We start from the raw sequence: 60,948 nt of genomic DNA on the forward strand, positions 1-60,948 counted from the left end.
ATTTTCATTTCTGTAAAACACACGGCGTTAGTGTGAAGAAGCAGTTTGTGAATTCTACCAAACTAGTAGAAAAGTACGAAAAGCCTACCGGCTTGTCTATGGTATCTGTAGTTCTTCCCTTACCAGCTAGAGAGCGCGCAACTCTATGGTGAAAGCGCTAACACTGTCAAGTGATACCGTTTGTGAGTGATCCCGCCAACGTTTTGTTGTTAATGTAACAAACTGGCTTATTTCTATTCATTGTAGACACTACCCGCTGCATTCTAATACACGATAGTGATCGCTTACTGTATCTCAAACTGATTCATTTTCTCCTGAGCATTCAAATCTGTCCAGCTTAAGTTGGATCATATTATTGTGGGATTTCATCGATTTAATTATAAGTTATTTTGCTTTAATGTGATATGCATGACATTACAGATGCTAAAGTACTTACACTTTATTGTAGCTGACCGACACCGACTCATGCCGAGATCCCTCTCTAGTCTCCTTAGTCTTATACACTAGACAAACAGTACAATATTCACATATAACAAAAGTGTAAATTATATTGTTTAAAATGACTACATTAACATAATTTCAACGGCTTGTGGGAAATTAAAATATAACGATCATTAAAGTTGCAAACATCTTCCTGTGTAAAGCCCGATACATGGCAATAACACACCCACTAAACCCAAGGGTTACCCTCGCAGTCGTCACGGGAGAAATCGCACATACGATAGTGAAAATGTAAAACACAACCAGTACAATTCTTTTAATAATAACGCAGATATTACAATGAGTAAATTATGATTTAATTAATAAAATATCGGTCAGAAAAAATAACAAAAATTATGACATTTTTTTTACAAGAATATCTGTATGTACATATGTGAATCAATAGATATTCATTGTTGAATGAGAATCTCTGTTGTATAAACAGGATAATAGCTAAGACCGATATAACACGGAAGACATATTGTCGTCAAACAACAATGTCGTCTCAATGAGAATATCTGAACACATTTCCTTCGTTAATATTAACAGCTCACTTGTCTTTCGGATTCCGGTCACAGCGAGATTATTTTGATTAAAACATTATAGTGACTGTATGGGAAGTATAAAAAAATATAGTGATGTGTAATTTTATGACGCATGATCTAATCACATATGTAATTAATAAAAGATACAGATGCAGATCTTATTCATCTCGGAGCAGCAAAGCTCGTTGGGAAGATCTTATAAGTCAACCCAACAAGATAAGCGTTTATACTCTGTTTATGTCGCACATAAAAACATGTAAAGGGCTCGCTAGGATATAAAAATTTGGGGACTTCCTGTTGACCTGGAATCACGAAATTTGGCAAGGAGTAATACATAATATAGTTTACATAACGAATAACTACTTTCTTTATATAACATATATATTTGCAGCTGTTAAAGTAACCACGATTTATATAAACGTATGGGGAAAATCAGCTACAATCTAGTCTATTCGTTGTAAATATATTAATGCATTTTTATTATAATTATTGCAATTAAACGCACTTTGCTCGTCTTTCTTTTCTGTATGAATTATTTGAAATATAAATATTTACAATGTAAAAACCGGATTCTAACGAATTTGTTGCTTCATTAAATATTATTGATTATAAAAGGCAGTACAAAAATGAGTCATATCGGAGTTTTATTAAATTGCAGTACTTGTTCCAAATGAGAGCGGTGTCGACAGGTGTACCCTACTTAATATTTATTTTTATTACCGTAGAAAAACATTATATTATTGACTCATATCATCGATACTATGTTTACTTGTAAAATATATATGTATATAGTTATTAGTTATAATCCTACATCGTATGATAATAAAACAGAAGATAATTTAAATGTCATAATTTTTTTTATGAGCTGTGGCTTCATTCGCACCGGAATCGTGTAATATTTCGCCAATGTCTACGTTTAAACATTATTTATATAAAAGGAAACGATGTTTCGCTCATGTCATAAAACTTTGTAGAATAAACGAATCCTGACGGTTTAAATGTTCTTATGATGGATCTTAATTGATGGAAGTACTAAGTGTGCTAAATTGACGTGAGATTTCATGACGCGTGACTAAATTTATCGTATAAATAGAAATTTCTTAAGATTTCTTTATATTAAAATTTAAATAATATAACACACACACAATAAGCAATAAATTTAGTGTATTTTGAGACGACACTTAATATTATTCCATGTTACGAATGGAAAATGGAATTGTATTAAAATTGCGTCGAATCACGTACAGAGGAAGTGCGTAATGACACAAAGGTTCGACTTATTCATCCTTCTTCGTACATAAAGGCTTTGAATTTTCGACCTTCGAAGGGTTTTAAAACACAATAGTGACGAAAGTAAACATTGTGTTCAGATTATAATAATTTTAAACGTAATGATCAATTTGCAATCAATAATCAGATTAGAGCCTTGTTGGATGACCTGGATAAATAAATTAAAAAAAAAAAAATACTGCTTATTTTTTTTCTTACGTCAAATCTTATTTACTCTGTGGACAAAACTTCATTAATATATATTGTCAATTCGCTTACGCGGACATTTTGTTCGTGAAAGCATTTCTTGATTTATTTTGTTTATTGTCTTGTTGTTTTGATGTAATATAATTATAATTTACATCCAACACAGCGCCAACACGCTGTTGTTTATGACTACATATTCTATTTTAGTGTTCTACCAGATTTCGTTTACCAAATTCGTGTAGCCATACTAAATGTGCTAATAAAAATCAAATAGAAATGTATTGTAGTGTTAAACGAATTGTTTTTATGTCCGTTCCCCGCTTACATTACACTTATTACGCGAATTTCTTTTGGAATGACTGGTACTTGAATAATTTTGCCAAAGAATTTAATACTATGAAGTTTTTCTTTAAAGTTGAAGGCTACATAGTTATAATCCAATGTTGTAAAATCAGCATTAAATGACTATCCGTCCTGTACTAGGCGTTATACATGAGATTTGAAAACATTAAATGATATAATAATTTTAAATGATTTGGCCAATGTCGTATGAACTTAGATAGTCTCGTATTTACTACGTATTACTCTTTATAACCTCATTAACCAGCCCACTGTGAAACAATGCATGATACATCGACTGAATCTATAATAGATGCAATTAAATTAAAAGATACAGAGTCTATGAAAAAAATGCCGTCTTCTCGGAAAAGAAGAATAAAAGAAGGCGTACAACTTAGAAAAATTAAAAATAAGAAGTGTGATTTAAAATTAAGCTAAATTCTAATGTTGGTGCTTCTCTTGATATAGTAATGTGAAGATTGTGTAATATTAATGAGATCTAAGATTTTCACGAGTATTCATTTAAATGAAACTAGTATTATTCGGATTTACTACGCGGATTTTATTATTTAAAAACTACATAATCCCGACGTTTCGGTTACTTTGCAGCAACCGTGATCACGGGCAGACGAGGTGTCAGGACACATAATAATACTAGTTTCATTTTTGTGTAATATTAGTTAATGCCCTTTATTTGAAAAAGCTGCGAGTATACATATTATTAAGGAAAACAAAGTTTATTTAAAACACACAGCACAGCACAGATAAAGATAAGATGCATTTTTACGTCAGAACTAGAGCATCGTTCCGAGTTGTTTTAGTGACTTTGAAAGTAATAAAGAAATAAGAAAAATGTTTAATAAAAAAAAAACTTTTTTAAACTTTCAATTTGCTTGCGTTTGTTTCGGCTAAAATCAGAAGCAGACGACCCGAATCGGATTGTATAGAATTTTTAATAGCTGATATTATAGACAATATTTAAAGGACTAGGTAACATATCGAAAACATAGAAAAAACACGTCAAGATAAGTATAGATATTTTGTTTCCTTATAAATAACATTAATTTATTTCTGTACGTATTATGACGTATTTGATAATTTTAAGGTCATGTTTGTAAAGCGAGTGATTTATAGTATTCAGTTTAGTACAACAAAAAAATAAAATTTAATTTTACTAAATATTTAAACACAATACAGTTTATATTATTACTTTAAAATTAATCGTCGGTATATTATTTAGAGCAGTTCGCCTTCAGAGATCGAACGAGGCCGTCTGTAGTGTCTACGTGATACGGACAACGCGACATCATTTACCTAATTACCTCTCACACGATTGACATCTCATTTCTTCAGTATTTTTTTTATGATTTCGATGCAGCCATATATTAAATGGCTGTCTCTCACAACCCGTCCTGTCCACTCGTATGTGATTGAATAAAAAAACTTTAACTAAAATTATCTTTGTGATAGTTAATCTCTTTTCTGGGCATTAATTATTCCCATCTTGTGGTGGGTTCTGCCTTCTTTATCTTCTTCCACTTCGCTCTATCAGACGCTTCGCATTCGGACACTTTGCAGGAAATTGTCTTTCAGATCAAATCTGCCCCCCTTGTTTTCGGTCGTCCTCTAGCTCTGGACTCTTGGATGTTCAGATTGGTTATAATTTATGTAATAATTTAAACATGAAAATCAGGCTTCTTTTGTTTTTGTATAAGAAACGAAAATAAATTCCATGTCTAAAGATATTCTATCAGAAGGACGTTATTGAATATTTTTTTCGTTATATTCAATATCTTTCGAATTGTCCATCGTTGAATTAATAACACATAACAAATACAACATGGCCGACGTGCCAGCGACGGCGTCGTAATTGTATTTTTAACTACTACCCTCTGTTATCGCCGTATCACAGGAAAATAGTTTAAATATGTAGTTATAGCATGTCGATCAATACCCTGACTACTAATTAAATGTCGTTTACTGGCACCCGTTGAGCATTTAATAGTACGCCAAAATACCTTCAATAATTTAAAAAAAACATGTGAGGCTCCCAAACTGCTGGATCGATAGTAACCAAACATGGCCATGATAGAACATAGCATAGAACTTTCGAATGTAAAAAACCACATCGATATCAGTCCATCCGTTTGAGAGCTATGAAGTCACAGACAGACATCGACGTTAGACTTATAAAACTCATCTTATCGCTTCGAGTATAAAAAAAGTGTAATTATCTTTACATCCAAATATTTTTTATGCAATATTTCCTTTATCTTTATGTATACCCTTGATAGTTAAGCCTTTTGTTTTTGTTTTCAAACGAGACAAGGTAAAGATAGATCGTGTCATTTCAGTTTATGATTTTTTTTCTTATATGTGTACACAGCATAAGGTATATTATCCCGTGCTAGAGATACGACGATTAAGTAATGCGATAAATAATTTTAATATAATAAAAAAATATGTGTCACGCGTACACACACACGCGTGTTACATGTGTTTGTGAAAATAAAATAACGAGAATAATATTAATAGAGACACTATAGTAGTCTGTTAGAATTAATATAATATTATTTAAAATATTTGGACTATTGTAAGATTAAATTAGCTTACATGAGATTTACGTGTATTGTAGAGCAAATTTCAATCTAAGCCCGTGTTTTCTTACGAGGGTTCACATGTCAATGGTGTATTTTCTCTTTCATTCGTGAAGGGTACAGGGTTCGACGACCGACTGGCCTCGAGGCCGTTGTCCTCTGAGCATCAGCTGTTATACAGTTTGACCTACTTAGACACTTATAAATAGACGAACCTAATTCCATCGACATAAAGCCTAAAATGCACTGCACTCAACCCGTTAGTATTACATAAATCTTCCACTCATTAGCTTTAAACACAAATCACGTGTACAAAGCACATTGAAACCAGACTACAGGTTGGTTCTATGTAAATAGGTAGCAGTTAAAACTTAACTACAAAAAACGACAACTTTTTAAATGACTGCAATATTATATAACAAATTGTAAGTTGAAATTATAGATCAATAAATCAATACAACATTCAAGGGACTGTTGGTACTTTTTTCACAGACCAATAAATCTGAGGTACAAAATTCGAGGGACTGTGGGTACTTTTTTCACAGCTGAAACTTGATGGCCTCATATGTGATACCTTTGCAGCAGTTGTTGTTGTTTGTCACCCATCTTTATTTCCCTATCTCATGACCGACAACCATATCATATATAAATTAAAAACTAAAATGATTTAAGCGTAATTCATTATATAATATAGAATTTTATATAATGAAAAATTTCAAAACATTACAATAAAGATAAAAAAAAGCAGATATATTCACCACAATGATAACCCAATTTTATTTTAATATGACATTTTTATTGCGCGTCATCTCTCGATACTATTTAAACTCACGTGTCGATAACACTAATATTTATTTACAGTATAGAATATTTAATATTTTCTCTGGAATAGTCTGTTTTTATGAGATCGAATCGAGATACGACAGATCTGTTATCCGTGTGAATAAACAAGTGACGTGAGCAAGCAACAGATAATATACTGTCGTTAGCCTAAAGACTATTTTAGTATTCATTGACATTGCTAAACAAATACATACAAAAAAATAATAATTACAGCACTAATAAGACCAATGAACATATATTATTTATTTATTAACGCAACAAAATATATTTCAGAACATAAATATACGAAGTTTTTATAGACACCGTAAGACTATTTTTTTCATTGTCAGTCTTATCGTGTTGAGTGTCGAGAAGTAGCCGAAATGTCTGGGCGCTGGTTGTAATGAACTATTTATTTTGACAAACGTCTGAAGGGCAAAACTTTGCTGCAGATAGTGATGTACCTATTACGAAATTAATAAATTGTATCGTAAAAAAACGCAACATTCAAATAATCGTAATGAAGACGCTATATGGAAACTAAAATTATAAATCACTCTTAATCATGAGAATTATGTTCAAATACTTGCATAGCGTGTAAAAACAAGACCATTAATCAATGATAACAATGTTCGTTTTATGTTTTTTTTTAGACAAAACAAATTTTCATCATTCATCTTGATGATTAGTATCGAGAAACGTGAAAAACATATCATTTTGAGTTAAAGGTGTTTCGCATATTAATGTAACAGCCTTAATGCATGTACATACATATTATGTGTATATTATTTGCAGTCTGACTTCTACAATATATTGAGAAAATTTTCTTATAAAATCGTAGAATAAAGAAAATTTTAAATGTTTGTTTTGTTGGTTGATGATGTTTATTGTGAGACGGAGAGTTTTTATTTGTTAATTAATATTTAAATAATTTTATTCTGTATATTTTTACTAAATCAATAACTTTTACGTATTCAAATAGACAGTTCAAATAATAATTTAATTTATCAGAGTTACAAACTAATTATTACTGTACACTGTGTACACTGTACAGTAACAGTAACCTAACTAGGACGTTTTGTCCTCCTAAACAAGACTTAGATAAAGAATCTTAAGATTTAAGTGGACTATGAATGCTGAACAAAGCCAAAAAATAATTGTTTCACTCATAACGACAGCCACTTATAAATTGTCGCACTTACGACGCCGGTTCGTCTACACTCCACAGTGTGCGCACCTATTTAATGATTGTAGCGTCCACCCGAGCCCCTCATTATCTGTAGTATTCACATACAAAAATAGTAACTGCGTAGAACACTTATCTAGAAAGAGCGTGATATAGACATTCGCTGAAGGAGCCATAGACTGAAATCAAATTTTTATATACAAATTTGAATCTTGGCAGAGATTAAACATTATGCATCATTTCATTATAAATTTTCGTTGTACATCACTACGACACTCAAACGGCGTACCAAAAAATTATTTATGCAACTTTTTTGTCAAGCAGTTAATCAGGCCGTTAATCTATATATTGCGTAATAACAGTAAATCTATGAGGAATCTATGTATTAATTTTATTTTTACTGCAAAATATAAAGCTATCAGAATATATGTATTTTATATGTGATGTTAATTGATGGTGACATATTTGTTTAGATATTTTTTACGAACAATACTCTAATAGACTAATTTTGCTATAAGCGCAAGAAAGAAACGAAAAAAATAATTTTAAAAGTTGTTGAAATTTTCTTAAATTTTTTAGTAGTTATGTAGTTATATGTAATAAGTCTTATTAACATATTTACAAATTTTTTCTTACTAAAATATGACGTGTACTATGATCATGGAAAATCTCAAAAGTTATTCCTTAGTTGAGCTATATCAAATTAAATTATAATTTGTTTGCTGTTTACATTATGATAAACATAATAAAATTACGACTAAATTGATTTTGATGTAACAATTTGCATCTTGTCTTATTGTCTTCATTGTTTGGTTTTAATTTATTCTCAATTGTTCGTCCTTCCCTATAAATAGCTATAATAACAGAATTGCATTTAACAGTCTGGATTAATTCCAATAAAATTACCAAGTTTAATTTATAATTCATTAGATGTTTTTTCTAATACAAACATGCGAGATTGATCTTTATATGAAATAATTTTATTAATATTTTGTAACTAACGACAATTTACTAAATTATCTTTGTAGAGGCTTTGTTGAGCATCGTTTAATTAGTTGCACTTCAAAGGATAAACGACAACGTATCGAGCATAGATTTCTAGAAATCGACAAGTAATTTTAAATCGTAATACATTATTAATTTTTCAATCATTAATTAATTTAAAACTATGTACAAATTTGATCATTTTTTGTAATATGTATTTGTATAATTATGTTTTCACGACCTTTATGATGATGTATTGTTTCATAACTATTCTGGATATAGAGAAATTCTATCAATATAATAGTTTAGATGTTCAAATTGAAACGTTTTATCCAAACAAATTAAGATGTCAATATTAAAATTGGTACATTCTATTCAAAGAATGATTTATAATAGTAAAGTCAATTACAATATAAAAATACTACGCACTAACAATCTATTAAGGAAAATTCCGAAATTAATTTATTCAGTATTATTTTTAGGATACATTTTGGACTCATCTAGATAAAACCTGTTTCTGTTTTCTAATATTCGTTAACATATAAATGTTAATTATATTTCAAATACTGGATCTAAAAAAAAAAACTTGAAAAACATCTAATTGTGTGTGTGTTTTTTTTATATTAAAGATTAAGTTAATATTATACATACGTATCACAAATTATTATTTTATATTTACGTTATACATCTCAAGGCAAGCTATGTGCTAACTGCTTTCTTATTAGACTTCAATACGCTTACCACAGGATTGCATCTCCGAAGCATTATGCGAGTAGAATTGACGTAAATTATTGAGTGAGAAACGGGAAAGACTTCGTACACAGTGTGACGATACAAACTTGTAGTAGAGATTCTGTAAGGTCTGTAATACTCTGTAGTATTCTTTTGCTTATACAATTAAAGCAATTATATAGTTATTTAATTATAATATATAAATTGCAAGAGTAACTGTTGTGTCTCACTAGTTAAAGTTACTTAGGATTTATGACCTGGGTTCGGGAATCCACTGCAGCTGGGCAAAAAGCAAGGTTAGTTAGAAGAAAAATGATAACTCTTCGTATAAAACGTTACTGAAAGTCTGAAAGTTTCTGTTTATCTCAGCTTCATGCTAGAAGAGTTGTACAAACATTTCAGAAAAACTATCTTTTATTATTGTTATCATAAAACCATAGAATATCTTTTTGAGCATAACAAAGAAAAAACGATTTTATTCCTGTATTACATAGAATAAGGCTACTTTCATACATAAATTCGCTGCCAGTTATGCAATGGAAACGCAGCCTTAAATTTACTTTAGTCAAGTAAGTAAAGGCACATTAACTGTTATAACATGTGGAAGTGTTTGTATAAATATTGTAAAACAAATTGTCATTGACGTCAATAAATAAAATATCTCTCCGACCTTTGATAATATAACGTAGCCTTACGCAAATAAACACGCGAGTGCACTAGATCAGAAGCTCACGAAAAATCTCATATATTATTTGTTTGAAAAAAATCGTTATACAATAAAATAATAAATAAAAGAGATTGAAGAAATTACGTAAAAAATTTAACATATAAAATATTTTATGTAACCGTCCGAACTTGGTGGTGCAAATATAATATATGCATATATTCCTATATTAAAGCAATTTTTTTTTATTTTTCATGACATAACTATATATCTATATAAGAAGTTTGTTCTCATATAGAACTGATCGACTTCACTAATTCCACCAAAACCCTCCCAGTGACGCTGTCAAAGCCAATAAGGATAGCTATGGTCAGATCTATAGTCAGGTCGAAATTAAAAACAAACTAATCGTACTAGTTTCTACACTAACGATTTGACGCTCGTACATGATCTGGAATCCTTTAATTCAAGAATTTTTTTATTTTTCTGCCTACTTTATAATCTGTGCAACTTGGAATCTCCTGAAGAACTTTAAATAAATAATTACTTCTGAAGAACTACATGAATGTGTCTGTTATGATCGCATCACACTCCATTGTGGAGTTGGTTAACATTCACAATACTTCAGATACCTTTCAAATCTCATGCTTTAATTGCACGTGCATCATGATCACTTTTACGTCGCACGTGCAAGATGTGATTGTCTCCCCCTCAGGTTATTACAGATATATAAAATAGGGTCTGTCTGGCTTTGTGCGTAAAGTTCCTGTTGGACCGGTAACGCATCCGTAACACCTTTAATACTGTGAATGTCTAAACGACGCTAACTACATAGTGCATACCAACAGGTTTACGTTTACTCGTCTCTTTCCTGACACCGTAAACAAATGTTTATATTAACAAAAGCAAAACTTAAACCATTTGCTGATAAGATACAGTGAAACAAAATGCCGGCCAATGTGACTAGATTTGAAAGGTAGATAAAAGTCATCACTAAGTTTATTGTCTTGTAATTCAGTGGCTGTAACTGGATACATAACAATTCATAAATAAACAAGACACAAATGTTGTGAATCTTACATCGCCATAGTTTCCTTAACGTTGTAGATCAACGACACGCCTTGGAAAAGCGGGTCACGGATATCGAAACTGCATATCCAACATCACTATGTGGCATAAGCAATACATTAAGAATAAAAAATAAGGGCATTCAAATATGTATTACAGATAACATAGACAACTTTAAAACGTACATTTTTAATGTTTCCATACAAAAATGTAATGATAAATTAATAGGTCGAATTCACTATACGATCTTTTAGACACACATATCAAAGAAACACCTTACCTGCAACCTTGTCTATCATTAACGGTGGCGATATTATTTTTTACCCGACAGAAATGACGCCGCAAATCGAGAGTTATGTATTAAAATGTACAGAAGTATGTGTTTAAGCTTGTTTAATAGTTCAAACCTAACTAAGGAAACAAGTAATCTTATTTGGGCATATGGAACATCGTTACACTTCAGATAAAAAAATCTAAACGGCGAGCTGAGAGCGCTTGTAACTTAACTCGTAAGTCGTTCCCAATTTTGATAGCTAATTCCGTTTAATATTAATTCAATATCTTCAAATAATTTATGACAAATAGTTTATAATTCTTCTATATACTTGTCTACGCAGTCGAAACGGGAGAGATAAAGGATAAGATAATAATCTAATTGAGTCACATAACATTCATAACCGACAGGACCATAGCTAAGGAAACCACCAAAACAAATGTCCGCTTATAGCTGTGAATTTACAAACAAACATATTAAATTCCAAAACTTCGTGTTATTGCTATTTTCACGTACGAATCACTAACATTTACATTGTTTTATTGGCAGCTAGATCAGATGTTTATGGAAACCTTCAATATTGATTATTGTTGTAATATAATCTTATCTGATTCCGTCTTTATATAACATACTCGCGCAAGATGTACGTGTATGTTACACTGTGACAAATAAGATGTCCGTCATAGGTAAGTTCGGTTCTAAGAATGAAGTCGCTTTAAACACAGGACGTAGATAAGAATGTACAGTAACTCGGTTTCTATCCAACGAAATTCGATTGAAATAGCTGGTTCAGAATATCGTATAAATTACTAACAACTAATTATAACTGTGAATAGTTGATTTTCTTTTACAAATCCACTATATATATATATATATATATATATATAAGTTAAAATTTCTTATCTTTATTTAATGTTTACTATTTTATTACGGAAAAATTAAATTTTCTTACAAAAGTCTAATTTTAATCTTTATATGAGAACGTAATACTCTTTCTAATCTATCGTTTCTTGAAAGAGTTACCATTTTGTAAACAGTTTTAAACATTGTCAACAACAGTCGCGAGTACTGATAAAAAAAAAAGCAAACAGCCATTGTTTGGTTGTCAAGTGAAAAAGAGTTTTAATGTTAAGACGTGAATAATTTGTTTTTCATCGAAATGTTATGGGATGCCTTTTAGTTTAGAAACGAACAGTAAACAGATATTACGCGTTTAATATACGAAAAGTATTTACTTTTATTATTTGCATTAATAATTTTATAGAACTCAAAATTTATTTTACGAATCGAAAGCTTTCTCTCGATTTGCAAACGAAAATAGCTTGAATCGATTTTAATCGATATATAAATCGATGTCGGAATAATATACAATGTGTTTAAACCATTTGGACGATACCAAATATATGAGATTAAGAAATGTAGGTCATTGTGAGTTTTAATTGTCCGCAGGCTAAGTTTGTTGACTCTACGTAACCTTTCCAGAAAATTCACGCTTCAATGACATTATTTTAACATAAAACAATCAATATTTTTTTTTATTTTACGAAATCTAATCCGTGTAACGGACGGTGTACCAGGTTATCAAATTGAAACAACAAAGTAATTCGGTAAACATAATTTTATTGATAAAATATTTAAATTTACTTGAGTAAACAACATTAAAACATACAAATTAAGTTTCAAAGGCTTCAATACTAGTGGAAATTTCCCCAGGCTTGTACTCAGTTTTAAAATTCAAATAGTTAACAAGTATTCAGCTTACTATTGAAGCGACGTACCTATAAATCTTATAGCACAGAATCAGTTATAGGACAGTGATGTAAACAAGTTTTTCATCGACATGGATAGTAAACGCATAGTTTGATATTCACGACTCCATCTCGGCCAAGGTTATACGGTTTTTTTTAAAAGATCGCTATCATTTTTTTTTCTTTTATGCGGATAACAATTCCATCTATTTTAAGAACACCAGGATGTATTACTGTAAATTTTGTATTTATGTGAAAACAAAAAATTGTATTAGAATTAAGTGTTACTTAAATGGAATTCTGGAGGAGAATTGATTAAGATCCACTATATTACGTGACATTGAAATTCATCTGTTATAAGATGAAACGCGAAACTTTTTTATGTAAAGAAAGTTCACGAGAAGTGATAGGAGATAAAAAGAAATTAAGGTAATAAATCTTCTCATTGTTAACTTCCAAATTAATGATGCATATATATAAGTGAACAAGTAAGGCTGTATGTATGTCTGTATTTCTATAAAACTGTGGTATAACACTTGAACTTATCCAATTATTTTGGTAAATTACTTCAGTATCTTTCAAAATCAAGTCAATCTCAATCTCATGTCATATTCTCAGTCATATCTGACATCAGTACTAATAAGAAAAATAAAGATATATTTTTTATAAGAACAGGAAATGTCTATCAAATAACTATCACTAAGATAATTCGTGAGAAATCTTAGCGTAAAAGTCAAGTCACCTTTGATGATTTCATTCCTTATAATATAATATTAATAATAAAACACGCCAACAAAAAATCTTTAAAGAATAAGACAGGTAACTATCTATTGAAACAAAAAAAATAAAAAAGTTGCGTGTGTTTAAGAACTATTATTCATAGTACTGATAGCACTTCAAGATTATACTTTTGTGTGTAATTTTGTTTAAATTTCATGTTATCAAAACTATTTATTTAATCTTCGATCGATAGATGGTATATTTGTTTATTAAGGCGACCTTGTGATGTTTTTTCAGACTTCTTTTCATCTGTTTCCTCTTCCCGAGTACGTAGTTACAATGTCATATACTTTTATTAACGCCTTAAATCCTATTTGGTTCATCAAAAGGAGTTAGTTGTGACAAAAAAATGAATAGAAATTTATCGATATATTTTAATATATTTATATTATCTATTTTGTACTGACGGAACCTAATAAAGATTATTAAGCTATTCTTAAAAAGGTGCTGAAGAAATTTTAAAAGAATCTGATTTCAAAACAGAAAAAAATTAACTATGGCGTCATTGACTACTACAGATAAATGTAACATAAACCGTCAATTTTATTTATAACGACATTTTCTGTAATTTGCTTTTCTATGTTATGTTATGTTATGTTATCTAAACGACAAAATGGCGTCGGACACGGAGCTGTCGACTTATTATTGGATTCTTTTGAAAATTTTTTTTGTAAAATAAAATTTTATCGATAATTTATCAAGCCTAAAAACTTGTTTTTGTTAATGTCTTCGTTTAAGCATTTATAGTCTGTAAGATTTGTTATCGTTTTCAAGTTAATTTAAATTTGAAAGCGAGCTAAAGACAGACAATATAAAGAGTCTGTATATGTTATTCATTTTCTATAACGTTCAATAGATAAATAATAAAAATTATTTCGTCTAATGTACACGAAAGTAAACGTTATTGCATTAGAAGTTAGAGCGTTAATTCTTTAAATGACTTTACGTCTTGTTTATTGTATGGCGTGCTAGCTTTGATCATGTAGTTATGTAATGGATGATGTCATGCAAAACGGGTGATACCAATATGTTAATTATAAGTAGATTTAAATCTAATGATTGAATAAAACCTTATTATAAAAGATTTACAGACACATTTTTTATTTATTTTTCTATTTATAAAATCTATGGATTTAATAATAGTTTTCTGGCAGTCCTGACTAATATTAAAACAACTGCAAAATATCCAAGATTCGTATAAAATTCTATAAGTTCGTAACATCAGATCGTTGAACCATATTGGCTTTATGCAAACAGTTTTTTTGGTAGTTTGAATTGACAATTTACATGTCCCTGACCGGATTGACCGGCGCCTCGTGCAAGCACAGGTGAAGATACAGCCAATATAATATACAGGTACTCTTTTCAAAATATTTCTTGTTCATTAATTTTATATGTAAAATTGAATTAAGCCAGAGATATGAGTGTTTGCAGTTAAAACTTAAAACGGTACCATTACAAGAAAACAAGATAAGGCGATTGAAATAGCGCAACTAATCTTAATACGACGTGTTACTATATTTTGTTATTAAATGTTATTACTGTTAATCTTACTCTTTCAGAAGAAACAAACAAAAATATGGATTTCAGACATTCTGCTAAAATTTAAGGTCAAATAAAGCGTAAGCATCTGAAACATATTATCCAACGTAATGATGACTCATTATTCGATTTTATTCAGATTGTAAAAGATTTCACCAAATAAGATAATTTTTTATTTACTTTAAAAATAATCTACACGCACTGTTTGTCTATAACCAGCCTTACATCTCTAATAAAATGGCAATGTTTAATAGTGTAATTACGTCTGTAATACATTCTTCTTTTAAATACAAAAGATTCTGTTACGATACGACGAAATAATAGTTTAAACATAATAGTTATAATATTTAAAATAAAAATTGTCATTTTAATAAATAAAATACATCACTGCTATATTTAGTTACAGATAAAATAAAAACAAAAAAAAATTAATTATCTACTGAGCATTAAAAAACCTTCTTCTGTCTTATAATCGAGATATGGTCAATACATAGTTCTATATTTGAACGTCTTATCTTCCAACTATAAACAAAAACAGTAAAACCTTTTTTACGTGAACAATAAAATTGAACTATCAGTTTGAGTGAGTGTTGCCAGATATAAAATAATTACAGTATTTGATAACGGCGTATTTAAATAGGCTTTAATGTGTTGTACTTGTGAAGTAGATACTAACCGCAACATGCCCCATATTGATTGCAAATCACAATTTATTATATTTAACAATGTTTACATTATTAATGACGGACTTGGAACCGCAAAAACATTCAACCTCCATATATCACCTCGAACACAAAGATCGTATAAGACATTGTTGATCCAAACTAATATATTTTTTATAAATTTCAGATAAATACTATCTACATACCAGTATGTTTATACACATATGTTTTTTAAATGAGCAAATCCAATTTTTATTATAATAAAAATTGTTTAGTAAAGAATTCGTTTTCAATAAATTTGAATATAATTTAATTGAAATGAGTACATAATCGATTAAAATTTATTATCTTTTGTTATTTGTCTATGGTCTTTTTATTCTTTAAATGTATTGTAGCTTCTGTGCTGCAGTTATCTGTCTCCAAAGGTATCCTGATGTATGAGGTTGAAGCACTCCAGCATGTATAAAACATAGGCATATCAAAGACGAATAACAATTGCTAATGCTTTAGTTAACCTTGGAACAAGCACTGTATTGACAAATAATAATCACGAGACAGGGTAACTGTAAAAGTATTTATTTCTATTATATTTTTTATACTTATTACATAAACAAGATATAGATTTTAGTTCTTTCATAAATACATATAACATTATATAATAAATATAAGTGATGTAATAATTAAAAAAAAAAAGAAATCCTAACCATAGATTATCCAGATATATATTTTCAAGTATTTACTTTAAATATTTTTGGGGTTTAAAAATATTCTTTTTCAGAGAATCAAAACGAATAAAGTTTTTTTGTTGATCAAACTTCTTGTATACCTCCTCTAATATAACTCCACCTTCTCCTTGAATACCTATTGTTCTTATTCAAATTCAACTCTCGGGTCTGACCCTCGTAAACTATGAATGTGACCACGAATATTTTTCATAAACATAATTAATATTTAAATTTCTCTCGAGTTAAATTTTGGTTAGATAGAGACGGCTTGGACGGTGACGGTGTGCACTTAACCCACGTTACATAAGGACCTCAAACCTACACCTGGGTCGCAGGTCCCAGGCACTGTTGAAGCTCCTCTCCCTGTAACGCGATGCACCCGCCACCCGCACGGTGATGCCATGGAATGGTAAGAAGTTTCGTCTCAGCAGATTTATATAATAATTTTAACTATCAAACCATGTCTTTCTGAAAGTGAAAGCCATTTCTTTCTAATTCCTCATAAGTCACGTTTCATTCAAATTGTTACAATGTTTTTATTTTTCAGCGAAAATAAGACTATTCACATTACATTATCATATTGATTATTTAAAAATTGTTTTGAGGCAAATCTCATATTTTTTTATATAATTATTATGCTTTATAGGTATATATACCTCACATCTTTTGTCAGATTTTTAAAACTAACGTGTTATTTGTAAAGGGATTATCTGAAACGTATTAAAATGTTATAAATTCCAAGATATAAAAAATAGTTGTCAATAATAATTCTGACAGTTTTTATGCCGTCAGGTGCATACGTGACTTCGGATCGTAGAATACAAAGAACGAGAATCGTACTCCGGGATAACCCCGGCGGAATTGTGCGTAGTCAAATTATACCACTCGATTTTAGTCTTTAAGCAAAAAAAATTTGAGTTATTTTTCTATAGCAGGTAGTTAGAGGGTCCCCCTAAATATTCGATACTATAAACGCTAGATTTTTTTGACGAAGGGAGAGTGAATCGATTGTTCGGTTGCGTAATTACGAACTGATGCGATTAATGTATGCGTAATACTTTTTGCATGCACGTAATAATGTGTAGATATAGAATAAAATAGTTATTAATAGAAACAATTCAATTCAATTAAATATTAAATGTAGTCATTTACGAAGTCTAATACTTATAACACTTACTACAAGTTTTTTTTTTTTTTTGATGACGCAGGGAAACTCTTTTTACGAGCCGTCTCACCGGCCTTGTACTACAAGTACCACAACACAAACTAAACACAGACCTTTTCCAATTTTTAATGTATTTATGTATCAGCGTTGTTATTATAGCTTACAAATGTCGTTGAATTTGAATACGAAACTTCGTGGTAATGGTTTTTATGCAATAGTTGTATTAAAAGTTCTTCGAATAATGTACAAAATGAATGCATATTCCACTCTTGTATTAGGTTGTAAGTATGGCCACTATTATTATTACAGGGTCAACCCCTCACTAAACCCTTTGTCCTGATAGTATTGGAGTGGTCTTTGTAATAGAAAAAGTAACGAACTTTATCTATTGAATTTGTTACGAGTTGAATAAAAAAATCATAAAATGTTACTAAATGGGTGTTACAAACATTGCTAGCACTACTAGTTTCAAAGTCCCAGACAAAGAACATCCCATCAGCCGCCAGCCCGCCAACTATTTAGCCATGCCGAAGTTAAATCTATTAAGTCAATATAATCACTTCTGCAATCTTATTATGTATTGTTACGAAACCGCTAATTAAATAAAAGTATATTATATTTGAATTACGTATTTGTCATCAGACAGCACGTATGGTTTCTTTAACACCCTCACATTTCGTGTTCTCGGAAATTCGTCTCACGTTTTATTTCTTTTAAGAAACCTAATACTGATGACTGTTAAACTGTTAATTTTACGAGAAATGCCGTCTGAGCTGACGTATGAAAGTACGATTAGGGACATAAAATCCCTTTATACATGTATACCAAATACACTTATTTACAATGAGAGTTGAGACGTCAAATAATCATTACATTTTCATGAATATCATATACATAAATAACAATCTTTAAAATGTTTTATAAATGGTAAACACAAATCAGTATCAACTCCATATAAAAGCTGTCAAATGAACATTTGACATTTTTAATTAAACATCTCGCCATTTCGAATTCATAGGTTGGAAAATAGATAGTAAACAGCCCGAGTATAAAAATAAAGAAATTATAATATATTGAAAATGCTATAAGCGACGAAAATATTATAGTCTCTTTTCAAAAATCTATTCTTACCTTAATATGTTTATTATTAAATTTATTCGATACGTACTTGCGATAGAAAATTAATGTAAATGAATAATTTGATATAGATAAAAACATTGTTTCGATGACTTGACCTCAAGAATATGTAATCTGTCTACCGATTAAATACAAAATACCTATATTGGCATATCGTTAAAAAATAAAAATACGCTAAACAGATTGAAAATATCTGCTTTACATTATATTTAACACGTAAAGTCACCTCTGTAATTTATTTTAGGAAGACGAAATATGAATTTGTCAGACTGAATAAATTTAAACATAACCTTATACAGAAACACCTAAAAGTTTCCAATTCCACAATAGGTTTTATTAAAATTCTAAATAGGCATATTTTATTCGACACCAGCTTTAAATTATTATAAAAATTATTTCAGTGTTTTTAGGCTTTCTATGCATTATCAAAGATTTATATTAGGTACCATACATATTTTTTGGTAATAGCCACTAACGTTTCTAGGTACATAGGTATATAAATATCACTTGACAATTCGTCTAGTTTAAATTTAGATCTCGATGTTTCTTAACTTTGCCCTGGCTAATGTTTTAATATATTTTTTCAATGAAATTAAACAGGTTGTGTCATGGAATGTCGTCTGATACGGCAGCGATTGTACGAACTTACAGTATATTATGTTGCCGTTGTTTGGATTTTAGGTTATGTTATTGCCGGTCACGTACGCCTCAGAGCGAGAGGGCCGATATTCGAGTGAAGAGTACGGATAAAAACCAGAAGCGCTATGAAAGTGCGAAAGGGATGGAGATATGGCGTGACAACAAACATGGCGGCGCCGGTTGCCGGTCGAACCGGTTCGGTACCACGTGCTTACTGCGTCGTACCCGCTCGTACAATGTTTGTCAACAAACGCCCTGTGAAGGTCATACGATGAAGGGTTGAGGAAACAAAGGAGTCCTTATGGCATAATACTCATAACAAAAGCAGTTTAAACAAAACGGAACTATTTGTATTTTTTAAATACTTATAGTAGCTGTGATGTCTTTATTACTTGCCTATTATATTTCTAGTAACTGGGAGTCTTTGTTTAGATTTTCCCATAAGATTTTTTTTTTATTTATACGTAGGTATAATAAATATGAAAAACGTTAAGTACGTGTTATTTAATATTATTATCAAATAAATTATATGGAATTACTAGTAAACGACTATGTTATATTTGTTATGGTAGGTACTATAATTCTATTTTCGCTATAGCATACATCACAGTGAAGCTAGGTACATGTTTATTATGATTAGGCGTAAGTATAGAGAATGATGCAATGACTCCAACATGGTAAACAATATTATAAAATAAAGTATCTATATTGGTATATCAGCAAAAAGTTTTCATTTAGAACCACGTTTGTGTTTTTACTTTGGATGTAAGGTTAAACGGGAACATCTGTGTTCTATATGTGTACAAAGAAGATATGAATGCTTTGAGATTTGTGGCGAAAAATAAACGAAAAAAATGTAAACACGTCAGCGGTGTGAGCGAGTGCGCATGCGCAGAGCTGAGGCCACAACGACGCACTCGGTCTCGGGGCGAGGGGCGAGGGGCGGCGGGCGATGTGCGCCGCACGGAACAGTGCCGGCTGGCAACTCCTCAGTTGGATTTTAGAACATCGAAAGGGCGGGCGTGTGTAGAATGGATCGCTAAAGACATCAGTAGTTTTTTTTTTATTATTCCGCCTTCTAACAGTGTTTGTTTATTACCTTCCGGCATATTTTCCGCAAATCCTTCTCGACGGTGGTGCTTATTTCTTTTGTTTTGGCACTAAAAGTTTTATCTAGTCTCAAAGCGCCGTTTCGATTTCACGTCGAGTAGGCAAGCCGCACAAGTTTGAAAGCGGCTTTTTGAGAGTAGTACCACCTACTCATAATTTTGTTTTCGTTGTAAAAACTCATCAGGCAACAATCAAAATGGTTAAGAAAATATCAGAAGAAAGCGTAGATAGTGGTAAGTAATCTTATGTCTGATCTATTAAACATAAACACCTGATTTCGCTCTTAAAATTGTAAATAATATTTACGTCAGATAATAACATATGTTCCTGTGTGATATATCACATCAATATATTGAAGGTTGAACTTTAATTGTTTAATTAACAAATTCACAACGTTATTTGTTATTGCGTTTAATTATTCATTATGTTATTGATGTGTTTAGCCGGCTTAATAAAAATGTAGGTTTAGTAAATTACCCTACTCAACATTTAAATTTCATTTTGAGGGTAGATCAGATTTGGTCTATTTTTAAATAAGTATTTATATTTCAATAGTTTCATTTACGTCCGTTTAGACTTAATAATATATTACTGTAATGTAAAGTTATTTCCAATTCGTGATGTATAAAACAATGAGTCACACATAAATACTCTAATCGGTTTTTATATTGTTTATTTATTCCCTTTATTATTTACCTATATTACATATTAATGGCATAATGAAATTGACCAATCCTGATGTAAGTATTGTCACAATTTCTAAACACATCTATTGAGGGGACGCCGATAATCCTTCGGGATACTTCTTATTGTTAGTGAGGTTCTAATTTGATTCTCATATGAATAAACGAATAACTTTTAAATATTTTAAACACATTATTAAACCTCCATTTGAGAAATTTGTGTAAAATATAGCACTTCAAACCGAAAGTAAACAATTTAATTCGCTACTATAATTACTCGTACCTTGAACTCTTTTTATTTCGTAAATTATGTGCACAAGTTCTTTTTTTATTTTATGACTGTTATACGCAAATACCATATCAATTTACACATTGGTAAAAAGGATGTATGCGTTATTGGTGCAAAATGATATGTAAATATTTTATACTTGGTAATAAAACTAACAGCGATTCAATTCTGTCCGTTTAGTAAATTCAAGAAAACTAGATAGTCAAGGTTTTTATTTTATTTTTCTTAAAAATACCAGTTGCCTTATTTAATTCTTAAACTGTTTGAAAAACTTCATATTTCATAAGATATCATTTCTCGGATTTCCGTTTTTCTGTTTCAAAACGAATGCATACTTTTGATTACATTAAAGCGTTGGAAAAGATCAGGAAGATATGAAATGTAAATTCATTATGTTTATTGTTAACCAAAAGATAATAACTGCGGCAATAAAGTTTATTTTGTTAAATATGTAATTTTATGTTTAAATATAATCTGACGACATGTTGATCTAGTTTTATAATATTTAATTTTTTTTTTTAATATAAAAAATACCACAAGAATATCCATCTGTAATAATAATATGTTTCCGTAATACGAAAATTAACAAATTTATGTAAGAACAGTTTCGCGTTAGCGTAGGTATTTACTTTCTATTAAAATAAAATGTGGTATAACTATTAAAAATAAGTTGGAAATAACAAGAAACTTTAAAAGTAGGCACAAGATTCGTTTAATTGAGCCTATAGTAATGCATATATCAAAAATGGTTGCTTAACAAATTACCTTACCCCGCCTTACACTTGCTTACTTTTTCCCAGATCGTGAATTTTTTTTAATTGCTAAAGAATGCGTTAATAATTAAATGCAATTTCATTATACATGCTTGTATTTAACCATGGTCGCTGAAGCGCGACGGCCCAGCGTTCATTGTCAAGGTCAAACTAACGCCGAACTGCGCATTGAGCTTGCTACATAACATTTATACAAAATCCGTATACCATATACAAAATATGTACACTGGCCTGTGACATCATATCAGAGGACCAGCCACCTGGCCGCGTATTGAAGTTCACCAAAATAAATTCCCATGCATCGTTTAGCAATTATGTAGACTTATCATATATTGGCATTTCACATTTAATTTATGATTATAATTTCTGTATTTGATTTCCGAACGTTACTGCTCGGTTCATAAATTACCAATCGCCCATAATTGGTTCCAATGTGCGTTATGTGATTGGTGACTGATGCTTATCAATAGCAAATCGTAACCTTGACCGTTTCTATCACGATTTTTACTTTTCTCATTGTTTTTATCCGTCTCCACACCCTTGCTTCCTTTGCAATGTTTTCCCATTATCAACACTACATATTTTGATAGAGAGCTATTTCAATATAAATGAGACATTATTATATATTTTTTTAACTGTTATTTAGATTCTTACTAGTTTTTGCCCGCGACTTCGTCTGCGTGAACCTGGGTATTAGGTTCAAAAAATATATATAGGGTAAGGTAGGAAATGCTTTAAATATGGATGTTGAAACGAACCGTCAGTGAAGTTATTAGTTTTTGTGACGTGACTTCACATAGACAACAATTGTTATATCTCGATCCTGTAGTAATTTCGTGGAATTACCTAATAGAATTTTTTTTTTATTTATATTGCCTATAGGCCTACAACTTTGATTCTGTCACCGGGAGAGTAATTCCTTGATATATACCTTCCTTGAAAATACCCTATATTTTTATTCTAGTGTCTAAGCTACTTTATTGTACAATATAATTAGAAATCGTCAAGTATTTTTTTTGCGTGAATGAGTAACAAAGATCCATGCATAGTCACAGCCTTTAATTTTCCATCAGTAAGATATGAACAAAGCTATGTAAATTGCAATAAAATATTTTTCTACTGGATATATTATAACTAGTCTTATTTAACCTGGTCCGCTGACTTAAATGGGTAATGACCACAGGGAGCCATTTAATTATATAAAGCATATTAACACATGGCTAAGTCGCTGGCCAGTGAAAGCTGTTCGTTGAACTGCACTAATAGTTTCAAAGTTGAAACATCTCACTAAGATCGCCATCTGGTTTGAGTAACGTCGGGCGGCCAGCTATGTTAAAACGTCGCTTTTGATATTCATTAGCTATTATAAATTTTATAACCGCCATAAAATCCGTAATATATTCTTGTCTAAAAGTTTTATGTCAATTGAATTGTTACGCCCTTAATAGCCCGTTTAGAAAGTAACGTTCTGTTAGCAGTTAGAGGTTACATATTAAAAAGTACTAGTTTTTGATTCGAACCATAAACATTTACTTACAAGTTTTAGAAAGCGACAGGCGATGCAAAAAGCCCTTGGGCGTAGGTGATGTGGATTTAAATAATGTCATGTAGAAAACGTCACTAAAAAGTTTCTCATGCTGATAGAATGTTTTCAAATTATTAATTAATACTATATTTATATAATTATTGCAATCGTATTATTGTAACGGCCACATTATAATTTGCAACAGATTGTTAGCACAGCAGCCACAACTTGTTCTATTTTCATTAATTTTTTTAATCGTCTGCTCTCGTTTTGCGCTGTTGCCACTCGGTGACGAAAAAAAATGGCCAACGCGACATATACAGTACACACGTTATGTAACATAACACGTGGAATGACAGACGTCTATACGAAGCGTTACGATTAGGCGGCCTCAAAAATTAATAATATAAAAGACTTATTTGATATTATCTTTATTTATCACTATAAAATCTTGTCGATTGTATACAGTTACAGAAAACTCATATAGAATATAGACTATAGACATTTATGGTGATATGTTTTTTTTTTATTTGCACATCATAAAGAATAAGAGCAGATATAGTTTTTGATTAATCACAAAAAAAAAATTCTAAATTTAAACGCAGTATATTGTCGGGTCAATAGTACAGGCGTGTTTGAACGATGGACAAAATTTATAAACAGGAAGCTGCCAGACATTCATACGTGGGCGCGTCTCTAGCTTGATTGTAACAATCACTATTTTATTGCTCTTCGCTATATATCCTGTGTTTTGTATGTTTCATGTTTACACTCATATTTGAAAAACAAAAATGTGCTTCATACATTTATCAATGAAGCTCGATTGCGTTTCAGGGTGTTCATAGCACAAGGATACAAGCAAGGTTTTCGGAGATAGTATGGTTACCTTCTAAGACCAAGTCTCTACTTACAATTAGGTGTGATAGTAGCAAAGCATTACCCAGCTGTAATAGAAAAAGTACTAGTTTCGTATTAGTCTAATAAGTATCAACAAATCTTTCGACTAAAAGGAAGTCAACCAATATGTTACACAGTTAAGGAAGGTGTCAATAAGGAAGACAATTCAAATATTGTTTACGTAATATGTAACTTCATTACTATAGAACTTACTCAGTTCATTATACTAGTCATTTAATCAAAAACTAAATTAAGTTTTAGTGTTGCAATATATAAATATTTTCTACTAGATGTCATATTAGTTAAATGTTAACATAACTGATTTAATCGTATTCTGTCCGTAATTGAGCGAATTAAGTATTAATACTATGTAACAACAAAGAATGAAACAGAATTACGTCCAAAAGATAAGATAAACAAAAAGATATTAAATCATTAACGTTTAAAGGCCCCGAGTAGAACGATCGCGTAACGTGGGCGCGATCCCGTACAAACATATGCGCATACGCAGCGTTGGGTGCGGCTGGGCCATGCAGGTCGTTCAACCCGCTTTGTTTGCCAACTGAGATGCAGCCACGTCGCGCGTCAGAATAATATTTGTCGATGACATCGCCTGTCCCCAATAGATACAAAGGGCCTAGTCATTAGCACATCTTGGATAGTTTTTTTATTCAAATTCAAATGTTATATGCGGTGAAAACGTTGTAACAATGTACAAGGAGAGCGCAGTGAGAGTTGTACGTCGGCTTTTATTGTTTTCAGAATGCGTTGTTATGCAGAAATTTTATTCTTAAACTATACTCACAGTAGGGATATCGTGATTGGTGTGTAACACAAAATAATATTAGGATAATGTTAAAACACTGCGTTTTTCTCATATCTAAGAAGTAATCGTGATATTCATTCGCATGTACGCCATCTTGTGGGTACAGCGTTCTGCTCGTTATGAATAATGCGTGTGGAAGTGAAAGTTGTAGTGTTTCCTTCGAACTCGGTAACCATAATAGACGAATCTTTTATAAATTGCGTGGAATAATATCACTGTTTTTTACGCATGACTCACCGTTTTTTTTTGTCAACTAGTAAGATTTTCAATAAAAACAAACAAAATCTTAGCAGATAGCTAAGATAACGTGAGGTCATGCTTGATAATAAATGATTGAATGAGTCCATTGGATTATAATAGCATAAAAAACAAAAACGACCAACCTCTAGAACTGTGCGACGTTGGCCAGATAAACGGGCTTTGAAATAAACAATAGTTGTCACAGGAAATTAAATGATAATTGGACTAGTACAGAAAAAAATATTTAACTGATAGAGAATAAAGGAAAGCCATGATTTAACTAATCTTCCGCCCTATTATGGAATGACCTCGTAACATTTCCACTATTGTTTCGGCCTTTGAATTAATCCTTTTTATTATATATATATTTATATTATCATATATATTATCTGTTTGAAATAGCTCAAAAAATATCAATGACAGATAAGTGTCAATAACAAATTTAATGCCAAAACTAAATATGAACATGTGATTTCGGTTAGCAATATTTCTCGTTCATGGAGGTTTCGATTGATCAAATAATCTCTTTGGATAACACCCTCACTAAATCAACATGCCAGATCGTTATCAACTGGCTCGGTAAATTGCACACTTTCCCTAATAAGAGTGCTATAAGATTAAATGCAGTATGTACCTAGAAAAAATACGTTCGAGTAAAATGATCAATGCTGTAGGAAATAGCTGTGGAGTGGAATTTGATCCATGGACGACCTAACGGAAAATCTGATTGAATATTTTATTTAAATATGATGTAGTTGTAAATGGAAAAAAACTTCTTTTTAAACAGGGTTAATTAAACTAAATGTATGGTGTTTTTAGGCGTAGGTCGCGGCAGCAGTCAGTCAGGGAGCGAGCGCGAGTGTGACGAGGCTCCTCGGGGGGCGGAGTCCTCAGCGCCAGTGGCTATCCCTGACAGCGAGGACCTGCAGCGACGCAAGGAAGAGGCCCGCAGGAAACGGCGCAGGAAGAAGCGCTCCGGCAGCTCGGTCGTCACCTCATGTTTCCAAGGTAAGATAACCGTTAGGTAGTCATATAACAACTGGAACAATGTTCCCAAGCTTACAGGTTCGAGTCCCGGTCATGTCAATGGATTTTTCGTTCCATATTCTCTGTATGAATTTCAACATATTATCCACTTATTCCTAACGAGCTATTGTATCTATTATAAGCGTATGAAAGTGTCGTTCGAATAGTCTTTATATTCAAATGTGACGAGTACGTATGTACTTAAGTAATTTCTAAACGGGTGCAACGAAAGCCTTTCGCTTGTAAGGCTTCAGCGACATGCGCAACTAAAATTAAAACAAAATCCCTCATGTTCATGACGCATGACGCATGGCTTTGGACAGTTTCATAATTTTCTTCTTTTCTAACTGCTTAGTAAAAAATTCTTAATAGATACAAGAATACCTTTTTTGCAAAACGAAATACGAATAAACAAAGAATCTTCTCCAGCGCAATAATTCTGCTAATATTATAAATGCAAAATGTTATGATTGTGTATGGATGTTTGTAGCTAAGAGGAAGCTCTAAAAGTATAGGAATTCAGAAACGAAGTAGGAAGGTAAATTTATATGGTGTTTTTCGTCTGCAGACCTTTACAAGCTGACAGGGGAGGTACTGGGCGAGGGCGCGTACGCTTCAGTACAGACGTGCGTGAACATCTACACGGGTCAGGAGTTCGCTGTGAAGATCATAGACAAGGTGCCGGGTCACGCGCGCGCCCGGGTGTTCCGGGAGGTGGAGACCTTCCACTACTGCCAGGGACACCCCAACATAATCCAGCTCATAGAATTCTTTGAGGACACGGACAAGTTCTATCTTGTCTTCGAGAAGGTGAGATATTAACTACGTCAGTTAGTCTACTCGTGGCGTGGATTTAGATAGGCGACGTCCGATGATTCATAGAAATTCCATATTCTCAATACTAATATCACTTTAATTACTATACAAGGTTGTAAAATTATAAGAAAAAGTGTAAAAATACTCGAAAATATAAATGATTACATAAGAATGAGTTATGTACAGAAGAAATATAATATTAATAATATAAAAGAAATGTTTGATTAATAAAATAAAAAATGCTTAGAAAAGAAATAATCAAATTGCCCAGTACTGTATTTCCGCTAGAGCAATGACTCGACCTGTGCGGGTTTAAAGCCGTTTCATAAACAGCTAAGTATATTTATATTAACCAGTGAGTTGTAATTGTATGTTTCGGTAAATTATATATAAAGCTCGAGTCGCCAAAGAGATCTACAGCTGTTTAAACTGACTGGCGCTTTGTTTTCAATGATTTTAACAAACGGGATCATTGCTTTGTTAATGACCAAGGAATGTGAGATATGAATAGAAAAAATAACAATCTTACAATTATATAACGACCGGGGTTAAATGTTATCTTTGAAGATTTATTATTTATTTGTTATTCATATTAAAACTTCTTTAAAGGTAACTATTAACATCACAGATTAAAAAAAATATGTGACTTAAACCATATGTATGAAAAAAAAACCTCAATACCTGACAAAACAAGTTATAGCGGATGACAAAAATATTAGTATATAAATACACATATATTGATACAGTATTCTTCAAACTAAAAAGCATTACTGTAATGTTTTGGCAGTGCACTAAATAGTTAGTGGGATCTGTTCAATGTATCTAGAATAACAAATGGCGTCCAATCAGGTTAGGGCGGGTTAGAGAAGCCGGTTTGTAGTGACTTATATAGCGCATTGTCACTAAGACCCACGAAGCAAGGCCAAGTTAGTGGGCGCTAGGCAAATAACGTGATCTGTTCTCTTATTGGACACACAACGTATTGTTTGCGAATAATTATATTAGTTTAAGAATTTTTAACGGCTATCAATTAAAGTTTCAATTCCTTTAACAATATTTTCTTATATATATCTCTAATGATATAATCGTAAACCGAGCTCTATGGTAATCTCTGAGGACGCGCTGTGTACAACGTCGGTGATGAAATGCTAATAATGTCTTCTCTTGGTATCAGATCAACGGCGGTCAGCTTCTATCGAGAATCCAGGAGCATCAATACTTCTCTGAACCGCAAGCTGCCGAGATCGTACGCGAGATAGCTAACGCGCTGCACTTCCTGCACGGCAAGGGCGTGGCCCACCGCGACCTGAAGCCGGAGAACATACTCTGCGTGCACCGCGACTCGCTCTGCCCCGTCAAGATATGCGACTTCGATCTCGGTAGCGGCATCAGCTTCACCTCTAGCCTTGCCAGCCCCTTGGCTACACCGCAACTTATGACTCCGGTGAGCATCTTGTGGCCTACGTTACTTAAACAACCCGAACACTGCGACGGACTGCGCATCGTGTGTTAATACTGCTTAATTAATGGTTCTATGTTCTGTTATTTCACAGGTCGGTAGTGCGGAGTTCATGGCGCCCGAGGTGGTTTCTCTGTTCGCGGGCTCGGCGGCCACTCACTACGACAAGCGCTGCGACCTCTGGTCGTTGGGCGTTATAGCGTATATTCTTCTTTGCGGCTACCCTCCGTTCCGCGCCGACTGCGGCTCAGACTGCGGCTGGGAGCGTGGAGACAACTGCCGGGCCTGTCAAGACCTACTGTTCACTTCTATACAGGTATTAATGAGATATACTCTGTTGTGGGCTACCTAGCTTACTGTTAGTATTGTAACGAGAAAGATTGGGAGGGTGTATGGACTTAACCCACTGCTTATTTTGATGAAACTTCACTTTAATGTACCTTAGACCCCCGAGTATTTTATGTAGAATATATCATATTTTCCGTGTAGTTCCCAGGGGATCACATTGTAAAAGTTGTATTTTAAGTGAAGTCACGTGACGCAGACTAAAGAGGTTGAGATATCTATTGCTTAATACACTATAAATTTCTCTGCACCCCACCTCGTAGTCGAACGAAGTCGCGGGCAGAAACTAGCAAACAATTAAATAGTAGTCTACATGTGTAAAATGTCTCGTCCAACAGGAGGGTCGCTACACGTTCCCAGAAGAAGAGTGGGCTCATATCTCTAGCGAGGCCAAGGACCTGATCGCTCAGCTGCTGGTCCGCGAGGCGTCTCACCGCCTGAGCGCCGAACGTGTGTTGCAGCACCCCTGGCTGCGCCGCGCCGACGCAGCCGCCGGCGCGCCCTCACGCAACTCCTTCCCTCCGCTGCGAACACCGCACAATATCAAGCGGTTAGTCTCCTCGACTCTTAACAGGCACTCAAAATGCAGTCGTTTTCTTAAATTTTAAATATTATATGTTCAACGTGTGTTGTCGCAGGAATATGTCGGCTAGAAATCTTTCTAACTTCGCGGAGTCGGCGATGGCGGTGAACAGAGTCATCCAGCAGCACTTCTCTATGAACTACTCGTACATGGAGCGGCCGGCGGCGCTGCGCTGCAGCAAGTCGTGCCAGCCGAGCCCGGAGGCGGTGGCGAGCATCCTGGAGGACGAGCTGGAGCGCGCGGCCGGGTGCTGCGCCCCGCTCGGCCTCTCCCCTCCCACCGATTCGCAGCTGCTCCGCCGCCGCCTGGCGACCGCGGAGCCGCTGCCCGTGCACTAGCGCCCGACCCTCCCCTCTACCAGGCCGCGTGTGATCAGTGACGGACTCTCCCTCGGCTCGCTCCTCCGCGTCTCGCCGAGCCTGCGCCGACGGGCATCCCTCCAGTGATACATCCGATCGCAGTTTTTATGTGAACGGTACTCGTAGCTGTAACAGTTTTATTTGAGCCTTTTTAAATATATATATTTTTATGAATAAATAAAAACGACTGAATAGTTTTTATCGAGATGTAGAGTATTTGTGAGTTTATTTCGTGCGGCCGGTCGCCGCGACCGACGTGGGTCGTTAAAATCGTATTATCCGAGATAGTCGTGCCGATCTACAGACTTTATTACGATTACAGATTAAAAAAAATATATATTATTTTTGGATTTATGAAATCCTTTATTTTGAAATGGAGCTTATTTGTATGATTGCATTCTGTTCACGGCCTATTCCTTTGCAATAAAAATGTTGTAACATTCGATAACGTTTTCGGATGCTAGTCTGTTATGTGATTGTTTTTTTTTTTGCATTTTTTTGAACCAGCAAAGGTCAAAGCCCGCGTCTCATTAGTTAAGAATAAATTTTAATTGAAATGAAATATTAGCGATGCGTGAGAGACGGGATCGTGTGTGACATGTCCGCCGAGGGGTTCGAGTGGTGACGTGTGGTAGGCGCATCGTTACAAATCATGAATGAAATTCGCTTTGTATCGTCTCGTGTGGAAGGGCGCTCCTATGAAATGTCGTATGCCGGTCCGGACTGCTGGCCGAGTGTTGCACGGGGTTCCGTGGAGCTGCCATAAAATTGTGATCGGTTTGAATACTTTTATATTGCTGAAGAATGAAGTGTTATGATAATGTTAAGTGTAGACTTGCTAGCCTTAAACCCTGCGGATGCGTTGATTGGAAAAAGGTACACGCGGCGCCAACACCGATTGGCCGTTATGTTAATTTGTTTCATAAATTTTATATTTTTAATTCGTATAAATTACAAATCTAATTTATTTCCTTTACTGGTGGCTTTATCCAATCAAACTGAAACTCGTCGCAGTACTTTGTTAAAATTTTGTTTTCGACCTAATCATTGATTTGAACTGTCACTTGAAATACAGATGTTTGAATTTACGTTATTTCTATTTATTTTTGTATCCCTTATATTTCCTTGTTTTCGTATGTGAACGACATATTGACTAAACAAATGGTTGAATAGGTAAGTCGACAGCTCTATATTTTTTAAAGAAAAGACGAAATCTGAAAAAATATTGAAATAACCAAAAAAAAAAACCTTTTTTATATTTTCGTAATATTTATTTCGTAACGTAGATGATAAAGATAATATTATCAAGAAGAGAAGAAAACAAAGTATTGAGAAGAATATGGGTGCAAACAAAATTTTACTTTACTACAATATAATTCAAATACAATTAAAATGTAATTAAAAATAAAATTTTATTTAAAGTATTGAAGTTAATTGCATTTGATGTGTTATATCTTCAGCGGGCATTAGCTGAATGAACCCGAAACAATATTCACACTATCGGTACATGTCCTGACAAGTCCGATCTCGCTCAAAGCAAAAATTTCTTCGAAACTCATCGTGATTGAACTGGGATTCGAGCGGAACTTGACTGTTACGGATAGTTTGAACACATTTTTTACTTCATAATATTTTATCAAACCGAGAACGAACTGTGAACGGCTATATAGCGAGGCTCGGCTTTTAGCCATCTTATTAGGACAATTTTAATGATAACAAAAATAATTATGTTGATACACGATTTATTTATCTATATCATAATTTACTAAATTATGATATCGTATTTTGGTTAATGACGTAAATTCAACGCTTCAGATCGTCTCTTATGTACATGCGGATCATTTGTTCGAAATTTTCATCAGCAATGAAGCCCATGCCAAATGCTCGTGTGTTATCAAATTTATTCGGAAAACTGCCAACGATGCGCGCGATCAGCTCATTGTGCTCAAAGCGAATAAGTGACGTCGCTTTGTCACCTGCCACTGTATGCAGTGCTTTTATCATCTCATCCACCGAAACACTTATTCCTGGTAAGTTTATGACGCGCCAAGGGCCCAAAACATCCTTCGGCAGAGTAGCGGCGTGTATAATATTTCTAATCACCGTATTCGGACTAGACAACCATAATTTAAGATCCCTATCCACTGGACAAATGCTCTCCAGTCCGTTCAAAGGTTCTCTTATTATTCCACTAGCGAATGCAGTGACCGCTTTATTCGCCACTCCTGCCCTTATACTGATTGTGGGAAGGCGTACAATACGAGCATCCATGAAACCCCGACGTCCATAATCATTGAGGAATAGTTCACACATAGCTTTTTGAGAACCATATGAATTCTGAGGAGTAACAGCCGTCAGGTCATCTATGATTGGTGGCAAATTTCCACCGAACGCGCCAACTGTGCTGGTAAATATGAAGCGTAGAGAAGGGACCTGGTGTCGGGCTGCATCAGCGAGAGCTCGTGTTGCGTCGAAATTTACACTTAAACCGAGATCGAAGTCTGCTTCTGCTTGACCACTGACTATTGCTGCAAGATGAAATAGTATGTGAACATCTGGCTTTATAATTAAATTTGCAGCTGAAGGTTGGCTTAAATCAATAGCCACTGTAGATACTCTGGGATCTAGGTGCGGTTGTGGACGCACGACATCTGCTAATAACAGCTTAGCCACAGGAACTGCTGAATTTTCTGAAAGAAGTGCTTCCGTTAATCGAGAGCCTAAAAATCCAGAAGCACCAGTTATAACTACGTTCATCTTAAATTATTTGTATTTGTGACACTAATAAAAATATGTATTATAAGTAGGTACACCTATTATTGAACTTAAACGTTTTGCAAATGATCACTCCACATCCAATCAGGTTAAAGGTGAACATTACAATACTAAACAGAGATAACATGGTGTTTGATAAGTAAAAAAAAATATTTTTACTTGAGATTCATTACAATATACAGAATTAATAAGTATTAAAATTTTCGTAAGCCAGAATTTATATGTTCAAAGTATCTATCGCATTACTTTTGAGCTGTTTAATAGGAAGGGATGCGAACAAAAATTAACATTCTGACATATCGCGTATATTTTTTCCATCATTGTATAGAACCAACTCATATAACTTGAAATTATATTGATCTACCTCTACAAGGACTCCTTTTGAATACTTCTTTATTAGTTAAAAATCATAAAAGAATTTATTTGTACATATATTTCGCTTCTAATAAATAAATCATTCCGTTACAACTTTGTATAATTTATCCAAAAATTAATACATTCAGCATCATATTTATTTTTTTAGTTTCATATCCAATTTATTTATTTTTCATAGCCTTTTATAGTAAACTCATAAACAGAAAAACCTGAAAATGTTTTTAGTATTATTTAATGTAAAAATAATATGGTGACCTTGAGTATATTTATCAATTTGTTTTGAAAGAAAACAAGAATTATGATAATAAATTAAAATATTAAATGTCCTCCCTAATTCATATGAGTTACTTTCTTAATTAAAAAAGCGAGGTTATGTTTATTAATAGTTTTTATAATAACATATTAATTGAACTGTTGTAATTATAAGGAGAAGTATATTCAACAGGTAATTCTTCGTTTTGTCAAATTTGACAGTGGTATGTTTTGGAGGTCACCTTGAGGTTACTGTCAAAGCGGTGATAAAGCGGCAATGATTAAAATTATATTTATTTTGATACAGTAAGACGTGAGACGAGGTTCAACTGGAGAGAAATTACCTACGTTTATTGATAACCCAGCACGCTAGTTTCCCTCTTTAATGATTTGCCATTAAGGTAAAGGTACAGTGTGAGTATTTTTGTATATTTTTCTAAAAAGCTATTTATGTTAATGATGTGACACTTAAATTTTAGTTAGTTTTACGTAAAAATATTGATCTAAATACGTAGATTATTTTATATTATGTTGACTGTTTTAGAGAACATAAAGTAAATGCTTTAAATATCCTAATCTGCTACTATTACGTATGTACTTCCTTGATTTTTTTTACTAAATAATTTAAACAATTTGCATAAGTCTACTCATAGTTTTTAAATTTCTAACAATACAATTTTATCGAGCATATATTATATAATAATTTTATACAAAGAAATTATGTATAACTCAGTTTAATTATTTTTCAATTAAACATTTTAATGGAATTCAATTTTCATTGAACTGTTGCGTTCACAATGAGAAATAATTCCAGCACCACATACCGCAGTACTTGATACAACCTGTATGAAGTTATACATATCATTTTGTGACATATACTATGATATTTTGTTGTATATCTCGTCAACTATCACTGTTCAAATGTTCAAAGGTATATATATATATTAAATTATTTATTAGATCTTAAATAAAATGCCCGTGTAACAAGAATAATTTTAATTATTCAGCATCTGTTAAAAATTAAGGACTTTTTCGTTTATAAGATAGGTAATTACTTTATAGATAGATACAATATTGTGTTGTTTCAAAGCTAAGCTGTTATGGTAGGAAGAAAATCAAGGAACACAAATAAGGCTTTGCTGGGACATGTTATATTCTAATATTTACTGGTTTTAAATTTAATTTAGGACTAATTATCTGGTGTTTATAATGTTATTGTCTTGAGATACTTTTAACACATTATTTAGCTATAGCTATAATACTTACTGTGTTAATAATTCTTAATTTGTTGAAAGTAAAACTGTATATAACAACAGTAGGACTCGGTGTAACCAACAATGGGCTATGGTTCAGTTACCGCTTTGTCTCATATGTTCCCTTTATACTATTATGTTTTACAAAGGTCTGTAATTGTATATGGATTCAGAAGTGTGTAGCCCGGTTTTATAAGTAGTTAGGGCTTTGCCCCGCGACTCCACTTGGCGGTCGACATCCGACGGCGGACGATGCTCGCAAGAGAGATGACCGAGTACGCGAGGAAGGCGGAAAAAATCGCCATCGAAAAGGTTACGGCCGACAGATGGATCCAATATTAGAATTCATACATCACATATTGGACAGAGTTTGTCATTTTTTTTTGCACGTCGTCACGAGTGTGTTCGTTGTGCGTATGACACGGTTCCGAATATCAGAATTTTTCTATTATCCTGATGAAAGAAAAACGATTATGGTGCAAGCATTATATGTTTCACGCCTTGAAAGTAAAGTATATGTTCATTGTGATAGAGGCAGATGGCAGTGGAGAGTCGCGAGGCGGAGGGGGGGTCGGCGCCCGAGGCCAGCGGCGAGGGGGCGGGGGAGGGGCAGGTCGTCCGTGCGATCACGCTCAATCACGGAGAACATCAAGACGCTACTCTCTATAGGTAAAAAAATATATATTTCTAAGCAAGTACACTTAAGTAATAAGTGTGTGATATTGTTTTACCGTCTAATTCCTCTGTATTTTAAAGTGATAACTTCTTATGCGAGTATAAATCGTTTCGTAACGTAACGCGTAACGCCACCGAGTCTGGTTTCCCTTTCTTTCACGTTAACGGCATCGGCAGAAATGTTTCGAGTAATATTCAATTTATTCAAAACAGATTATTAATTTACTGTACATATAATTTAAGTAATAACCTAAACTTTTTATAACTAACGCAAGTTATATTTTAAATAGTAAACTATTATGAGATATCAGTTCTGTCGAGCGAGGGGCACAAATTTGTTTTTTCTATGTCGCGTCATATATAATCAGACCAGAACCCATTTAATGTTCATTAAGTATATATGTCATTTTGTTATAGGTTTGAAAAAGGATGCCGTTTACAATTCAGCCCCGGGCCGAGCATGCTCGGTCGGAAGGTGTTCCTCTACACAAATTATGTCGTCTCAGAAAATTGTGAGTAATAGATCTATCACCAAATCAATGTAAGAAAATAAATACTATTAAAATTATAAATACGAAAGTCTGTTGCTTTTCTTTTGTAAATTCACTAAACGGATTTTGATAAAACTTTCCAATAATGTAGCCCAATAAAAAAAATAAGTCATAGGATGTTTTGCACAGTTGAATAATGTAATTAATATAACATCACGTGACCCAGACGATAGATGTCGCTGAGGCTTGAGGATTTTCTAATCCATTATATTAGTATGAACAAAATATAGCGTGAATTAAAAAAAATAAAACGCAGACGAAGTCGCGGACAACAACTAGTTTTAATATAGAATATATATCAGCGGAAGACAAGAGCGAGCCAGCGTTCGTACGCAACCAGTACTATGCTCTCGAGTGGAGGAAGGACGAGGATTCGGAGTCTCTCGGTACCGGCCTCCTGGTCACTGACACGGAGTTCTACTGCGAGCTGAAACTGGCTAAGGCTGGCTCATTCCACTACTACTTCGTTTACGACAGCCCGTAAGTAGGAGCATCATGTGGTGATGAGGCCTTCATTGGTCGAGGTGCGAAGATTAATAAAGAAACTTGTCCAGATTGAAGTTTATTTTACATTTCAAATGAATTATTTGTCATAGTTTTATTGTTCACATCAGATATCCAACAAATTTATGGCTGCCAGTTGTACAGTTTTCCTATATTTCCTTCCCAGCGAGTCCCGGGTGGGTCCTCAAGGCTCGGGCTGGTTCCACGTGGCTCCGAGCCTCTCCGCGGGGGGAGTTCAGGTTCCGCTGGACGGCGTCATGTGTCAGACGGTGCTGGCCAAAAGTTTGGGACCCCTGCCACGGTGGATGAAAACCCTGAGAGTGGCTCACGAAGCTGGTTTCAACATGATACACTTCACTCCCGTTCAGGTTAACTGACAGTTCATACTACAATACAAGCTCCGTGTAGACTTTAAACAAACTGTTAGTGGCTTTGATTTTCTTGTTAAAATTCTTATGTAAATTTAAATTCTATATTTAATCCGCGAACAGATAACAATTACACCTTATAGTACCACAAGATGAGACAAAAGATTGTCTCTGTTGTTATTTATAGATGATATTGGTAAATTTAAATAATATATAGGAGATGCTTACTTAACACTATAGTTGTAGGGTCGTGTAATAAAACGTTTCTTTTAACTTTAGCTCTCTTTTTTCAGGAGCTGGGCGCGTCTAATTCAAGCTACAGCCTGGCGAACCAGCTCAAGCTGAACCCTCGCTTCAACGACATCAATTCTGGCAGGGATGCCACCTTCGCTGACGTGGAAAATATCATCGCCAAAATGCGCAACGATTGGAAGGTTAACATAAGAAATGAAACGCTGAACAACTAATCTATAGTTTAATGTTGTACATACATTAAATTAATAAGTAATGACCAATTAAAATATTATATAATATTGATATTGATAGACTATTTAAAATACGTACATGCTATTACAATTGTACACACCCTGTTTATTGTTATATCAGAATATCCAGGGTGTGTACATGTGTGCCAATGTTTATATAGATGCTGTCGATATGTGACGTCGTGTTGAACCACACGGCCAATGAGAGTGAATGGCTGACGTCACATCCGGAAGCCACTTATAATTGCATCACATGTCCCCACCTGAGGCCCGCCGCCCTCCTCGATGCTGTACTGGCCAAGTTGGGGGAAGACATCGCATCGGGACGGGAAACTCGCCTGCCTACTAAGATTAACACACATCAACAAATTGAGGTAAGCGTATCGAATATAGTATATACTTTAGAAACTTTCAGTGAGGTGAAGTAGCATCACAATCGGTCCAGCCGTTCTTGTATACAGGAAGGTTCGAAGCTTATTTTAGTTGATAAGATAGAGTTCTGTTATAGTAGGCGTATTAAGAGACCTTATAGAGGATAAAGTGGCTACTTCATACAGCGAGTGAAATAGTCTCAAGCGATAGTCCTCTCTTTTTCTGTCTAATTCCATAATTTCATTTCCTATAGTCCCCTGATCTTGAACTACCTGAGGCTGAGGCTGTGGTATCAGTCACTTACTTCAGATGGACCATTGCTCATTTGATGATATAACATTAAAATATACTTAATAACATTATATATGTATATATATACAATTCAACAAGTAGGTATTACGAAACGAACTCACTAAGAATAGGTTCGTTATAAATTTGTACGCGGTAGAAGTGGGAGCGAGAGGTATAACGGCTAAATCTCTCTACAACCTACTAAAAGACTTGGGCCTGTCCAGAACTCACATCAATTCGTTCTTGGAACGTACTTCGAAAGCACCCCAGTAGGATCGTTTCAAATTTGGTTTGGTAGAGAGGTAGAGAGAGGAGCTTGGACAGTGGAGGTGAGCGTTAGATAGGGACCCCTTAAACCTACACCTGGGTCGCAAGTCCCAGGCACTGTTAAAGCTCCTCTCCCTGCAACGCGATGGACCCGCACGGTGAATCCATGGATTGCTAAGAGGTTTCATATGGGTTAATATGTATATGTATATAATTACGTTGTCCACAGGTGATCCGCGACATCCTGTTGAACGAGCGTCTCCCGGAAGCGAAGCTGCACGAGATGTATATCTGTAACGTGGACGAGACGGTCGAGAGGTTCTACCACATGGCGAGGAACAAGTTAGTCCAGTACAATGTTAACTTATATTCAACTGATAGTGGAAAATGGATCCTATAATATATATGCATAATAGATATATTTCAGTGACAGCTTTATTGTTGAGCTTTACACGACACGACAAAACCTTACATATATATCGTATGCCTCAATTAAATCGTGTTACTGTAATCTTATAGTTAGCTAAAAAATTAACTACGTATGTGTGGATGTTTGCTGTACGCTCGCCCTGAACTAACGGACTGCATTTTGATGGAACAGTTTGTTATGAACTGGCGCGTCACGGGCGGCAGATGTCGCTGTCGGCCGATCAACGTGTGCTGTATATTAAGTTAACATCATTCATCTCTTTGTACGGAACATCAAAAACTATAATCTTTGTGACATACAGAAAATAATATGATGATGTCGTCACTAGAGTGCCGCCGGTGAGAAGCGGCGCAGACGGGTCATCGGAGCTTCGTCTCATCACAGATCCTCAGAGGCGGAGAAGAGCCGCCCTCGTAGACCTGGACCGAGCGCTCCAGGTGTACAACGTGTACAGGTGAAGCAGACTATTCAACTATAACCTCGATAATGCTCTGTACATGCTAGATTTGATTACTTCTACTAAGTCCCTTTACCATAAGTTTGCATTGAAAACTGAATACGGAGCGTTTTAAGGTTTTCGTTCATAAATTGTCGTATATCTAATGATAGTGATGCACTATTTAGTTCTTATTAAAATATTAATGATTGTCAATAGTAAAAAAAAAATTTAAGACTTTAAGAACTAGCCTCAAAGATATATTTTTCAATTAGCACTCTCAGTATAAGTTCACGTCGGTTAGTGCACACCAGTAACCGATTTATCGGTGCAGAGGTCACTGCTTTACGTTCAGCCCTGCTCAGCTTTATATCGGACAGCCGGCCTGACGTATCTCATTCATATTGAGCGAAGTAATCCCCACAGTATTATAACAGTAAATATCTGTATGTTTCACTGCAACAGGGAAGGTAAGTTTTTTTTACATCATTGTTATAATTCAGGGCCGACTGCTACGACGAGGATGCTCGTGTGAAGCGTTGCTGTGAGGAGTTCCGCGTGAAGCTGGAACAGTTGAACGAGGCCGCCATACACACCGTCAACGATCACCTGAGAGCCGCTGTGCAGAACTGTGTAGCGGGGATGAGGTGCGTACACACACGCGCACGCACACACGCACACACGCACACATTCACATTCACACCCATAATCCTCGTGTAGATGAATGTTTAAAATTTTTCGATCTATACTTTCTATAAGTTATTTAAGTATGCCTACAGACATATACCTTTTCTATATATATATATATATTTACATATATTGTGATTTTGATGACACAATCAATTAAAACATTAATGGTTTCTCTGTAACAAAAGATTTTATTGTTAAGTTTTCTACCAAGGTTACAATCTATATTAGGTTCTCAATAAAAAAGTTTACAAGACTAACGTGTAAGAAAAGAAACGACATTAAAATTTTAAAGCTATTAATTTACAATGTTAAATTTGTGGTACAACCATTTTATCATGAATGTAGTCTCGTGAGATAGACTACACATTTTGCACTGAGCCCATTTTTGTAGTCACTGGGACGAAATCCCGGCCAATAGCTAGTAATTTATAAAATATTGAATAGAAGGATAATAACCACAACAAATGAAGAAAAGAACATTTAAGTAATATTGACTGTTCTGCAAATTATATTCACGAAATTTTCACTTGTTGTTTTATAATAAAATAAACAAAAAATGATTTCAGTTACTTCCGTCTTCAGTCAGACGGCCCTAAGATAGAGGAAGTCAGCGAGAAAAATCCTCTCGTACCAAGGTAACGAAACACAGACGCGTGCAGACTTTGTATTAGATTTAATCGCTATCATCAATAAATCATAATATTAATTGTTATAAAAAAAAATTGGGAAAAATTCTAGTAAAACTTTCCTATCCCAACGCCGGTTTTAACAAATCAACTGTACAATTTTTCTGTATAATATATTCACTATCAATAATTTATCATTGGATTTGTATTCGTCCTATTTCGAAGAAAAGTAAAAAGCTTTCGCTTTGAGACATAACGCGAACGGAACTGCCTTTTGAAGAAATAATGTATGCCAAAAAAAATATCCAATAATGACAGTCCCGTCTACATAATATGTGAACTTCTCCAGATATTTCACGTTCCCTGGTCCGCTGGGTGGTGTCGCGGACATGGAAGGCGTGATATACGGCGAGGCGGGCCGCCTGGTGATGGCGCACAACGGCTGGGTCATGAACTCCGACCCGCTGCAGGACTTCGCTGACAAGGAACACGACGGACGGGTTTACTTCAGGAGGGAACTCATCGCTTGGGGAGACAGTGTCAAACTCAGGTGGGCGTCACGTTACGCGCGCGTTGATTATGTCACTCGGCATTTGTAGGACTCGCAGGAAGGGTGGGGGCAGCGTGGGCTGGAATAAAATGTCGTCGTATCTCATTTGAACAGTATTTTGGCACACAATATATCATCCCTAGAATAGTTCACCCACGCGGATGAAGGCCCACTCGGAGTCTAGTTTATACAGGCTGATCTTATTCCAGGTACGGCGAGAAGCCGGAAGACAGTCCATTCCTGTGGCGCCACATGCGGCAGTACGTAGAACTAACAGCCGAGGTCTTCGATGGAGTCAGACTGGACAACTGTCACTCAACGCCATTACATGTTCGTTATGACAATATAATAAAATTATTCAGAAAAAAATCCTCATTTTTTATATTCTACATTAAATTTTAACTTCACACACAATTTCTTGTGTTTCAAATAATAATCTCATAGAAATATCACAATATAATAAGAAAATTTTCACTGTTTTAGAATTAAAATTATGCGAGAACTAGCCCAGGTGAAAATTTATTAATAACTCACATTATTAAAAATGAATTATAATTATATATACGAAGGTATGTGATCTGTATGTCCGTCCAGGTCGCGGAGTACATGCTGGACTGTGCTCGGAACGTCAAACCCGACTTGTATGTAGCGGCGGAGCTGTTCACCAACTCCGACCATGTCGACAACATATTTGTCAATAGACTTGGTATAACGTCGCTGATACGAGGTAACTCACACATACGTGCTTTATATAATATAAATGAAACGGGTCAAGAGGGTCCCAATTAAATGGTTTCTACTGTGTGTAACTTGACGAGTATTAAAACACAGCGGTCATGACCAGTGAAACTTGGTCTTAATGTTTTTCTGTAAAAGGTATGGTTATGTCCGGTATGAATATATGTGTGTGTGTGTGATAATTAATATGTGCATATGTTGAAATTCTATGAAATATTATTCTTACAAAAATATATTAATTATCTTACAGAAGCCCTATCAGCATGGGACTCCCACGAGCAGGGTCGACTGGTCCATCGTTTCGGAGGTCGCGCCGTGGGGTCGTTTTTCACCCCTCAAGTGACCCGCGCCCAGCCTCAAGTGGCCCACGCTTTGTTCCTTGACCTCACACACGACAACCCATCGCCGATCGATAAGAGGTCATATTATAATTGTTGATAAACATTTATCATCTTTCAATAAATTTACTCATGCGACAGGAAAGTAATCAAACATAACATTTGGAGATCTTAATAAGAGAACGGATATTCTTTTCTGGGATAGTGTGATTACACTAGAGTACAGTAAATCACTATTCGGTTGATGTTAAAAAAATGTGTGTCTGTCTGTCCCAGGAGCGTGTTCGATCTACTCCCGTCCGCGGCGCTGGTGTCGATGGCCAGCTGCGCGATCGGTTCCACTAGAGGATACGACGAGCTCGTGCCCCACCATGTATATATATACAGCCTGCATTTAACCCTAGCATACTATCACATTATAGCTACTGTTGTATTGTATCCGTATCAATTAAGACGTGTATTTGTGTCAGGAAATAGATATGGTGGGATACTATTAAATTGCTGTTCGTTATTTTTTTAAATATTGTAATGTATAATAGATCCACGTGGTGGACGAGGCTCGTTTGTACGCGGAGTGGGAGGAGGGGGAGGGGGAGGGGGTGAACGCGTCCACCGGCCTTATAGCAGCTAGGCGGGCGCTCAACGATCTACATTTACATCTAGCAGCCTCCGGATACTCGGAGGTGGGATCCGTGTACAGGACACGTGTGCATACGGGTAGCGCGAGAGTTATAATACATGTCGCTCATTGTACAGGTGTACGTCGATCAAATGGATGCTGACGTGGTGGCTGTGACGAGACACGAGCCACATTCGAGAAAGGTTTTGTGACACACATCGTATTAAAAAGCTATTAATAGTGAGACAATCGTCCTAAATGATATTTAATTTTCAGTCTGTTATTTTGGTCGCCTTCACCGCCTTCAAAGCCCCCGACGAGTCTTCCACCGGCCGCTACGTGAAGCCGTTACGGTTCGAGGGACAACTGGAGGAAATTATTTTGGAGGCGGTGCTGAGACACAAGGACCACAGGTGCGGTGACTAGCCGTGCGCTAAATAGTTACAGATATTGTACGCAATGGACGAGACTAATGTAAGATTGTACGTTGTAGAAGCACGGGTCGCCCGTTCCAGACGTGCGGAGGGTTCTCTCGTCACCCGCAGCACATCAACGGTCTCAGCGACTACGAGGCCAGCGTCCGCTGCGGCGTTCCGTTGGCGCAGTCCAACGTGTTTGTTAGTGAACGCCGTGACGGTCCCTATACTGTGCTGGAGTTCGGCGTGCTACCCCCCGGGACGGTGGTCGCGGTGCGTGTGGCCCCACATTCCTCGCAAGCGGGGGCGCTGGCGGCTCTCAGACGAGTGACCTGCCAGCATCCAGCGACAGATCCCCTGGGTCTGTCGCCGGCACTCACTGACCTCGATCTAGGAGATTTCAACGCGCTGCTATATTGCTGTGACGCGGAGGAACGTGAGCGCTGTGGGGGCGGAGTGTACGACGTGCCCGGTCACGGTCCGCTCGTATACGCTGGGCTGCAGGGCGTGGCTTCACTGCTGGAGGAAGTCGCCCCACGTGACGACCTCGGACACGCGCTATGTGACAACCTCCGCGCTGGCGACTGGCTGCTCGACTACCAATGGCGGCGCTTAGAGTCTGACCCGCGACTGGCCGCCCTGGCGACGATCTATAGAGAAGCGTTGAGGCCGGTCGGTGATTTACCGCGTTTTCTGGTGCCGGCCTACTTCGAGGTCACTGTCCGTTGTATGATAGCTGCCGTGAAGCGCGCGGCCCTGGCTCGTCTGGGAGGCGTCGCGTTGAGTTCGGGAGTCGCTCGTGAGTTGTCACTGACGGGGGTCCAGCTGGCCGGTGCGGTGTCGTCCGCTCGTTTGCCGGCCATGTCTCCCTCCCTGCCGATGCTCCGCCCGGCTCGTCCTTTGTCCCTGTCGGCCGGTCTGCCTCACTTTGCCGTGGGCTACATGAGATGCTGGGGTCGAGACACCTTCATCGCTCTGAGAGGAATGTTCCTACTCACGGGCCGTTATCAAGTATGAATTTTATATTCTTTCTCTTTATGTTTTTTTTAACTGAATTACATATAATTTTTACTCTCCCAAGGACGCGCGCTTCCATATACTAGGATTCGCTGCTTGTTTAAGACACGGTCTGATACCTAATTTATTGGACGGAGGTCGCAACGCTAGATTCAACTGTCGCGATGCGGTGTGGTGGTGGCTGCAGAGCATCAAACAGGTAATCATAAAGTTAGCCATAACTTTGGTCGTCACACAAAAATGAGAATTTAGTCTTAAGTAAAAAATGTTCTATCCCAGTACTGCACGGAGGCCCCTCAAGGCTACTCTATCCTGACGGACCCGGTGTCTCGTATATTCCCCAAAGACGACAGTGAGCCTGCACCCCCAGGGGCTGCGGACCAACCGCTGCATGACGTTATGCAGGAAGCCTTGGACGTTCACTTTCAGGTAATTAGTGTTTCATAATGGTTCTTAAATCATATGCCATTATAATATGTCGCCAGGATTGCATAAAACTCTAATCGTTTAATTCGCTGTTAGGGTCTCGTCTTTCGTGAGCGCAACGCCGGCCGACAGATAGACGCACACATGTCCGACAAGGGTTTCAACATCCAGATCGGCGTGGACCCCGAGACCGGGTTCCCGTTCGGAGGAAACGAAGCCAATTGCGGGACGTGGATGGATAAGATGGGTTCGTCGGAGACGGCCGGCACGCGGGGGAAGCCCGCCACGCCGCGCGACGGCAGCGCGGTGGAGCTCGTCGCGATGGCGTACAGCGTCGCGTCCTGGCTGGCGGCACAGCATCGCTCCGCTAAGTATCCGTACCCGGGCGTGGCGAGGCGGCACCGAGACGGATCCCTCACCGCCTGGACGTACTCCCAGTGGGCGGATCGAATACGACGCTCCTTCGAACGACACTTCTGGGTCCCGGCCGCGCCCTCGGCCGCCGACCAGCGCCCAGACCTCGTGCACCGCCGCGCCATCTACAAGGACACGCACGGCGCCTCGCAGCCCTGGGCCGACTATCAACTGCGCTGCAACTACGTCGTCGCCATGGCTTTGGCGCCAGAATTGTTCGACCCGCGACACGCCTGGCTCGCCCTGGACAATGTCGAGAAACTGCTGGTCGGGCCTCTCGGTCTCAAAACCCTCGACCCCGAGGACTGGGCCTACCGTCCCAACTACGACAACTCGGACAACAGCTCGGACCCGAGCGTTGCACACGGCTTCAACTACCACCAGGGCCCGGAGTGGACGTGGCCGCTCGGCTTCTACCTCAGAGCGCGGCTCGCCTTCGCTCACGACAACGGTCAGTTCTCCAAGACCGTGGCGGCGGCATACGCGGCCCTCGCCCCGCTTGTGGCAGAGATGCGCTCGTCCCCGTGGCGCGGCCTGCCCGAGCTGTCCAATGCCGGAGGCGCATTCTGTAAGGACTCGTGTCGCACCCAGGCCTGGAGTTCGTCCTGCATGCTAGAGGTGCTCCATGATCTCGAGCTGTCGCGCCGAGCTCGACCGCTCCCTCTCGACTGACGTACCTTACGCGGCCGGCCGCGCCGCGTGCGTCATGCGCAGCGTGCGCCCTCGCCGCGCCGATTGTACGCGGAGCCCTACGAGCGGCCGCCCGCCCCGGCCCGGCGCTCCACCGCCCTGCGCCGCCTGCTGCCCCGCCGCCGCCCCCGCTCGCTCCACTCCGCCCGGTCTCTCCGTCTCTCGCGAGTCTACAACCTGCTTCCCAGCGCTCGCTCCGGCAGCCTGTCTACAGTCGTGTACAGTGACCGTTACTTCCTGTACGGCCTGTCGCTCCACACCGGCACGCCCCAGTCCTCCGGCCCCACTGTTCACTACACTCCACTGCCCAGTGTTCCGTGTGACCTCGTCCCGGGCGGCGGTGTGCTGGTCGATGTCGGAGTGCCTGCTCCTCGTCGGAAGGTCCGTTACGGGTCTATTCGTCGTGGTCGTAGGGACGTGCCTCGCGTGTTCGGGTCTCCTCTAGACTCCCAGAGCCTGTATCCCGCCCGTCACCTTCCTCTCGACTACCGCCAGCCGGCGGAGGGTTCCCCGCCCGCCGCGGGTCTGCTGTCCCCTGAGCGTCGCCCTCGTTGTGAGTCCCCGTCTCCCCAGGTATCCGACTCGGAGCCGGCTCCTCGGCCGGAGTTCGCTCGTCCCGACAACGCTTCCTCTCGCCCGATCAGCGCCCTATCCATGGTCTACAGCAGTACGGCGCCCTACGCAGTGTACGAGCCCTATGGTTCGTCCCGAGGCGCAGTTCTTCGTCGTAAGGTCCTGAACACGGAGCGCTATACAACAATCAAACACCCGACCCTCACACAAAAACGAACCGTTCGAGCTCTACTGGTCCTTAGCGGAGCTTTTTATACTCTAGCCTTCCTCGCCTTTTACTTCCTGAGCCTGGGTTGATAAAAATACGAGTGTCTATCTTAGACAAGGGCTTGTACAGGTGAGTTATTAGACGTATGAGAAATAAAACAATATTAAAAAGATAATTATAATACCTCCAACTACTTATTTACCCTTACCTTGTGTCTCGTCTATTGTTTAACTGCAAAGTGATGTATTTAAATTTCAATACAGATAAACAAGCAGTAGCAACTACCTAAAAAAAAGAGATTTTTCAGTGTTGCCATTATAGCAGCTAATATTAAAACTAAGAAAACGAACGTTATATTCCTGTGCCATAATATTTTTATTGAAAAATATTGTATTTTTTTAATCACGATCAGATGTAGTCTTGGGTTTTGTTATTTAATATAAAGCGGCTATTGCTGTAAGTTTACACGTCTCGGTTCTAGATTCATGCGAGTCTTTTCTAAAACATATTTGTTTAATTTCTTTATATATAAACACTATAGATTATATATATTTGTTATTGAAACATACATATATATATTTTAGTTATGAAAGTAAATGCTTATTTAAGAAAGTTATAGGTTAATCATATATGTGTATATAAATACATTTTATTGATAATTTATATTATTATTTGAGATTTTATATACATGTTATGATTATATTAAATAAATAAATAATATAATTTGATGAGTCTTTTTATTCCTTCAACCATACTACTTATAATGACTTTAAAAAAACTCATAACCGTGTGTCATTGAAGATTAAAGACGCTATTTGATTTCCGTTTTAAATTATTTTCAAACCCCAGGCGTCTTCCGCATTTTTTTATTTGTATGTAATGTTTTTTACTTCCCTTCTTATAAAAGATAGTCCTACTTGGCCTCACACTGCATACGGAGCTTTAATAGTTTCTTATTTATTAATCTACACACATTAACGACTATAGTACCTATTAACGTAGTTTATTGAGCGAGAAACGGTAAACACACTTGGTCAGTGCATACAAAATCTTAAGCATTTTAAATCAAACCGTTTATCTAATGACGTTTAAATGCTTGTTCGTCTTGGTTACAGTAATTAGTAATCAGTAATGACATTTGTTCAATGTCATTCATTCTTTGTATATTAGCAAAGCATGATGTCGTCTGCCCGTGATCACGGTTGCTGAAAAGTAACCGTAACGTCGGGATTATGTTGTTTTAAAATAATAAAATCCGCGTAGTATATCCGAAATATATTAGTTTCATTTAAATGAATAAAACTCGCGAAAGTCTTAGATGTCATTAAACTATGATGTGTCAGTTGTTAGTCATAGACACATTGTCTTGATGTCATCTATAGATTAAACACAAACAGTAGATATGTTCAGTTCATTTTATTATTTCACTTTATACATATGTTTATAAGGTTACTATATAACAAGTTAAACCAATAAAAGATTATCATAAAAAATATTTTGGTCTGTCTTTGCTTATTACTTCTAATTTCTTAACGGTTGTATCGATTTTGAAAGAACTTTCAATGCTAGATAGTTGATGTAATGAAAAGTAGCACAAGCTACCTCTGTCTTTAAACATGTACCTATTACTATTAATATTGAAATTAATAAGAAAAAATAGCACGATGAAGTCGCGGGCACCACTAGTTTATTAATTCAATAGGAGTAAACCACGCTAATACCCGACAAATTACTTCGGATAACATTAAAGATATGTGTCACCAGAAATGCGGTAATTTTTTTTTAAGTGATAGTTTTTATTGAATTTTACTTAGGTATCCGTAAATTTGTATCGGGTGTATGTTTATTACTTAGTTACAGAAAAAAAAATGCTATATCTTAGATGCCATCGATGTACGAATACTATAAAATATAAATAGTTTACATTTTATAGATTTTTTTTTATATAAACATCCTGTTACGTGGATAATAAGTTCCACAAATCATTAGTGAATGAGGAGAGGGAGAAGTGTGATTAATATTTTGCTGAAAATAAATGACATCGAGATCTATGACTTTCGCGAGTTTTATTCATTTAAATGAAACTAATATTTTTCGGATAAACTACGCGTGATTTATCGTGATTTCTCGTCGGCCCGTGATCACGGTTGCTGAAAAGTAACCGAAACGTCGGGAGTATGTAGTTTTTTACTAAATATATCAAGCGTAGTTTATCCGAAAAATATTAGTTTCATTTAAATAAACGACATATCATTTAAAAAGTTAAAATTGCGTAATGACTTACGCAATTGGTTACGTTAAACCATTTTAAGTATATTGTTAAGTAAAGAATAATGTAATGAATAGTAAACGAAGTTAGTGTTACGCTTTATGACATTACACAACACAGGAACGCACTGAGAGAGAGCGTTGCCTAAAACAAATTGATTTAGTTATTATAATGAGATCTAAGATTTTCGCGAGTTTTATTCATTTAAATGAAACTAGTATTATTCGGATATACTACGCGGATTTTATTATTTAATAAAATCGAGATCTCGTCTACCCGTGATCACGGTTGCTGCAAAGTAACCGAAACGTCGGGATTATGTAGTTTAAATAATAAAATCCGCGCAGTATATCCGAATAGTACTAGTTTCATTTAATTGATTTAGTTATTGCTTTATGATATATTAATATGGATTTAAATTCATTGATGTAAGATAAACCAAAAGAAAGCAGTTTCTACGATAAACATAAAATTATTCATATCCTTGTACCGTTAAAATTATAATTATACGACCAAGAACGTATTAATTAATAAAGAAATAGCTTAGCAGCCTCTTTTTAGAATTTTAACTATTTTGATTGTAGGCTTTATGTATATAAAATAGTTATTTTTGGTGTAAAAACAGCAGTCTGCATGAGTAATCTTATTCCGTTTGACTCGAAACCGGAATAGAAACGTCATGGTTACCAGAATTTTGCATCGTCAGCTACACGCGATGCTCGTGCAGGTTTTTCATTCATACAATTTAGCACATTGTTATTGTTTTTTTATTTATGCTAAAGGTGGCAAACGAGCAGACGGCCTACCTGATGGAGGTAGTTACCGTCGCTCATGGACGTCCGCAACATAGTTTTGTGGTTGCATTACCACCCTTGATTGGTGGGAACGGGGAAAGAGGGAGCGGCGCCCTCACTCATCGGACGAAAGCAGCCATTAAAGTCAACCTCACGCCGATCTTCTGTGAGAGGGTACTCATCCGGTCGAGCCAGCCCATGTTCGAGCAGTCGTTACATGACCACACCTAGGCTCTATCACCTTGACAATTATAATATTAGCGTTGGTTGTTGAATGTGAAATAAGAAATGTAGACATGTGGGAAGTTACTGGCAGGTATGTACATTAAACTATAAACGTATCAGAGACATCTTAAAGATTCTAGTAACTATAACTTTTTACTAATAATACCTTAACTACTAGGTTAAATAAGTAGGACAGTTAAGTAGGTACAAACTACGCTAATACTAAATTACATAATAAATGAACAAAGCTCCGCATGTAGCATAACGATAGAAAAATTGGATAGAATATAAAGGTTTCTGCTGCCTCAGCAAGCTGGCCAGAGTTTCTGTAAACACCTTCACTTGGAAGATGTCCAAGGACTACAGCTTCCCTATTACGATATTTTGATCGTTCACTAATTCCTATGGCCTGAAAAAGTTTAACACTGACATCTTGTTCGAAACTAAAAATATTATTATACAATAATTACAAACGACCTCAAACTGAACGGAAACAAGGATCGAAACCAGTTGTATAAGCAATTTATATATATAATAAATAACTGCAATATAATTAACGGAGGTTAAATCCACGTTTATTGAAATATTCAACATATATCTAGTAAAATATTACAAGTAATATGTGTGTGTTGATCCAAAGATCATGAAAGACAAATATTCTAATGGTTTTAAACGTACCTTTTTACTTTTATTTCCTTCAGCGATGAACACGATCAAAATAAATATTTATGAGGCTGCTATTATTATTTTTGACCTATAATAATATTAAATGATATGATCAACATTGTTTTATAAGACCTATTAATGAAAAGTGACTTGTAAATTAACGGGAAACTTGGTGAGCTTTGTAGTTGGCGGCCGTATTATTTATATAAAAAGACAGCCGCGAGCCCGCGTCGTTTTAGTAATAACTATGGCGGCTTTCAAAGAGGTCTGTTTATTTGGATACATTTTTATTAATAATTTTATAGTGCAATAATAACGTGCAATTAAATTCCATGTTAAGTGTACCAAGTTACCATTTATTTTTAAACATTATTTGTATATGTTTGGTATATATATATACATATATGTATACGTTACCAAATTACTTGAACTAACTACTTGAACTAACTTACTCTGCCAGTTATTTGATTTCAAAAGAAAATTCTTCCGATCTATTCACTAGTTTGTGTTGTTTCAATTTTGACCAAGGAGGTTCTATTGGTAAAAATATATGTATATTTCCTACTTCCGTATTCTATGTTTAGTTTATTTTATTTCACTGTATATTTTGTCTTAATATTTTACGAGATAGTTTTTTGATTCAGTTGTTGCTGCTATTCTATCGATTTGGTTCAATTTATCGGTTAATAAAATTAATGCGATTTAAAAGCTTTTTAAATAACACAAGTATGACCGAGAAAAATCGTCATATAATAAAAGAAAATTGAATGAACAAATACTTGATTATAGTAATTAAAATTTCTACAAGATTTTCGTTTCAAGTTAAATTGTTTGGTTAAAATTAACAATATCTTTAGCTTACTCTACAAATATAACTTATACTAGAGACCTTTGTAAATATTAAGTCTTTAATGATAAACGTAATTTATTATTCCAACCACCTAACATTGCTTGTTCGTGATTTAAGTTCAAGGTATTTTTCTAGGCCAGGTAAGTGTTTGACAGCTTTTGATATTATCATATACATTTAAAGGACGCTGATATAACTGTCACGAATTTACTGTCATATAGCTTATGGCTTTACCAAATAAATTATATGTCAAGTTAACACGGACGTTGGAACTATACGTTTCTAAGTAAAATATAAAAACTTGTACTAAGGGTGCTATAACTGTAGGTTAAAATAAAAAATAAATAATGCGAAGATTTTTCGTAATCTTTTCTCAGGTGGTAAAATTTTATCAGCTATCTGATTTATTAGTATTAATAAAATAACCTGAATTTTAATAACCTTAAGTTAAACCTTAGTTTATATCGAGAGTAAATTTTAATTGTATATTTTTATTCGTAATCGGATCAATGTTACTTGAAAGACAATGACATATTGTATGTCGACCTTATGTCGTGATTGTCATTAGCATTAAGCAATGTATTTTTTTTATTATTATTTTTTTAATTTATAATGTGGCCTTCATCCTTGCAAAGACGTGCACAGTTATTTTATGTTTTTGAATTTATTTATCAGTCTGTCAAGAGCCATAGACAATGAAAATATAATTTCAACAACTTTTGAAGCTGTCATTTAAGTTTATTATCATAGACAAATTGCCCGTATTAATTTTTTAAAGTTTATAATGTTATAATTTTAGTTATAAATGTAAACAATTTATAAGAAGACATAATTTGCTCAAAGAGTTTTTGTACTTATCTAAAAATTTCTCTACTTTTTAGGCTGAATTTTTAAAGATAACATTAATTTTATTTTATTTGTTAAACTAATTCAGATCATGTACCTGCTATGTGTCGTGTTGGTTGCGGCCTCGGTGGACGCCAGGCCAAGCCCCGACAGCGCGGGTCATGTTCCCTTGCCCGGCCCTGGGCTGTCCTATGGTAAGACGCAGTATTGTATTATCCTTTAATCAACAACTTGTGTGAATAAACGTTTTGTTGTTAGGTTTAGACGTAACTCTAATATAGATTGTTATTCAGCTAATTCAGCTATTCATAGAAGCTATTTGTTGAGGACTTGAAGCGTGTAGAATTAAAAATAGTCAAAATTTAGTATTGTTTAGTTTTTGTGGATGCAATGTGTTTATAATTTTCTTTAATTAAGATACTTATCAACTTTTTGGTATATTAAAAAAAAACAAAATTGTTTTATTTTATTTTAGAATAATATCCAAGTAAACAGGATATTTGTAAGTGTACTTCTATATTAATACCTATATGAATACTTACTTGTGTAACAGAAATTTAAACCGTTTGTGTTCCTCTCTCGTCTCGATTCTTTTGTTGTTTGAAAACCATGAGAACCATTACATATAAGTATTCAATTTTGTTCATAATTGATGTATACATTAATAAAATATAGATTTATATGATATTTTATTACTTTTCAAGGCGGTATCCCCTACGGCAGTGTTAGCGGCAATGTTGCCGAATACTTCAGACAGGGTCCATCTATCGGCCATATCGGGAACCTCCACGGAGTAAACCAATACTTATAATAGATGGCGCTAGTTGTATATGTAATTAATTTATTGTAACTTTATTATATCTCAATATAAAAGTGTGATGTTTTTGTTGTCTTACTTATATGTATCAGCAAATAGAAAAATCAATTAATATAAATAAATAGTCCTCCGATGATCTTGTTATGATTTAAAAGACTAAAACCTAAGTTCTGAGTTCTAAATTAAAATTTTAAGTTTATTGAAGTTGTTATTAAATCGATAACTATTACTAAATTAAAATAATGTTATCAATTTAAATACAGCAACAATCTTTGTTTTTAGAGAAAGGATATATATATCTGAGGTGTTTGAATTTTGAAAAATATTTCTCACTAAGGCGAGACGTAGCAGATAGTTGATTGGCTTGCCTTATTAGCAGTCAATATTAGTTTTATGCATAACTATGTGGGTATATTTTATACAGTCCCCTTAACCTGTAAATTATTAATTTTAAAACGTTTTAGTAACAAATAAACCATTACAACGTACACACGTGTCTTCATTACGTATATTTCCGCACATTCTAAATTGAACCTTATCGCCATGAACAATTCCAATTGTCATTAATGTGGTACATATTAAACATACATATTACTAAGAGATGTATAGGAATATAATGAGTTAATGGCATTCTCGTCTGTTTTATTTATCAATAACAGTACGCTTACCCCAAGTCTGTATAGTCACAGTAAATACGAAACGTTCATAGTGTCATTCATAAATCTTGGCAAATTATAATATTAACGTGGGTTATTAAAAGAGGAACGGTAAACTCTGCGTACGAAGTGTGATTATTCAAACTTGTGTTAAGCAGTTCTCACGAGTATTGTTGTGTAGTTAGACGTTAATTAATTATTATATGCAATTACGAGGTGCTAAAAACTTTTTATAACTATTAGTATCCACTACACTCTAAGCTTATACCAACGAATGTTGCAATATTATTAAATAGCACTTAAATAAATATACAGATTTGGAAATTACAGACTAATTAATGGGTACGATAAAAGATGACCAAGTCATTTTACGAGTCTTTAGAGCATGTTAGTATTTATGTAATAAAAACACAGACTTTACCTAAGTTGCCATTTTCGTATAAAATATTTTGTATAAAAGAATAAATGTGTATTATGTTTTAAGCAAATAATCTATGGGTTACAATATTTATGCCAGTCTTTTTATGGTAAAGGGGCCAAACGAGTAGACTACCTTCCTGGTGGGAAGTAGTTATGTCGCCCATGGACATTTAGAACATAGTGTTGCGGATGCGTTGCCAGCCTAAGAAGGATGGAAGCATGATGATCATCCAATAACCATCCTGTCAAAGAGAATTGCCCTTGATCTTAACTGAGAAGCAGGTTTTGTGTTTCGCTTGCACGGAGTACGGAAGGGCATCCGATCCAATCCGCAGTTGAGGTTCGTCCTGGATCCCATGCCAATGAAACACGCTCAACACCTCAAAACCCACTTAGACTGAAGCAGGGCAAAAGGTTATTGCATACATCAACACCCCGGGGAAGAAAGGGTGGAAAAAGAAAGGTCAACTGGCTCTCTCACTCATCGGACGAAACGCTGACATAAAGGAAACTTTACGCCGATCTTCTGTGAGAGGGTGGTACTTCCCGTGTTGAGCCAGCCCATGTTCGAGCTCTAGTAACATGTTACTTCGAGCTGTAGTAATATGATCATGACCACAGCTGACTCTAACATTTTCTCAGAAAATTTTGACAATTTTTTTTATTATAAATGGTTTAAAGTTCAATCATGTAAATAGCATCAGAGTTGTGGTCCTTTGTCCCCTACTTTGTCTAATTGCCGGAATCATATTTTTTTGTAATAGTATGCATTTTTATTTCTTTTATCGATTAGGTTATTCAATTTACCGTCACATAAAAGCTGGCAAAGATCTCATAATGTCGAAATATTTCTAATTATAACTCTTTAAAAAATACATTTTTACTTGTCTAGCTCAAAACGAAGTATATTCCACAAATTTTATAGTTTTCAAAGTTATATATTTTATACAACTAACTAACAAGAACACATTGTCGTGATACAAAGTTCAGCTTTTTTCAATTCTAGTCTTTTGATTACAACCAAGGGTTTCTTTGTATTACTTAGTCCAATGACAGTTTAACAAAAATCCATATATGTGTACATATGTTGAGATAATTCGGTGAAATATTTCGCCAACATGTAATTTAAGTTTTGAGTAATGCAGAAAATTATGAATTCAATAGCGATATAACATATAATTTAAATGAAGTAACAGATTAAGGTTGTGGGTCTACGGTCACGCATCAGAAAACGTAGCACAAGTCTGCATAGTCACACTACGTACGGAGCGTTTCCCTTTTTTTAATTCAATACTATAAGAAGCAAGGGTTTATGAATTAAACTGCCAACGCTAGTATGTAGAGTGACAATAAATATTGGGGGTAAGAATTATCTACGAATGATTAGAAAATCTCATGGTATTTTACGATATTATTTATGTTTTTTTTTTAAGTATTTATTAGTGATTTTAAGAAATAGCTGAATTAATAAATAAACTATACTTCCAAATGGAACAGCAACAACAGTTCCAAATACCTCAAACAGTATTTATTTTACTGAGAATTTAATAATTTAAACGATTATTAATTAAAATATTTGCAGTAATAATGAAGGCAAAGGTCTCAACTGTCATGTTAGTAGTGAAGGCTGTGGAACATGTACAGTTGTGTTCATTGTTTCTTGTAGTAATTTTGCCAAGGTTGAATGCGATTTAGTGAGGGCCATGGAATTAATTTAAAGAGGAACTGAAAAAAAATTGTCATTTTTAAACCGTATTTTTTTTTTGTAGTGTCTATTACTTGGTATTCTGGCTTGGGCCTTACTTTTTTGTTTATGGATAGTCTGTTTCTTTTAGTTTCGTGAAATAAAACGTAAACTATCGTAATACTAGAAATCTCGAATAGTCTGCTATCATTTTTGAATAAAGTGTCAGAAGTCCTTATGAATGTATGTCAATAATCTTTTTTCAAGTCAAAATTTCTTTATTAATTAATTAGTTTTGTCAAAATTATAGTCCTAATATATGTATATATATAAAATTCTCTATAGAATGGTTCCCATTCCTAACCAACATCGTGCCAAAAACTTATTGCCTTTTTATTGTAGGTGTATAGTTTTGATATGCCCACAAAATAACATTTTAATAAAGAATCACAAGTTCTTTCCTACAGCAACGTTTTGAATAAGATCTGCCCTCTAGTCTTCCACCTACACTGGCTTTAATTTGACAATATTATCTGGTTTACATTATAAAGTTTAAATGTTTGAACTGTCACTAAAAACCGACCACTAGGACCGGAAATGAAAAATAACTGCTTTATATTAGAATTTGCAAAAAAAAGAAATTATAGTAATCATGAGTGTGGTTGTATAAAGCAGAGTTGATATGATAAGTGGACTGTGCTGAACCAAATGAATCAAAATAACGAAGGTTTATGTTATATCCATTAAGAGAAAGCTGATTTTGCACCCAAATAAGATACATCCGTCAAGGAGTAGAGGAAGAAGAAGTAATATTAGAAGACGTGATTGTTAAGGTATCATTTAAACTCTATAAATTGGGTTAGAATAACTGTTATGTGGTAATAAAATGATTTTCTATGAGCTCAGTCCAAATTTCAAAGGTTTGAATAAGTATGTGTACCATTTGGAGTAAGTCAATGTCTCCTTACATTTTTTTAATTTTTATATAGGTATTACGTCCGCTAGATGAAACGTATAAGCAACAGTTTTGAAAATAATTTATGATCTACGATTTCGCCCGGAAATAGATTAAATGAAGCCTACACACATTCTTGAGAAAACTCACAAACATCCGAACATGTTATCTTTGACCTTGAGTTTTTTTACCACAGGTGGTATAATTTCAATGATAAGTTTTGACAATTTATTCTAACTGATGTAGACGAGTTTTCTAGAACATTCAGCTCTGTCAAAATATTTTCATTTCTGTTATCCATTACGGTCTAAATGGTCGCGTTAGAGAAAATTTTGCACCTTCTAAATTTTATATTGAGTTGAAAAGTAATTTATATAACATATTTATATTATAATCAAACAACATTTATGAATGAATAATAAAAGAGACGGTGCGAGCCAGCAGATTTTTAACAACCGCTAGGACGATATCCTAATATTTAAACATTAGCCATTGACAGCTACAAGCCCCTATTAACCCATTAATCGAAATAATTTCTTTCTGAGAAGCGTATAAATATTTTCGTGTTTCGCTGGAAGTCCATACACGTACTCCTTAAAAGCGACAGAAAATTCATTGACAATTGTTTTACGATCATTGAGATGTGAAAAAAATAACTCTGATGACGCATAAAAGTGAGACTTCGATATTTTTATACTGCTCTAAGTTAAAGGATTTTGGTTCTTATGTTGACGTGATAAATTATTTATCAGCTCGTCTGATGTGACCAAGAAAGGTATATCATCTTGTAATTCAAAGCACGAATATCCGCGGTATTTTTGAGCGGTCACTGTTACATATTTCGCATTAGAATTATATTATAAGTGAACAAATTTCAAAGAAAGGTGTTCTGACTTAATGATCTGTCGTTTTTTGTTTGTTTCTTCCAAATAGAAATGTAATTTATATTCTCAAATGTAACGCAGGTCGGGAATAATCGCTGGCTATCGTCTAACCTCTAACAAGGTTCGAAATTGTTTACATATAAAATAATATTGAATCAGAACTTTTGTTTAATTCGTCCAAGAAATTTGCTAAATATTCAACATGAATTATTATAAAATTTACAAATTATACATATTAAGTGTTTTTATTACACGTTACGTGTAAATGATATGTAATTGTTTACATTTTCAGTATTTCAGCTTGTAATCATTGAACGACTCAATGCCAAATATAATTCGTGGACACGACGATGGAGGGGCCCTTGAGACAGGTTATGATTACCTCAGCAATTTGTTATACACACTTTAATATTTGTTTGGTATCATCGATTATAATTAAAATACACTTGATTGAATTTATTTCTTCATATAAAATATCTATAAACGATGTCATTTCAAATAGATTATCAAAAAATCGGAATTGGAAGGATGTCACATTAGATTATAATCTTTGTAGAACTTGACGATTTTCTGCATGAACATTATACGTTTTTGTACGCATTGTTCGCTCGTATTTCCTTGGACACAGCCACGTCCATTGTATTTGATCGAGCCTACTTACAGTAATTATACTCCTTCCTCTCTCTCATTATCGACGGTTACACGCTGTTATGTCACAATGGCAAACCTTTATACATGATAACATGACATTTGATTGTTTTAGATATCTATATTTTACATACTTTATTAATAAAACTATTGTCATATTATTAATTGATTTTAAAATACTAGGTCGATAACTTTATCGTCATTTCTACCTGGTACATGAAGTGGAGGGATGTGTGATATCTGAATTAAAACAATCTCTTACATTTATAACTAAGCGAAGACATAGTAAATATGTATTTATTTATTATTTTTTTTAATTTAAAAAAAAAAAAAAAAATATTCACGCACTTTACGGTAAGCGTAAAAAGATCTAATTTTTTGGTGTCCTTTATGCTTAAGAAATTATTCATTAATTGTTATCGCATAGAGAACGCTTCCTTTTTTATACGAATGAAGGATCTTTTACTGCTATAAATTTAATTTTTTTCGTGTTCCATCAATATCAAACGTAATGGTGGTGTATTATATCAATCTGCACACAATGTGTCTATGGTCGCCATGGCGTGCCGCTAATCCCAAACACCGTGGGTCAATGGCACTATGGAGTCCAGTGATGCGTGGTTCTAGGACGCGTCTGTCATATAAAACGATGTCTTCAGGCGCATTTGACAGTTCGTCTCTAAAGTTGACAGCATTAGCGTCCGAGATGGTGAAGGTAAGTTTGAATTTAATGTGAAAATTTTTGTAAATTCTCACTATTACGTAATATTAATTGTTATTTATGGTATTAAACACATTTATGCAAATTTTGATCCTTATTTTTTATATGAGCGTGTAAACTAACGTGTAAATATTTAAGTAGGAATTGAAAAAATATTTTGTAATTAAATTATAAATATTATTAGTATTTATACATATCACTACTATTTTTACAAATAATATTAAAAAAGAATTGTTTTTTTCCGCCTTTAGATTATTCATAACGTCTTTAAGAATGCAAATTAAGTGTCGGTCCTATAATAAAGATAAAGACATCATATTAACATGCAAATAATGAATTAAAACTAACTCTATCCCATTTTAAATTTCAATAAATTCTTACTAAATATACTTAATTTCAGATCGTCTTACTCATCATTGCCTCCTTATTATCCTTGGCCCTTTCGGCTCCCGTTGAAAAGGCTGAAGATCTAGCGTCTTCTGATAAAGAGGATCTTCAAACCGCAGCTTCACATTTCGGACCGTACGGCTATGGCTTTGGGGGCTACAGATACGGAGGATATTACGGCTATCCTTATTACAGTTATTACGGCTATCCCGGATACGGCTACGGCGGCCTGTACGGAGGCTTCCCATACGGCTACTACGGTCACGGCTTTTGGTGGTAATATAGTGTAATTTTTGATGATTGGTCTCATTCCAAAGAAAATATAACAAGAACCATAGATATTAAGCTGTAGAGGCTGCTCTACAAGGTTATCTGAATCTTTACACATCAAGGAACAAATTCACCATAACAGCATTTAATAGGTTTATTAAATAAATACATACACAAATTGTAATGATGATGTGAAAAAATATTTTCGAAGGTTCGTAGACATTATTATGAAGTTAATATTTGTCTTTATTTCCTTGTTAATTATACATCGATGCTTTAGCTTTACGCTGTTTGAGATTGCTTGCCTTGTAGTGAGAAAGATGTTAATAAATTTCGTTCACCCTTCATTGTATTATGATACATATTTAAATTGTGATCCCAAAAAATTGTTATTCACTATTAAAATTAGTATTTAAATGTTTATTTTTATTTTATTTTATATAGTATTTCTGATTATAAATCGAAATAATCGTTTATCATAAAATATGTTTAATGCAATACAATCGTATTTAAGTCCTAAATGTGTGTTGTGAATAAAGTTTAAGACACTTCAAGAACAAATGTATTAAAAATTATGTATATTTTATTTCTATCCATGTTTCATTATTATGTCGTAGTGTTATTGCTGCGAGGACATGTGTATAAATTTTGCACCACGGCGCATTTTCATTGCAATTTTTTTTAACAACGCTTTTACAGCCTTTATAAACCTCATCTGTAGAGTATCTGAGCTAATAATGATCGTTTTACCAATATTTAAATAAGTCAACGTTAATAAATAAAAATTGTGAGTGTGTAAAATAAAGAGTTAGTATATCATGATTTACCATTCGAATTATCTTAATTCCTTAGCTTTATACTTTCAAAACTATTTGAAATCTGGTCAAATAAAACTTCGATCAATTTAATAAGTCAGTACATCGGACTACGGATTATAAAACGGTTTATGTATTATGTAGTTTTAGAAAAATATACAAAAATATCTGTAAAATGTTGCATATATACATCCCATACGCAGAGA

The 60,948-nt window shown here is 34.9% G+C and overlaps 5 protein-coding genes across 6 annotated transcripts; 4 read left to right on the forward strand and 1 right to left on the reverse strand.

The window, feature by feature from the left end:
- The first annotated feature begins 20,539 nt into the window (after positions 1 to 20,539).
- LOC116765458 (MAP kinase-interacting serine/threonine-protein kinase 1-like) lies at positions 20,540 to 31,584 on the forward strand. Its single transcript, XM_032654908.2, has 7 exons — positions 20,540 to 20,908; positions 26,728 to 26,916; positions 27,503 to 27,744; positions 28,925 to 29,194; positions 29,304 to 29,525; positions 29,893 to 30,104; positions 30,193 to 31,584. The coding sequence occupies exons 1-7, from the start codon at positions 20,872 to 20,874 to the stop codon at positions 30,473 to 30,475; spliced, it is 1,455 nt and encodes a 484-aa protein (XP_032510799.1). The 5' UTR covers positions 20,540 to 20,871; the 3' UTR covers positions 30,476 to 31,584.
- A 637-nt stretch (positions 31,585 to 32,221) lies between these two features.
- Positions 32,222 to 33,295, reverse strand: LOC116765925 (D-erythronate dehydrogenase-like). The gene has a single exon (XM_032655575.2). It carries the CDS (start codon positions 33,251 to 33,253, stop codon positions 32,300 to 32,302), a length of 954 nt encoding a protein of 317 aa, XP_032511466.2. The 5' UTR covers positions 33,254 to 33,295; the 3' UTR covers positions 32,222 to 32,299.
- An 834-nt stretch (positions 33,296 to 34,129) lies between these two features.
- Positions 34,130 to 46,037, forward strand: LOC116765923 (glycogen debranching enzyme). Of its 2 annotated transcripts, none has more exons than XM_061521938.1 (23): positions 34,130 to 34,299; positions 35,684 to 35,820; positions 36,244 to 36,338; positions 36,680 to 36,857; positions 37,048 to 37,249; positions 37,543 to 37,683; positions 37,896 to 38,108; positions 38,894 to 39,006; positions 39,423 to 39,548; positions 40,034 to 40,177; positions 40,787 to 40,855; positions 41,196 to 41,396; positions 41,606 to 41,726; positions 41,991 to 42,123; positions 42,385 to 42,553; positions 42,749 to 42,845; positions 43,012 to 43,155; positions 43,229 to 43,294; positions 43,368 to 43,504; positions 43,585 to 44,518; positions 44,589 to 44,723; positions 44,804 to 44,953; positions 45,047 to 46,037. In XM_061521938.1, exons 2-23 carry the CDS (start codon positions 35,690 to 35,692, stop codon positions 46,034 to 46,036), a joined length of 4,689 nt encoding a protein of 1,562 aa, XP_061377922.1. In that variant the 5' UTR covers positions 34,130 to 34,299; positions 35,684 to 35,689; the 3' UTR covers position 46,037. The 2 variants fall into 2 exon arrangements, with proteins under 2 accessions (XP_061377922.1, XP_061377923.1); XM_061521939.1 differs by having other exon boundaries at positions 34,206 to 34,312; positions 35,690 to 35,820.
- Positions 46,038 to 51,003: 4,966 nt separating this feature from the next.
- Positions 51,004 to 53,436, forward strand: LOC116765804 (uncharacterized). Its single transcript, XM_061522110.1, has 3 exons — positions 51,004 to 51,054; positions 52,574 to 52,679; positions 53,190 to 53,436. Exons 1-3 carry the CDS (start codon positions 51,037 to 51,039, stop codon positions 53,294 to 53,296), a joined length of 231 nt encoding a protein of 76 aa, XP_061378094.1. The 5' UTR covers positions 51,004 to 51,036; the 3' UTR covers positions 53,297 to 53,436.
- A 5,673-nt stretch (positions 53,437 to 59,109) lies between these two features.
- LOC116765724 (protein suex-1-like) lies at positions 59,110 to 60,502 on the forward strand. The gene is made up of 2 exons (XM_032655305.2): positions 59,110 to 59,264; positions 59,671 to 60,502. Exons 1-2 carry the CDS (start codon positions 59,142 to 59,144, stop codon positions 59,935 to 59,937), a joined length of 390 nt encoding a protein of 129 aa, XP_032511196.2. The 5' UTR covers positions 59,110 to 59,141; the 3' UTR covers positions 59,938 to 60,502.
- Positions 60,503 to 60,948: the final 446 nt, after the last annotated feature.

Source organism: Danaus plexippus, chromosome 11 (assembly GCF_018135715.1).
Source record: "Danaus plexippus chromosome 11, MEX_DaPlex, whole genome shotgun sequence".
NCBI lineage: Eukaryota > Metazoa > Arthropoda > Insecta > Lepidoptera > Nymphalidae > Danaus > Danaus plexippus.

Bases quoted from the DNA above. Each gene is read 5' to 3' on its own strand.
- LOC116765925 (XM_032655575.2), bottom strand. From the start codon at position 33,253: ATGAACGTAGTTATAACTGGTGCTTCTGGATTTTTAGGCTCTCGATTA.
- LOC116765458 (XM_032654908.2), top strand. From the start codon at position 20,872: ATGGTTAAGAAAATATCAGAAGAAAGCGTAGATAGTG. The intron at 26,917-27,502 runs GTAAGATAACCG...TTTCGTCTGCAG, and splicing joins CGTCACCTCATGTTTCCAAG to ACCTTTACAAGCTGACAGGG. The intron at 30,105-30,192 runs GTTAGTCTCCTC...GTGTTGTCGCAG, and splicing joins ACACCGCACAATATCAAGCG to GAATATGTCGGCTAGAAATC.
- LOC116765923 (XM_061521938.1), top strand. From the start codon at position 35,690: ATGGCAGTGGAGAGTCGCGAGGCGGAGGGGGGGTCGGCGCCCGAGGCC. The intron at 37,684-37,895 runs GTTAACATAAGA...ATGTTTATATAG, and splicing joins AAATGCGCAACGATTGGAAG to ATGCTGTCGATATGTGACGT. The intron at 40,178-40,786 runs GTGCGTACACAC...AAATGATTTCAG, and splicing joins AACTGTGTAGCGGGGATGAG to TTACTTCCGTCTTCAGTCAG.
- LOC116765804 (XM_061522110.1), top strand. The intron at 52,680-53,189 runs GTAAGACGCAGT...TTACTTTTCAAG, and splicing joins CGGCCCTGGGCTGTCCTATG to GCGGTATCCCCTACGGCAGT.
- LOC116765724 (XM_032655305.2), top strand. From the start codon at position 59,142: ATGGCACTATGGAGTCCAGTGATGCGTGGTTCTAGGACGCGTCTGTCA. The intron at 59,265-59,670 runs GTAAGTTTGAAT...ACTTAATTTCAG, and splicing joins TAGCGTCCGAGATGGTGAAG to ATCGTCTTACTCATCATTGC.